At 40.2% G+C, this 71,453-nt stretch overlaps 6 protein-coding genes across 7 annotated transcripts in view; 4 read left to right on the top strand and 2 right to left on the bottom strand.

Moving 5' to 3' along the window:
• Positions 1-3,430, bottom strand: part of gcfc2 (GC-rich sequence DNA-binding factor 2) — a 10,626-nt gene extending 7,196 nt beyond the window's left edge. The window contains exons 1-5 of the mRNA XM_049560851.1: positions 3,034-3,430; positions 2,575-2,676; positions 1,233-1,448; positions 618-866; positions 267-364 (exon numbers count right to left, since the gene is read on the bottom strand). Of these exons, the coding sequence (XP_049416808.1) occupies positions 267-364; positions 618-866; positions 1,233-1,448; positions 2,575-2,676; positions 3,034-3,355 (987 nt within the window). The 5' untranslated portion in view covers positions 3,356-3,430. The remainder of the gene's footprint in view (positions 1-266; positions 365-617; positions 867-1,232; positions 1,449-2,574; positions 2,677-3,033) is intronic.
• Positions 3,431-5,234: 1,804 nt separating this feature from the next.
• gfod2 (glucose-fructose oxidoreductase domain containing 2) lies at positions 5,235-11,557 on the bottom strand. Of its 2 annotated transcripts, none has more exons than XM_049604294.1 (3): positions 11,461-11,557; positions 9,568-9,938; positions 5,235-8,527 (listed from the first exon to the last, which is right to left on the bottom strand). In XM_049604294.1, the coding sequence occupies exons 2-3, from the start codon at positions 9,818-9,820 to the stop codon at positions 7,626-7,628; spliced, it is 1,155 nt and encodes a 384-aa protein (XP_049460251.1). In that variant the 5' UTR covers positions 9,821-9,938; positions 11,461-11,557; the 3' UTR covers positions 5,235-7,625. The 2 variants fall into 2 exon arrangements, with proteins under 2 accessions (XP_049460251.1, XP_049460261.1); XM_049604304.1 differs by having other exon boundaries at positions 11,457-11,528.
• Positions 11,558-14,310: 2,753 nt separating this feature from the next.
• thap11 (THAP domain containing 11) lies at positions 14,311-17,296 on the top strand. The gene has a single exon (XM_049560634.1). The coding sequence runs from the start codon at positions 14,663-14,665 to the stop codon at positions 15,494-15,496; it is 834 nt and encodes a 277-aa protein (XP_049416591.1). The 5' UTR covers positions 14,311-14,662; the 3' UTR covers positions 15,497-17,296.
• Positions 17,297-22,606: 5,310 nt separating this feature from the next.
• Positions 22,607-27,179, top strand: LOC125904207 (neuritin-like protein). The gene is made up of 3 exons (XM_049601464.1): positions 22,607-22,664; positions 24,531-24,678; positions 26,876-27,179. The coding sequence occupies exons 1-3, from the start codon at positions 22,607-22,609 to the stop codon at positions 27,177-27,179; spliced, it is 510 nt and encodes a 169-aa protein (XP_049457421.1).
• Positions 27,180-31,773: 4,594 nt separating this feature from the next.
• Positions 31,774-40,167, top strand: LOC125903502 (putative sodium-coupled neutral amino acid transporter 8). The gene is made up of 10 exons (XM_049600463.1): positions 31,774-32,386; positions 32,943-33,141; positions 35,081-35,237; positions 35,322-35,426; positions 35,521-35,578; positions 37,196-37,310; positions 37,396-37,543; positions 37,625-37,827; positions 38,061-38,112; positions 39,676-40,167. The coding sequence occupies exons 1-10, from the start codon at positions 32,198-32,200 to the stop codon at positions 39,776-39,778; spliced, it is 1,329 nt and encodes a 442-aa protein (XP_049456420.1). The 5' UTR covers positions 31,774-32,197; the 3' UTR covers positions 39,779-40,167.
• An 11,129-nt stretch (positions 40,168-51,296) lies between these two features.
• On the top strand, positions 51,297-60,304 carry cmtr2 (cap methyltransferase 2). Its single transcript, XM_049561225.1, has 3 exons — positions 51,297-51,343; positions 55,500-56,759; positions 57,477-60,304. The coding sequence occupies exons 2-3, from the start codon at positions 55,509-55,511 to the stop codon at positions 58,530-58,532; spliced, it is 2,307 nt and encodes a 768-aa protein (XP_049417182.1). The 5' UTR covers positions 51,297-51,343; positions 55,500-55,508; the 3' UTR covers positions 58,533-60,304.
• The last annotated feature ends 11,149 nt before the right edge of the window (positions 60,305-71,453 follow it).

Here is a 71,453-nt window from a genome sequence, read left to right as displayed (position 1 = left end):
TGAGGGAGGTTTGTGAGGAGCCAACAGTCTGCTCCGCTGTAGCTCAAGATCACGCTAGACTCTAACTCCGCACACTTTTTGCAGACCTATCAAATGTAACGGATTTGATATAAATCCCCCTTGTGCATCGCTCAAATATTCTGTTTTACTGGAAAATATGTTAAAGCACAGAAGCTAAAGATGTTCCAACTCAATTTCACAGGAAAAAAAAAGAATTTTGAAAAATATGAGAGAAAGAGTAAGAGAGCTACTCAGTTTGTTCCTACCTGTTCTCCTGGCCGTCTCTTGACTCCCTTCTCAATTTGTGTCTCCTCCCAAAGCTCCTGCTCTTCTCCATCAGTTCCTGAGAGGCTGCCATCACTTCCTGGATTCCACACAAACATACAAAATAGTACATGTCACATTCCCACAGTTTGGTGAAAAACAAGCGGAGCTTTTCAGGCAGCCAGCCTGCCATAATGTAATTTTCAAACAGCACTCAGTTTAAGTTCAGTTCTGTTGCCTCCAGTTTGTACGTTGTAATAATTCATATGCTCGTAGAAAAAGTGCTCACAAAGTGACAGTTCCACGTAAATTCAGATTTCACCAATACAGTAATTTCTCTCTGCCACTCATACCAAGTTTCTCAGCAATCCTCTCCTTGATGCTCTTTAATCGTGGGGCAAACTCAATTCTTCTCTCATGATCATCTGGCTCGTCGTCATCATCGTCAACCCTATCTTCTTCATCCTCTCTGCTGTAGTGATCTGGAGTGCTACCAGCAGAGCTGTGGCCATCTCTATCCAGGGAAATATATTCTTTCTGGGCTCGAGCGGCATGACGCTGCCTCCTGGCTGCCTCGATCTCTCTAGCATTAGGGATAACGACTGTAAAGACAAATTGACAGACATATAAACGCATGTTGCATTGCATGATGATGTGTGTTTAATAAAATTACTAATACAGATCCCCTAATTTTTAATTTAATCTAAGCAGCTGGCAGTACCTCTGCTGCTCACCACTGTAATGTCCAGTATGTATTAGTTACACTATATACATGCAGCCCTAATGAGCACTGAGCTGTAGGAACATGTAGCCTCTGTACTGTATGTTAATTTTGTTTTTTCTATATATATTCATCATGCACACAAAACAACAACCATCTGTGGATATAAAACATTAAAAGTTTTTTTTTCTCTCTGGCATAAGACACATGCAGACATAAAGTATAGGCTACACCCACAAACACATACCTGGTTTAATGGCAGAGCGGCTGGAGTTTGAGGCTGAGCTACTTGATGGAGACCTGGCATCGCCTTCATCACTGTCACTATAATCATTGTTGTCATCATCATCATCGTCGTCATCACCATCACTGTCATCATTATGGTGCAGAGCGCGTGGTGATGCCTGACTACCATATTCTTGCCTGGGAGAAGCAGATGGTGAGACACCTCCACCTGCTGGGCCTGAGAGAGAGAGGAGAGGGAGGCATGCCAATGTGAAAAATTTCAAAGAATGTTGGCCAACATCACATTATTATCTAGATAATTACTGAAATAAAATGAAAATCTTAAATATTACAAAGACCTGTTTGCAGTAGGCTGACAGTGCTAAAACATTTCAATAAGTACGAGGTGCCTTTTTGAAAACAATATATCTACACTAAACCAAATATTTTTTGACTATGCTGACACACTAATTCTTAACCCACACCTTGTTCAAAAAGTCCATAAATAGGCATTCATTAAATTATACTACAACCACTTGTATTTTATTAGGATATGCAATCAGTCAGTTGCCAGTTACACTGATCTAATACGTAATCTGCCCTCATTTATATAAATGGCATGGACAAAATATCAGACATACATTGCATTAGTGTTAAGTTCGATGTACCCAATAAAATGTCACCTGACATGTTAGTGTGTAAGGACCATGAGTGTTTTTGATATAAACCAATCAGGTACCCAGTCATAGTGGGGGGAAAGTGAAAATGATTACCCAGGGACTCAGCTGGAGTAGGGGCCCTAGAAAAGCCTGAAATGAAAATTTTGGTTTTGTTTGCAATGGTTTATTTCTAAGTAGGTAGTGCCATAACTAAATTAACATAGGCTGAATAAATCGGTCAAAAGACTGAGCTCTCTGAGGCCCCTTTCACCCCTTAAAGGCACAAAATGGTTTAGTCAGCCCCTGCTACAGGATTCATCTCTAATTGCAGCTGGGGCAGAGCAAGACACTTGGAAAGGAAAGGAAAATGATGCGAACAATACAATTGTAAAAGAATAAATAAATAAATAAATAAATAAAAACGTGCATGCGCACTGAGTGTATAGTTGTGTCTAAATTTAGTATTTATATTTTTCTAATTCTGATATATATCTTTTTGTATTTTATCTTTATTGACATTTAACTTGCTTTTATATCTGTGCTATTTGAGCTGTTATAACATGTGACTATCCCCCAGTGTGGTATCAGTCAAGTTTTATCTTATCTTACGAAAGAGAGAGTGAAGAAGAGAGGAAGGATGGGGAGCCCGGCCCACAGAGATTGCTTATGCATAGGGCCCAAAAAATGGTGCTACCAGGTACCTACCTCGGCTTTGGGTGGTCTTGGCTGGTGAAGCCTCCTTCTTTCTTACTTGGAACAGCACAGCTTTATCAGAGGACTTCTTCAGTTTAAATGTTGGTCCCTCAGCTAAGACAGTAAAAAGACAATCACAGATCCATGAGCAAAAACTCAATAGGAGAGGCCGTATTCACCTGCACTCCAAACAAATGCACAGGTAATTGAGACAATGTAACTCACAATACAAACCTATACCAACAGTTATTGTTTTCTGTCAGTACATCTATATTCCGTTGAGCCTAACTTAATATAACACAAATTCTCGTTCCTGCTGACAATTTCAGTCAAACATATTTACTTATGTATTTTTTTTCTCACGTTGATGTAACGTTTGTCAGCAGCCTTCATTGAGTAAACGTTGAGTAAACGTCTGACTCGGATCCATCTTTGTAAATACTTCAAAACGCCATATTTACACTTATTTACCTTCTTTGTCGTCAGAGAAACTAAGGATGGAGTTGGCAGTCTTCTTAGCCCCATCTTTATCTTTCTTCCTCTCCTCTCTTTCTTCTGTCGCTTCCACCGTCTCCCCGTCTTCTCCGTCACTGCTGTCCGGCTTGGTCGGCGTCGTTTCCCGCTTGGAACTGCATGTAATGCCGCGGCCCTGGGCCGGTTTGGACGGCTTATTTACAGCAGTTGGAGCTTTCTCATTTCCTTCTCCGTCTCCTCTCTCCTTCTGCTCGTCCTCCTCGTCGCTGGAGTTCTCCTTTCTCTGCCGAAAGTTCCTCCGAGGCTTTTTATTGAACATTTTCGCTTCACTTACATGGAGGTTGTAAACCAGAACTGAACCGTTGTACGTTACGTCAGAAATCGTTTGACAAAGTCGCAAAACGTTGCGTGAAGCTCCCGCAATGCACCATGGGCTATGTTGTTTGATATTAGGGGCTAACGAGCGAACTACACAGCAGAGAAACTGCTGCTCATATTCAGCGCTGTATCTGTGAAATTAAGAGATAATGTTGTTATTTCCACTTTTCAGTAGTTTCAGAAGTTTAGGCTTTTATGTAAATGTCACCAGTATCAATGGCTTTAACTGTTTTTTTACTACACTTTGCTCCATAATGCATTGCTGCCCCCTATCGTCATCAACGGCGGGCCAGTTTCATTTATAAACCCTTTAAATGAAATTAATAATTGATTTGTAAATAATAATAAAAACAACGACATTGATAATAATAATATTAATAATAATAAAAATAATGTCTTCTAAAAATTGAATGAAGTGCACTTTGTTGCACTTTGATCAGGTTTCTTTTTTTAATGTGATGACTATGTTTATGGGATGCACCACAAAGCAGTATAATAGTGTGTTTCAAGTAATTCTATCTCCTTTGCTTTATTTTATCAAAGGATAACTACCGTTTTTAAACTAGACATAAGAGCACAATAAAGATTCAACATACAGGGAATGGTATACAAATAGAACAACAACAAAATCGTCAGAGGTATATTACGCTAGATGAAAACATTATAAATCATACAGATATGTGTCCTGATGGCCTTTTTGTTAGCAAAATTAGAAAGTAATTTTACATATTGCTCAATATCCTTCAGGAAAACAAAAAATAGGGCTTTTTACTGGTAAATGTAATTTATGAACTCATTCATTATCAAACGTATTAATCAGTTATTTATGTCATTAATTTGTCTTCTTTTCTTGGGTTTTTGAAGAAAGCCAAACACCACTTTTTCCCATGATAATGTAGTCTTAAAGATATGATCAGTGACATATATGCAAAGGTCTTGTGAGAATGTCTTGTTGTGAGAGCGATGTAAAAAATGTGTAAAACTGTTTGAATATTAATCCCAGAAAGAACAGTTCGTGTTTGTCTATTTTTTCTACACACATATTAAATTGTAAGATCTTTTGTAGCTACACTATAGATCAAGATGCTATAATCGCCAACTGGAACAATATTAAAACTTGTTTTAGAGCTGAGTGAATAAACGCACGAGTTTACCGCAAACCTGCACTTTGACAGCAGACACAGCTACGCACATAAAAAGTTCAGAGTTGTTTCTAGACAGCAGATCCTGTAATCCCCACGACTGCTGCTTAACGCTTCCATGGAGACATGGTGACTCTGTGGATACGAGGGAGGAGGCATGATGTAACATGTTGCATCATGCAGTTAAGGTATTTGAAAGCGATTATTCAGTCTGATTTCAGATTAAGAGTAGCATGCTGCTGGCTCAGTCTACAAAACTGACAGTGGCAGGTAAAGGCCAATATAACTAACTTAAGTGTGACCGAAGACACTAAATGAATACAACTGTATTTATTTAAGGAAATATCTGTCAGGTAGATGAACACTACAGTTTCCCAAATTAAATGCAACACATTGTGCTCAAAAAGCTGTATTATCAATTAAAACAACACTAAATCTAAACAAGATAAATATTTCAACAGAAATTCACAGGCTGAAAACACAAACACTGAACAGAATAAACAATGGGGAACTCTCTCCACACCGAGACATAAATAAATACAAAACGTCTTCCTTATACAGACACGTTAAATTCATTTTTGCAGTGAGCTGGCTGGTACAAGCATCCCACTACATATTAAATATGTGGCATTTTATCAATTATCAGTGCAAAAAACAAAACAGACGTTAGCAAGAAGGTGAAAACTCAGTTGGAATGTATTTTAGTAGTGGTGAGTTAAAGAACATCCTGCAGACAAATGTGATGCGCTTGATAAAGACACTTAATGTAAACTTGATTAACTGTTTTTGTAAAGCACTGTTGGGATAGCGTGAGGTAAGCGTGTAATGTGTACGTAGTTGCAGATCCTGCGGGGGTTTAAGAGGGGAACAGACCAATCAAATCATATCAGCACACTGCTTCTGTCTTCATCTCCTGCTAAAGCCCAGTATTATTCAGGATATTAAGCAGTACAGCGAGATGCAGTGAGTGACTATGACGACTGCAAACTATTCAACACTTCCTTCTCTTGGTCTGAGCGAGTTAGAGAGGCACACATTTATACTCTCGCATACATCAGATCCAGTGGTTCTACTCAACAATCAGTGAGGTTTCAGGATAATGGTGTACTCTCTGGACTGAAACATCTGGAATAACTCTGAATGCATAGATTGCATGAAAACAAATTATAAAAACAAATAAAATTACTTCAATCATCAACACATGTAAACAAACCTTTTACACATATTTTAAACTAATACAGAGGTTAAAGCCGTCAGGCTTTGTATCTAAAACTTTTGACAACTTAACAATTAAAAGGTCACAAATCTGTAATTTCTAGGACAAGCCTGTTTCTACTAATGTAAGATTTAATGTGATACCTCACCTAAAATCTATAATCTGAGCGTCAAATACTCATCCTGTGTAAGATTGACAGATTCCTTCTTCACAGTCAGTTACAACAGTTAAACAGATTATCATTGGTGAGTTTCACAGTGGAAACAAATGCTAAACAATCCCTGTAAATCCCTTTCTCTGAGATATAATCCACTTCACCTCTGTCCTTCCATATGCTCTTTGTTCCAGCCAACATTCACCCAAAATATTACTATTAACACTGCATCTGCGTTGTGCTATCACACTTACTGAAGCTATTAACAGTAGTGTATATGTATGGAAGAAGTATATTTTGATGAAATGATGACTGGACATACTGAACATATGGACAACGCAGGAGTGGTTTGAAATTTAGATACTTTTCCCCTCTACTATGAAATCATGTCACTACTGAAATCCACTGTAGCACTCATGAACTCTGAAGAAAGAAACAGCATCCAGGGTGAGTGACACTCAAAACTTAGATATAAGATTAAATACCACTTCAAGAATTGGGCATTTTAAGGGGCGATGCTACAAATTAGACTTTTCATTATTCAGTTTTCTACATAGCTTATTTTACTCAATCCCTGGTGTCTTATGTATGCCACGGCATGTCACAACACAAAAACCTACATGCCCCCTTTGCAAACTTTAAATGTATGCTTATTATTACACATTCCAAAAGTTAAAAAAATAAAACTAAACTCTGCACAGCTCCATTATTCTTATTCTGAATTTCTTCTGAGCTCCAGTGGAGCTTCATTTGAATTCTGCCAGTCACCACACTGCACAAAAAATGTTTTGTTAGTCAAATCATCCTCATGCTTTGATATTCACATTCATGCCCAAGGTAAACACTTCCTTTCAGAATAAGGTGCTATTCAGGTTGCAGGTAAATTAACACTGAAATACATCGAAATGTTTTGTACAGTAGAGATTAAAATGTTTTCTCAGTTGGCCTTACAGTTGGATTTTATTTTGAGCCATATTACTAAATTCCAAGCTTAGACAATTTGAAAGGGACCCAACTGTTGAGCAAATAATAATTCACTAACAGCACAACAAACCTTGTGGTTTGCCACAAACTGACACAACATGTCATTACACTGGGTGGTTAAAAAAACAGTATATGCTTGTGTGTGCCTGCATGTTTACAGGAATGTATCCAGACATGCTGCATAAAGTGTGGATAAAGGAAATAGACACACATCCACTGAAAGGCTGTTTTTTGACACCCATGGAATTTTGCTCTTGGCCAATATTTGACATAGGTGTGGCACCTTGCTGAAGGTGACGTACTGAATATCAACCTTATTTAGCAGGAAATTTGCAGTCCTGACTTCAAGCTTCAGTGAGAGTAAAGACTGTCTACTTTTTGGCATGGTACAGGTAATAAACATGTAAACTGGGCACCTGTAGAGTTTTACACAGCTATTATAATATTTTCTGCTGAGAATCAGAATAATGGAGCTGTTTATAAAAAAAATTAGTGTACACACAAATCATAAATCATAACTGTTAAGGTATAAAACATATACAGCACAGTTATGCTTTCAAAAGCAAAATATTCTGCTCAAAGTGAGACAGAATGTGAAAATGCAAAAGTAGTCATGAGTAATGTAAACTGCTTCAGCAGCTGAATGAAAGGAGAAACATTCAGAGCCCAGTTTTGTCAGACACATGTAGTAGTTGCACTGGGTGTATAAATATATTTAGTTCTTATTTCTCTGCAGAGCCTCACACAGATTGTGATTCGGATCTGGCTCCTGACTCATGATCTCAACACACTCCCATTCTCCGCTACAACTGGACCGTTTCACCGCCTCGACCACTGTCTGCACATACAGACCATCCTCAAATGTTGGGGCCATGGCAACTGGTCCTCTCGCCCATGACCTGCGCTCCTCATGAGCCTGAAAAGACTGTCTCAGTGCCTTTACCATGGAGCTCAGCCCCCGCAGGTGAGGCAGGGGCATCTCTTTCACTTCTGGTCCCACCCACCCACTGTCACCTAGCAACAGCTCCTCACCTTTACTCCCATTGCGTTGACCATACAGCTCTGTCCCCCTGGCAACCAGTCTCCCAGTGGATCCAACTACCATAACCTCGTGCACAAATGACCCTGGCATGTTGAAGTTCAGGGTCACAGTGCAACACACGCCACCAGGGCTAGAGCCAGTTCCACTCATCAACATTTGGAAGAAGCAAAAATCATCGCTGGTGACGCGGCGGATGCCTCGGATCAAACCATTTTGTTGTACAAAGGTCCGCAGTAAGCCATGAACACGATGGGCTCGTGCACCAGTTAGGTAACTTAAAAGGTCAATGATAGAAGAGCCGACAGTGTGCAGACCACCTCCTCCCATCAGCTCCTCACACGTCCAGCCGTACGTCTGATCCAAGAGGCTGGGGCCGTAGACTCGGACATCGCACACCTGCATTTCGCCAACATATCCCTCCACCAGCAGCTGGCGCATTGCCATAAAAGCTGGCAGGAAGCGCAGGGTATTACCCATAATGCTAAGCAGCTGTGGGTAGTATCTGGCTGCAGTCACCATCTTGAATGAATCCACAGCAGTGGCAGCTTTCTCACACACAACATTTTTACCTATACCTGCAGAGAGAGAGGGAAAGATAGGGGCTGTAATCATTGAGATAAAACTGGATTCAATGATCTTTGAGGTCAAGTGCAACAACAATACTAGAATTTTACATTTCAGTGATACAACTGGGCAAATCTAGGGCTGCCCCCCAAAAGTCAAAGATTCAGAGGGCTGCCCCCCAAGAGTCAGAGATTCAGATCATCAGTCAGAGACACCTAAATCATCTGAGACTGCTTCAAGTCGAGCAGTCATCATTTGTTCCTGGGATTTGCTATGAATACAACAAAAAGTCAGCATTCTCCTGTAACCACATGATGTAGCACAGAGGTGTGTGTATAGCTTGTTTATTGAGATCTGCAGCCTTTAGTATCCATTGAAAGTATTGCCGTGGTTAAGTTCTTTGGTGGGGACACACTCAGGAAGTTGCAACTAAAACAGGAAGCTGAGGTCAACACTCAGGAATTCCATCAGATACAGTAAGTTAACTTCATAGATCTGCTCTCCCCTGATATGACTATGTGTTAACTATGTTTACTTCAATGTGCTGCTAACAAATGTGAGTTGTGGGGAATTTCCAGTTTTGATCTAAGTATTGTTTTAGGTTTTTTTTCACCTCAAATTACTACGTTCCCTGAGGTCACGGGTATGATCGCCATTTATCACATCTCAAGGATAATCCCTGAGAAATATGCAGCCATGTCCAGGATATGCAATTTTGGGGGAAAACTGTCATTGTAGTGAGAAACGCTGAATCCCTCCAGAGCTGACCTGCCACACCCAGCTGGGTCAGGTCACATTAGCAGTATGTACAACTGAGATGGTTATACAGTGTCAGTGGAAACTGGAATGCAAAATCTGAGTCTGGTGTTCCGGGAAAAAAGCTTACTTGATTGTCGTAATTTATTTAAACCCAAAAATTCTTAATTCTGTTACGTAAAAGATAAAAGACAGAACACTTTAAATGTGGCCAAGGTTTTCAGACAGGGCAGCCTTGTGAAAGGAAAAAAGTCTGCTTTCTAGTTAAAGTTAATGTGAGTTTATCACCTCTTACCCAGTGCTTTGACAGCAATCTGTCGTGTCATTGAGGGTGGAATATAGATGCAAACAAGGTCGACATCTTGGTGCAGCAGGACGTCATCAGATCGGCTGGTGTGAAATGGGATGCCCAGCTCCTTTGCCAAGCAGCATGCCTCCTCTTCGCTTCGCCCCCAGAGTGCATGAACCTCAAAGCCTTCAGCTTTCAACAACGGCACCAGCACCCGGGCTGTGCTGCCCGTGCCGAATACACCGACTCCTGGCAACATGGCAGCGCCACTCCACTGCAACCTTATGTGTTAACCATGGCCGGCCTCATCGACATCCCAACAGTTTAGGATTAACTGTGACACGCTGTGTCTGGAAGTCAAGGAGATCTCACTGTATCTGTCAAGATAAAAAAAGAAACTGATAAAGATAGGCAACATTGGTGACAATGACAAACTCAAATCTCACACATTTTTTATGTCCTTTTTTTGTTGTTTCAATTCAATACCTAAATGTAAGGTGAACGATAGTGATCATGCATGTTAAAGCATTAAGTTAAATAAGTAAAGAAAACCACCTTACTGTAATGCAGGATTTAAAACCACACATTAAGACATTCAATCTCTATTACAATGTTACGCTAACCAAAACCACAAACAATTACTTGACTCACAACCCAGTATCAACATTATCTCTAGTGGCTGTATCAACACACAGGACAAACAGGTCCCATTGAGCTCTCGACCAGTTTTTCTCATCAGCAGTCTCAGACAGCTACTTACATTGTGTCCTGCTACATAGTTAACATGCCATTCCTCATATGTTCCACACCCACCGAAAGTCAACGTCATCCCTATTACCTCTGTAGCAAGTGCCACTTATGTCTGTGTGTGCTTTGTTCAGGTTAAACATTTTCTCAGTGACATTTTCAAACAAAAACTTGCACATACAACAGCTGAAGTAATCAACATTTTATCAGAATAACAAAGTTAAATATAAAACAGAGTGTAGCTAAGCTCACCTGAGGCCATCTAAACTGTCTATTTACCTTTGGTGATTTCCTGATGTAATTGGACCTCTGACTGTTTGAGGTTTTCAGTAGTCCATGTAATTACTGTTAATGGGCTTTTGAAGTGGGAGCATCTACCCACAGTAATATCTATTTTTGGGAAGGAGGGTGGAGGTAAATACAGCTCTTTCTTGCTTGAGCTCTGAGGATGTACATAGACTAAATGGTTTGCCTATATTCTATTGGGAAGATGTATTAATAGGAATAGGTAAGCTGCTAACATAAGAGTAGTGGCTGATAGGAGAGTACAGTGTGCCTCACTTGCCCCCCTGGAGCCATGACTGTACTATAACAAAATGTGTGTGCCTGTGCACCTGCCTTACCTATGTAGCCTTTGAAAAAACAGAGGCTCTCCCTACTCCTCACTGCATCACCTCAGGGCTCAAAAAGCGAAGCCAAACACGCATATATGTTTCCAGGCTGACAGCAGATGAAGCCACCACTGGAGAGTAACCTAGCCGTGCTGTGTTGCCGTCGGCTGGTCAGATAACAAAGTCATGCCGCACGTAATTATCACTACCGAGATCAATGGTAGTTCGGCATTAGGCATATTTTTACAATACCATAAACTTGCGGAAAGTGGCCACTGCTTTAACTAATATAGATGTAGCGGTTATATGCTCTGAATAGTTCACACACACTAAGCTAGCTAACGTTACACTATGATGATAAGGTTAACGTTAGCTAGCACGTTTAGCTAGCCGCCGGGCCAGACAGACGCAAAGCGAACTCAAAAACCTCCCGCTAAACGAAGGTACTTCACAGACTTAATATCTAAAGTTAATTTATCAAATTGTCTTTAAAAATGGTATAAAAACCAACACATACTGCTGTGTAACATAAGCTACCTACTGTATTCACCAGGACCACATCCACAGCGGTTGAAGGTGCTCAGCCGGGCGCTGGCCAGTCGCTAATGGTAACTTCAACAGCAACGGCAGGACTGTGGGGAGGGCCAGAGATACTACAAGAGGCTGGAGATAGGTCACCAGCAGAGAATTAAGTAAAGGTTACACACACACACGCTAGCTAGACCCACAAATACGACTACTGACGGCCCTTTACACGTTAAACTGTTAAATTTGAATCATGTCATTTTGTAAATTAAAGATACATAATTAAAACGTAATTTACATGAATTAGAACTGTGTATTACTATGCCCGTGCAGTTTTTGATCGGGCACCGATATTTCCCATGATTCAGTGTGCTAGTCTGCACACCGCACAGACCTGCATTGATAAGTAGCCCAACTTCTTTTTACTTTAGGGTAATTCTAGCCTACACATTACCTTTTAGACATTATACTGAGGTTACTTCTGTGGAATGAGCTGTATTGTACAGTCTGTGTGTTTCTATGGTTGTTTATTTCTCACTGCAAATCAATTTCCTGTTCATTGCTAAACGCTAAATGGCAGGTGACAGGTGTCTGCCAATGTATGTTGTTTCCTGTCATGTCTATTTTTCTCATGGCTTTACAGAGTACCAGTTTCTGGTAGACTATTTAAGAAAATGAATACAATTTAATAAGTAGCCTTAATATTCTGAAAAAAATAAATTCTAGACATAATATTATCACCAATAGCTGGCCCAGGCACAGGGACCCAAGGGCTCAGAGCCTCTGCACAAAGTCGCTCTTGATGACTTTGCATTTCTTGTCAAAGGGCTTATTCACCAAGTCAAAAAAAAGAAAAACTTAAGTAATAGCCTAAAAGTTCACTCAAACGTTGTCATGAGAAAGACACCATCATGACTCATTTCATATGAGAGTTTATTTACCCTCAGTTTTTGCTACAGGACTTCAGATGCACTGAGTACTCCATGCAATTTGGGCCCTTCACCTCTGTTTGGAGAAACAACAGATGTTCCTTAGGGGGATTAGGGAGGCCTTTTACATGTTTGTGTCATAATCTGCCTATGTTTGTTAACTTGATTCAGTTTTAGCTCCATGAGCCACAAAGATTTAACTGTGGTGCTGCATTAAGTGCTCAAAGTAAAATGTTGATAATATCTGATTAACTGTAAGGGCATTTAGTACAGTACAAATAGCACTTTGTGAAAAACATCTGGCATGTCTGCCACCAATTTTTGTGTCCATTTTTGGATTTTTTTAGTATATAAAAACTCTCCTTGCCATGAGGTCAGGATGCTCTTTTATTTAGCAGATAGGCCCACAATGTTCTGTCTTTACCAGGTTTTTGAAAAGCATAGTGATCCGTCAAAATTCTGTATATGTGTGTGAATCACACATATCATGCTGATGTTGTCATTGGTGGACTTTTTGGCTTTCACATGCTGGTCTCAGTGACTACCAGGTACATTTTGGTGAACAAAGGCTATGGAGTAGAGAGCTCCAAACCAGTGTGCAGTTGCATAAAGCATTTTTATGTTTTCCTTGAATTTGTTTAATTGTGTTTCAATTTTATTTAACAAATTGCTCAATTTTTTATATAGGCTGTTTTTTGGGGGGAATGTTATTTAATAATATGATAATAAATAATAGGACTTCCTTAAAGTCTATTTTCTTTTACATAAAATAATCTATATATGGCTTCAAACGTTCCAAAATTCAGTTAAGGATGTGTCTGTGCATCTGACCATAAATTCAAACTACAGAAGATGTGTCTGCGAATGTGCAGAGAAGTGTCTGACATGTGGATCAGTAGATTTTATCCAGGTGTGTCTGACAGGCAGAGTAAAGGTTGTGCGTGGAAATTTGCAACCATAAAACTCTATAATGAAATGTCCAAACTAGCACATCCTCCATGCAGGAGATTCAGGGCTGTTACTTCCCTGTGGTTTCCATAATAGACTCAAAGGAGAAATCTACAAGGCCATCAGGTGGCTGATAAAGGTTACTACCACATGCAGACATGCACGACTCTAAAATGTGCTGTTTCAGATGGCAAGATTGGTAAAGCAGAAGAAAACAGATGGAATTAAAACGAAACAAAAACTAATATGTCCTTTTTTCATTTAACCTTTATTTCAACAGAGAGGTCCATTTAAACCTGTTAACATTCTGTTACATAGAAAATGTAACTTTTCATGGATGTTTCACATGAAATGATAAAAATATAACCTGTAAAACTGTTCCTACACTGCTTTGCTTTGCCCCAGTGTATGAGGGAACATTAAGTTGAAAAATGTTAAGGAATGGTGATGCCAAAAGAAGGTATACCTGCATGCTGAAAACATGTGAGGCTACAGAATTAATGTTATAGTCTACATAATCTTTCTGTCAAAGAAAGAATATATTCTGATGTGAATTTGTTGAGATCACCAACATTTTGATTTGTAACTATAATTTAGTTACATATTTTCTCAGTAATTGTGACTAATTACAATTACATTTATTTTGTCATTTAATTACATGTAACTAGTTACTCTCCAACACTGCTGACCAGATCTTCTATCAGCCAGACTGTTTTATTGGGCCTATGCATGGAAAATAATATCTGCATTAATGTAATCAGATTTTTGTGAAACATTTCCATCGCAAACATGGTTATTTAAATACACTGTATTATGTATGAGGTTACTGTTCTTCTACGTGCTGCTTTTATTATGTTCTGTGTGCTTGTATTATAATTAAATTAAAAGATTTGGACATGGAAACAACACTGTGAATTTCTCTGAGCTGAGCTTAGTGTGGCGTGACCAGCAGGGGGCAGTATATTACTAACGGACCTGGACAGGAAGCGCAAAGGATTATGGGACTTTTAGTTCTCAGTAGAGGACGGTTGGCTTGATAACACCGCGAAGAACAAAACAAGACCTCTATCAACGAAATTAAAACACCAGCCTCGAATTCAGCATCAGTGCGGGCTCCTTATGCGTCGAGTCCGGATCATTTCAGGTGGATTAAATCGTCGCATGAAGAAAAGCGGCTCACTTTTGGTGAAAAATAAACAGGAAGTTGTTAGCGTTGTGGGACGTGTAGTTCCGCTTGTAGGCCACTGAGCTTGATAACAACGCATAGAATAAAGAAACAACAATAAAATAAGCTAAACTTCACCAGAAGACCGTGCTTTTAGCCTCGGTGTGTCGGTAATCATGCCCGGGTTCACCTGCTGTGTGCCTGGCTGCTACAACAACTCGCACCGGGACAAGGACCTGCGCTTCTACACATTTCCTAAAGACAGCACGCTGAGGGAGATCTGGCTGAGGAACATCTCTCGGGCCGGGGTCAGCGGCTGCTTCAGCACCTTCCAGCCCACCACAGGACACCGAGTCTGCAGCGTGCATTTCGCCGGCGGTAGGAAGACATATACCATCCGGGTGCCGTCCCTCTTCCCTCTGCGGGGGGTCAATGAGCGCAGGAGCCGGCGGGGCAGAGGCAGGAAAGTGTCCGCGGCGGTTCCTGCCCCCGCCGCTGCAGCGACCTCTGGGATCGTCCTCGCCAGCGTACTGGACAGCACTGCAGAAGGAGCCGAGGGCAATGCTGGCGGCGAGGCGAGCGATGACAGCATCACCGTGGTTCAGATAGGCCAAAACGGGGAGTACCTGGGCACGGCGCGGCTGCCCGCCCAGTCAGAGGGGACTTGTTACACGGCGCCGATCGGCAGCGCGGAAGACCTGAACGCCGACGACTCATCGGTCGAAACCGCGTCCACCGTGCACCAGCCGTCCGTGCAGTACGTCAGTGTGACCAGCAGCCCGCTGGACCACTCGTACTCGCTGACCACCGGCACCACGTCCGCCGAGCTGCTGCGGAAACTGAACGAGCAGCGGGACATCATCGCACTGATGGAGGTGAAGATGAAGGAGATGAAGTCGACCATCCGCCAGCTGCGGGTGGCCGAGGCCAAGCTGCAGGAGGAGGTGCGGGAGCGCGACCGGCTGCTGTACGGAAACGCGGTGAATTTTAACGTCCGGAAGAAGGTGTGATGGGTTGGCATCACCGGAGACGACCCGTTACAGAGACTCATACTAACGGAGATGACACCGGGGTGGGGAGTGGTTGGAAGACAGCAGATCAGCCCTGTTTTGTATAAAACTACGAGCGATGACAATTTATTTTCAACAAGTAGAGCTGAGTTTTCGTAGGCCTGAAGTTAAAAAGAAGTTGACTGGCTAGTTAATGTAGCTCATATTAATAACACAATTGCTGATTACATAGAAACATGCTTAATCCATTACTGACCTGCAGCCCAACCAAGGTCAACAATAGGCCTACACATTTGAATTAATTAATTCACCAGAGACTCATAGTTTGCACAGACTTACAAGTTAGACAGACTTACACATTAATAACTGGACTCATGAGGAAGATGCTCAGAACTGCCTAGTTGCATAGAAGGTTTTTCTCCTTAAGATGTATCTTTCAATGTTTTTTTTTCTAAGAGTTTAAATGAGCAGAAACATCTCACATTAGATCTACAGAGGTAAAGTATGCCAAAATGAAGTATCTACAGGATATTTTTTACACAAAACACTATTCTTGGCACACTTGTCTTAGTCAGTAAAATACAACTCTAACATGACTTTATATGAGTTGCCTTTAAAGGTACCTTAAAGGTGGAGTCAGCGATTTTGGAGAATTTTTTTTTTTTTAACTCAACACCCATAGAAATACACCCCTCCAGTCAGTGCTCCTTCAGAAGCTGTTTTACTGGGTTCACTTCATTTCAGTGTGCCGGTGCACCACTTGACACGTCATGGTGAGAGCCGGTAAAGCTGATAAATGGAGCGTAATCTGTCAGCCAGTGGCAGCAAGCATGCCATGGTCAACTGACAAGACATACATTAATGGTAGCCTACAGAGCAAAACCCATGGTAGCTTTTCAAGTTGACAAATGATTGTTTGCATGGACAGTGATGTTCACCATGTGGTTTCCCGTACGCCTGAATGACATATCAGTTCTCTGTATTATCAGTCTCACTGTTGGGGCGTGTGGGCGTTGTGACGCATAGGCCGCTCTCACCACTGAAATTTAGCAGGGCTCTGTGCACCACAGGCATACACTGCAGTGCTAATAGTGTGGACCCACTGTCCCTCTCACTCCCACTGCCTTTCTCTTGATACATCCATGGCCTTTACCCTGTCCCGTCCACAAGCACAAACGCCCACTGTTGCTAATTGGCTAGTGTTGTGTGGCTCGGTCTGAGCTGCTTTTGTTTCCCTTTACATAGCCAAAGCATCAGGAATACCAGATATTTTTTTTCAGCACACACACTGAACGGACAGCTAGTGGAATGTAAGGAGATATTCGCTGACTTGGATAAGAATCTCTGACTGCACCTTTAAATTGTTTCCCTTCTCATCTTGTTGCCAAAGACATGAGCAACAGAAAACTGACTTAAAGGGATTCCTTAAATCACAAAGGGGCACTCAAAAAATCTTAAATGATGTTTCTTGAAAACATGCGTTGAGTTACATTTGCTCAGCTTTTTTGTTTGTTTGTTTTGAAAATCTTAAGAGAAGTACAAAGAAAAAAATTTTGTCAAGATACTTTATGCAACCTGTACATGTATGTCTGCCCTCGAGGTTCTTCTGTGAAACAGCACCTGCTCGTTTCATTGTGATTCATGTGTGTGATGTTCCTCCACACATAAGTTTAGTGGCTGCATTTTTCTGTCCTGTTCATGAGTGTTTTATGCACAGGATGTTACATACATTTCTGATTTTTGAGTTGGTCTGACAGCTATGCTCTACTCTCATTTTGAAGTAAATTTCATTTTGAAACAGTGCTGATTTATGATGAGTGTTTTCTTAATTTATGAAGTGTGTCCTGATTATTTCAAATGTCACAGTAGCACAGCAGTGGGTCCGAAGGTCCTGGAGCATTTTTTTTATTGCTTTTACCTTTAAGTTGAGGGGTCTGAGGTCAGCTCACATGGGTCACAGTCACCTGCTAAGGGCTCTTGTTTTGATTTTTTAGGTGCAAGGAAGTGTTGGATTTCTAGTGACTTAAGCTTAAGTATATTTTTTCATCATCAGATGTGTTGAGTTTTGGAAAATGTAATAAAAATTTGCATCATTTCAAATCCTCAATCATAAAGACTTGTGATGGGAATGGAACATAAACTCAAACATTAAATGACAGCGTTGCTGCCATGTTTTCTACTCCTATTGGGGGCAGACTGAGCCTCACTCAACATTTACTCTGTTTTAAGATGGTGACATCATTAAGATGCATGTGATAGATGTGATGAAATGTGCAACTCATCATTTTAGCTGTTCTCTCCAAATCATCTTGGAATTATTTGGAGTTACTTCTTGAGACACAACAAAAGATACATATGCTCCTCTTTGAGTTTCAGTGATGATTGTAATTTAAAGGTATACTACACACGATTGTCGTTGCCAGTGAAAGTAAAAGCCAACCCTAGATTCACTCTGGTTTGGCGTTTCGCCTCGCCATATCCTCCTGAGACACGAACTTTCGTTTGGTATGCATTTTTAATTTCTCCTAGCTATTTGGGATCAGTAGGACCCGATAAGTATAAAAAACTAAACATTGTCAAAGATAATAAAGTCCCAATGTCTTCAAAATGAGTACTTACTAATTAACAGTGTCTTAGTTTGTTAATGTTGCTAAAATTGGTCAAATGTGTTGCCATATTAAACTACTAACATTATTAATCATAAATAAACACGTTTTAACCATAAAATGTGATCAGGTTTTGGGCCTCATCGACTTTTGTGTCGGGATCAGCTGCAGACTGACTTGGCAGTGATGGCTGCCATCTTGTTTTACATGGATTATTTTATTGTGCTCTTACAACCACTAAATGGCACAAGGAGTGTCCACGAATGAGGACAACAGGTCTAAGTTAAGCAGAATGAACTATAAGGTCAAGTAAACCTAAAAATCTAAAGTCTAATGAGGACACAGAGTCTCAGGAGGATTTTCTCTTGGTTGCCTGTCTGACACCTGGTCACTACCTTTTTATAAAGCCCCGACCTCACCTGAGCGCTGTGGGGGTTCAGTCCCATAAACATACCATGCACAGAAAATAAGAAAATGTAGGCAGAGGACAGAGTCTCTGTAGAAATATACCCCTCCACACACTTCTAGCAGGTCATAAGTGATAATTGAGAGGGATTACTTCTGTATATACATTGTTTTTTAGGAAAATCTGGCCCAGTATACCTTCAAAATTAGCTTTACAGTGGATTCCTGCAGAGATTACTGTTGCAGAGTAATGAATGAATTGGTTTGGTCATAAAATATCCCAAAGCAATTTAAAGTGTCCCTTACAATTTGCCAGGGGATATCCCCAGACCGCTTCTTTCAGTCAACAGTCTAAAAACAAAATGATAAGCAGTGTTAAAAGCAGCAAATTGTCATATTTGAGAAACCACATCAAGCAAATTGTGTTATTTTTACATCATAAATCACATACAACAGGTAATTGTGTGTCAAAAAACATATGGATTCATTCTGTGTTGATTATCTTGTCTAATTATTTCAGCACTATCCTTACAGTGAGTGTACCACTACAGTGTATAGTGTGAAGCTTGTTTATTTACTTGCCTTTTTCAGAGGCTAATAGCAGATCTGACCTTAAAATCTGTCAGATGCTGTAGCATGATTTTCACCCTCTAGATGGCGATGGCATAACAGCTTGAATTGCAGGGATTTACAGTGTAGCTCCTGTCTATATGGTCTAATCTACTTTATCTGTCCATGTGTGTGTGTGTGTCTGCAGCTTGGATGGTCATTTGCCTAATTGTTACTTATATTAAAGCTGTGAAGAGCCGAACATCTGAGTGTGACTGTAGAGCTGTAAATGCAGTCACTCAACCCCAAACTTAAAATCCGTCATTTTGAACACCTGCCGTGTTGATGTGTCACATGAAACAGAGAGAGAGAGGGAGAGACGGATGAATGGATAGACAGAGAGTGAGGATCTAGATCCTAATCTCATCTGGATTTATTTTGTTTGGTTTTTTTTTTTTTTTTTACTCCCAACAGTGTTGCATAATGCCTTAATCCAGCGCTGTCGATCAAACTTACACAACTCTATCTTCCTTTTCTATGGCTGCTGCCGTTTACCACCGCCGCCTTTACATTCAGTCCAGACAACAGCTTCTCATTTCAGACCGTCTCATCATTTAAGAGTAATTATGTAATGTGAGGGAAGTAAAACAATGTGTTCCAGTGTTTGACATCAGGCACACACTGTGTATCTGTGCCTGGGAAAAAAAGGGTTACGATTATATAAAATCTCTTGGGCCTATCATTCATGGTATTTTGCTAACACATGGGCTGAGTAGAATGACATATTGCTAGTTATAGTTTGAAAATGTTGAACATGGACCAGTGTACAACTGCCCTGTGCAATTTAAGATATCTGTCTGTTAAACTGACCACCTAAAGCTTTTAGTGGATGGAAACATTCGACTCCTCAGTCTGTCACAGTGCTTGTTTTTTTATGTTAATTTCTTTTAGTTTTGGTGCACCATCCAAAGATTTTTTTAGTGGCTCCATTTGCACACCCCTATGAAGACTTTCTGAGGGTCGCCAATGCATTAAATATGCAACACTTAACAATCAAAAACTTTGCCAAATTTCTTTAAATGAATAATAAAGTACAGTAGAAAAATATATTAATATATTTCAAAGTGTATTGTTTGGGCATTGGTACCAAAAAAATCAAACAACACTCAAACCAAGAGAGCATAGAGAGTGCTAATAGAAAATATCTACATTTTCTGTCTTTTACCGCCCTTTTTACCATTAAAATTGGTTACTGATAAACCTGACTGACCAAAATATATTGTTTCTGTCTCTCCAACTGGATTTTGGATCATACATTTAGCATGAACTGTCTATATAACAATGTTTCTGCAGATGACACCACTGTTTTGAGCAGAAGAATGGCACTATGGTCAAAGAAAAAATGTGAGTGAAATTATCAGACAGCAGTGAGGAAGTGGGCTCAGTGGAGGACAATTCACAGAGAACTCTAGTGTCACAATAGGTCCTACTGGGATCTACTCGTGCAATGATTGCACCAGGAAAAAAAGCCACTGGTTGTACTAGGAGATGTTCTTGAAGGAGGACAATAAATGCAACACTTCACACATTTGTGTGTATCTGGGCACTCTGACACACAGCTGACAAATTTAATACTTCAGCTGCAGTAAAATATACATGGACATAACAATGAGACAATGAGATAACACCACTCCTGTTACAAAGCATAACAGTGCAGATGGATCACGCTCTTCAGAGTGACAGACATTACTTTTACAGGCTGATTTGCGACATGATTATGTTTGGGAAAAGATCATGTTTTGGCTTAAAGTTCTGGGTTTTGGTGCCATGTATGTGATCAGAACTGCATCAATGTATAAATGTTGATATGATATAAGTGTGAAACATGAAAATATAAAGTACCCATTTTTTTCAGAAGCATACAATACCAAGAGCTTTTTCTGGCAACACAGGTATGTGAACACTTGATTCACAAGAGCATCAGTTAGTTCAGCCACTGATGCTGGGATATGAGGCCTGGCTCACAGTTAGTGCTCCAGTACATCTCATAGGTGTTGGATGGAGTTCAGGTCAAAGTTTTGTGCAGATCAGTTCTTCCACAGCAAACTGGGAAAACCATTTCTTAATGGATCTCCTCATGGATTTCAAATTAAAACAGAAAAAATGTCAGATATTGGACACAAAGTTGGTAACGCTATATTACCTAAAGTATCACTGTACACTGCTGCATTATGATTGATCTTAATTTAAACTTCTGTTATGGTCCAAACAATGAAAAACAGCCCCAGAATAGCACACAGCACCTTTGCCTGAGGCTTCAACATGTAACAACAAGAAAAGTCCTGAGAGCTAAACCATGGAATGACTTCAACAGACACATCCATCCATCTTGAATGCACATCTCCAAGGTAAGATTGAAAAAAAAAAGCAGATGTTTTCGGGAACATATACAGCTGGAATTGCAGCTAAAGTTCACATGATGTATTGATTTGGAGCAGCAGCTTCAGATACAGACAGATTATTCTGTAGTTAATGGTTGTTTTAAGCTGCAGATTAACAATGGGTTACCATTCTTCCTGTGTCAGTATACAGATGTGAACCAGGACTTATACTAATGCACGGAGTGTGAGCCATCTGGGGGGCATGGCAGAGGATTTGGAGGCCAAGAGGAAGAGGAGGGGGATGTAAGACAAACACTCAAGTAGGAAATTGGGAATAAGGTAGATGGTTTACAATGAGCCATCTAAAAACATGGTGCAAATCTCTGTTGCCTAATCTTTAGTTCAGAGTGTTAAAGATATACAGCGCTCTTTAATAACCCCTCATAACCCGCATAGCTGTGGATGATTCATTCTCACATGGGTTGCTACTATTCTCAGAGGGGGCCCTGCGTCTGTGTTGGACTCCCAGGTGAGCTGGATTCTCTTATCCTCAGTGGGACGTCATCCATCTGTTCACATAAAAAAAAAATCCTCCTGACACTTCTGATCATGTTTCCTTCTATTATCATTTGTGACAAACTCCCTTTTCAACAATAAAATCAGGGTTTTATAGTGGACAAAAGTGTGGGAACAAGGCAGAGATGGTAATAAATTATAATATATTTAATTTAATTTATTTGTGTTTCAGATAAATGCTCTAAACACTAAAGACCGGAAATGAGAACACTCTAATCCGGTGTGGTGTGTTGTGATGCTGTCATTGGTCTGCTGCCTCCAAGCTCTCATGGCTCTCGCCTTGTGCCCCTCCCGAGAGCGCACGCACACACACACACACACACACACACACACACACACACACACACACACACACACACACACACAGCATCCTCTTACTCTGTGTGATGCATCGGTCCCTTAATCCAGCCGGCTTGTGCCTCTGTGCATTGCTTTACTTTTGCAATCTGATGAATTCCCAACGGATGGCCAAACACATTACATTTTAAAGCAGCAACTTTGGACTCTTTGGATTTTGAGTCAGTGGGACCTTCACATCAGAGCCTCTGGTTCAGAGGGAGGTGGGACTCAGCTCCACAGGACTTGTGGAACAAATGATGAGGTCCCAACCAGGCGCAGCGACCATGCTGCTGCCCATCGCTCTCTGCCTCAGTAAGGATGCTTCTTTAATTATTGTCTGAGTGTGTTGATGAGGTGCATTCAAGTGTTCAGGACGAGAAGTTCGTAAGTGCTGAGTTTGCCTTTACTTGCCCTATGTTGTGCTCTTTTACTAGTTTTTCCTGTTGTGTCTTCACATATGTCTTGAAACTTAAGTTGATCAGAGGACTTTCAGGTTTGTCAGAAAAAGCTTGAAGTAGTTAAGATGGCTGATGAAGGATATTTAATTTAGCTTGTTCTGAAATTGAGGAGAGACAGGTTTTACAAATGCACTTACCTTAATGAAATGCTCTCTCTCTCCTTCTGCATGTGTGTGGGTGTGTGCACATGCGTACATGCCTTTGTGCATGTGTTTGCGTATATGCATCTGTGTGTGTGTGTGTGTGTGTGTGTGTGTGTGTGTGCGTGTGTGTGGGTGGGTGTACATGCATTTGATGCCTGTCATGTATTTAGGTGTGAATTCTACCATCTATTGTTTTTCAGTGTGTTTTTACATTTGGTTTTTCCAGTAAGATTAAATCTGTACAAGAGCAACATTTTTCATGAATGAAACACTGTTTCGTTAAGGGATTTATAACAGTGACAATGAATTTTGAATTTTGAAGAGAACTACATTGCAGTAAAATCATGCTACTTGTGGGATAAACAGTAAATTAACAACCACAATGTAATACAGACACAAAAAAGCAAATACACCAAGAGTAAAAAAAACATACCAGTCTTTGACAATGTGTATTCATATGTAATTAATAAAGTCCTGAGACAGCTCAGCAAAAGCAAAAACTTAAGAAGACATCTCTCTGAGGCATAGACAGCAGTCACATAAAACCTAAAAAATAACTGGGAAAGTCACATCGAAGTTAAAGAAAAGGATATTAAGTTAATATAAAGAAGAGGCATTTTAAAGTGATTACAAAAATGTATATCTATTAAGGTGAGTAAATGATTTCAAAGACAAGATTGACTTTCAGGTAAGTGCTACTTGTGGTTGCAAAGGTAGGCAGGCCTCTGTTTTATGTTGCTCTGATATGTGGACACCCTTGTCCCCTTTAGATCTTGGGCTGTTTTTCCATGTTGCGGACACTTTGGACAGTTAAGGGAAATATCCATGTTTCAGCATTACAGTGATATGTTTGAAAATACTGTGCTACAAACCTTGTGTAAACAGTTTGGCTAAAGCAAAGAGAATTAAAGACAAACTAAGGGTAGAAGTCAGATAAAAGATCGTCACACATGTATTGATAGCTACCAATAATGATTTTTGTCAATAGTTTGAGGATGTTCCGTGATTTTCAAAGAAATTAAGATACGCAATTTTCAACGCCAACAACAAAGCTGTTGCATTCAAAGGGAAAGATCGACCAACTCAAACACACCTCCATACCCTCATGCGTTCATCAGGTCATTGCATAAATGTCCTCTTTTCCAAATCAGTGTTGAAATATTCCAGTAAACCTTGATTCACTCCTTTCCAGGAACGTTTCAGTGACTCAACTCAAAGCAGGCTCACAAGGACGTGTTATGTATGAGCTGATCAATGCACTCACACGGCTCACACAAGGTTTTTGTAGCCCTACATTGAATTTGGCTTTGAGGCTGTATAATCCCTCCAGATGAATGGAATACAACATATTTCTGTATTTGTTTGATCCATCTAAGCAGTGGATGGATCATGTCTCCATAAGCATATAAACATTGTGTTTCACTCTACAAGATAAAATCCCCGACCTGAAGAATGTAGTGATTTTATTCCTCTCTCATGACTAATTTGTCCGCATATGTACATTCACTGAATTATTCAACGAAAAATTATCTCAATATCATAATCATACTGTTCTCTTGTCTCTTCCTCTCCACTAGGCCTGGTCCCCATGTGTTTTGGAGCTGCAATTCCTGTTTCATGTGGTTCCATCTACAAGAGTTTTGCTCAGTGTTTAGTAACACTTGGAGACAGTTTGGTGGAAACACAAAAAGACCAGAGCACGCAGGACATTGATGCAATCTGCAGGTGTGTCTTCCCATCACTGTGGTAACCATCCAGTAACGACTTGATACAACTTGTTTTTAATTTTTTAAATTATAATCCCTAAAGCTGCTCTAAAGATTAGTTGTATTGGTGGTAGGGATGGTGATGTCAGTCCATTCACCCCTTTGGTCAACAACGGTTGGCAATGGATTTCCATGAAATTTTACACAGGTATTCATGATTCCCAGAAGATGAATCCTACTCATAATAATAATCCCTGACTTTTTTTGTTCGTGCCAATATAAGGTTGACTCTTTTGGATTTTTGTGAAATGGCTGAATGGCTAATGGGTGGATTACAATGAAGTAGGCTTACCTGTAAAACTAATGAAATTCCCATCAGTCTCAGCTGTACTTTCTGTTTGGAGCTAATTAGCCAATGTTAGCATGCTAACATGCTAACATGTGAATATGATAAACATTATACCTGCTAAACATAAGCAAATTAGCATTGTCACTGAAAGCATGTTAGCATGCTGCCATTAGCATTTAGCTCAAGGCACTGAGTGCAGCCTTGCAGAGCTGTAGACTCCTCTGCTTCTGAGGTGTTAAAATGAGGTGTGGTCAGGTGCATTTTTGGGGTATTACTATTTTGACGTAGCAAGGAGAGATTGCACCATTGGCCACCAAAACCTGGTCCAAAGTCAGAATGGCTCAGTATATAAGGGCGCATTAGTGAGATGCGCCTACATAGGCGGGCTCAAAACACCCACACTTACATTTAACTTGTTACACGCACAGAGATGTGCAGATGGGTTGCATGTGGGTGAATAATAGCCGACATCATTACTGATCAAAATATTAATTACAATCTCTAAAAAGTAAACAGAGCAGACAAAAGCTGCTCTCGGCTGCTGCTCTGGAGCAAACTCCCCATTCAAGTTCCAGCGTGTGGGATTTAGCAGGATAACAGCAGAAATGGAGTACAATATTCAAACAACATTTTCATTAGTTTATAATCACCCCCAGTTTGTTACCAGTCTGCAACCTCACTGCTAGATGCCACTAAATCCTACTGACTGGACCTTTAAGACAGGTGCTGTGTACATTTATGCACAAGGAGCCGCAAAACTTCACTGATTATTTCAGTCAATTGAAAAATTCATTTTTAACTTGATTTTATATTGCATCAACTCTGCCTCAGGTTTTAGCACTGAATCACACATTTGATGATCATTACATTCTTGTGACTAAAAAGTGAATAAATATCAAGTTTATTCAAGTTTTGTTAAGTTTATTAGGGCAGTTTTTCGTTTTGCTACTGAAATGTCCCACAGTATTTGCTACAGTGGTATTACTGTTCGTACTGCATTGCTCTCACTGGAAAATTGTTCGCTTATCCAATTTGCTGAATTTGCCATGCTATTATCAATTTGCCAGGTGTAGGTGCACCTGGATTTTAAGGGAAATAGGTATGCCCAAAACACACCTATGATTAATTAAGGGACTAAATACAACCCTTTTGCCCTTTGTGCCTTTCTTTGCATCCAGATTTTGTGCCATTTAACAAAGTGGTTAGCGAGCCCTAAATGCACTTGTGTCATGCACTATCGACCATAGATCTTTTGCATAGGGTCCTGAGTGTTGTATTCAGAATCGATTTAACATGAACCCACAGATCACCTGACTCTGAAGTACAGAGGGTTATTGAGTCTCATTGTTTCGGTTTTATGGCCCACAACTTTACTGTTTTGCTTTACGCTCTTCCATATCATTGTCATTTCCAGCAGGGATCTGTTTTCACATCATATTCTCTTCTCTACTAAAAAAAACATGATGCAATGAACAATGCTCCTCTTCTGTTACTTTTCCACCAGAATAGCTGCAGCATGTTTTCTACCCCAGAATGGACTCTCAATGGACCTGTATTGTTTAAAGTTTATTACCATTGTAGCGCCTTGGTAGCTGAATGGTGACGGCAGATGCAACATAACCACAGTATCACTGGCTGCCGCATGCCACTCCGGCCCCCCACACGGAGTGGCATGCGGCAGGGGGGCCACAGGCCGGAGTCGAGCCCGGCCTGCTGCAGCAACAGCCTTGTGTGTGGGGCACCTGCTCTACCACTAAGCCACCGACGCCCCTGCAACATGAAGGGTTTAATCACTGGAGGTCACCATCTAACCTTGTCATTTTTCATTTTCTACACTGACATCTCATTGTGTCCTGGTTCCTTGAAGGTCCTGGAACGCATTCCACGTTTGTGCCAACTCAGCTCTGGCCGGCTGTCCTGGAGAAGCAGCAGCAGTCTGGGAGTCTCTTAGACAAGAGTCCAGGAAGACACAGTTCTCTGGAAACCTCTACGAAATGTGTGCCAGCCTCACCACCCTCCCACCCAGCACTGTGCCTGCACCCCAAAGCCCTCCCACCTCCGACCAGACCAACCAGGAAACACTGAAAGGGCAAACAAACAAACACAGCCCTACCTTCAGCACACTATTGATCCCTGTATGCAGCACCTTACTTCTTCTGTTCAGGAGTTAGTTTAACCATCTAAGTCTTTTAATCAGACAGCTGGTCGTCAGTGTCCTGCTCCCTCTACGATCCAAACATATGAGGGTAAACAATCTTTACAAATCAGGCTCACCATGATTACATATCCATCCTAAAGTGAGGAGTTTGGTAACTGGACATAATGAAAAAATGTTTTAGTGCTTTTTACCGGGACAAAGTGGTGCATGTGGCTTTAAACAAATAAAATGTTGAGATTATCACATGCCTTGCTCTCAGAAATAAATTCACACAGAAGTTGCTTTCACGTTGATATAAATATTTTAATTACTGGTAACAGATCAGCTGTGTCACGGAGAGGTCCAATGTGTAGGATTTAGGGGGATATATCGACAGAAATTGGATTGTTCAGTTAAATTTAATAGGGTGGAGTGACAAACAGTTAATGCAAGGAGAGAAGAAAAAGACTCTCCTACTCATTGAAGTCACTTAGCTGGAGGACAGATCTCCGTTAGGTTACAGATAAAACCTAATGTTTGCTGTAAACATTATTTTTTTTATCACCACTACAGTAATACCGCGTGATTTTTTTTTTTTTTGGACAAAAGAGATTTGAAAGGGTGCCAGGTGTTCAGATGTGCTTGTGATCCAATCAGGTGTGATTCAGAGTAGAGTATTATTACGGAGTGAGAAACAGTGTTTTTGTGCAGTTTAATTCGTCACCCTATTTGACCGGTTTCATATCAGAGAATTAGATTTCTGTGTGACAGAATCCTCTGCAGTGCGTGCATGATGTTGCAAAATGTCACCACTTGTTTATTCTGTTTCATTTCATGTGGCCCCTTTCAGTGGTTTTCTGATCCTTCTTTAAGCAGCTGTATGTTGCTTTTTCTATTATGAACTGTTATGTACAGTAAAGGATACATAGCAGAACACACGCATCTCAATGAAACACATAGGACACAATAATACAATAGATATGTACAAATTACGAGTGCATGAGTCAGTGGTGGAGGGAGCGGGAAGTTTCCCTAGTGTTTCCTAATTTTCATCCTTATTAACAGTTGCTGTAATATTATTTGATGTTGTATAACTTTTCTTTGATACTGAGCTGTTATGCAATAATGCACTGCGTTTTATTCACTGGTTTTCACTTTATGAATATAGTTACTATATTATTTTCCATTTTTGGTTATTTGCATCATACTCTTTTGTAGACAGCAGTATAGAGTGGCACATGCCTCTTTGTTTCACTCTGATTTTTAACCCAACAAAAAAACAAAAACTTAAATTAAAGGTTTGCTGACAAACAGTTACTTTCCTTAAATCACAACTCTACTTTTCTCGAAGTCATAGATTTTTGTGTCAGTGGTGTTTGCATGTGTGTGTGTGTGTGTGTGTGTGTGTGTGTGTGTGTGTGTGTGTGATCTTAATACTCTTAAGCTGTTTCATAACAGCAGAATCATGACTAGATGAATCTCATCTGTCTTTATTCCCCCACAGTGTAGCAGGTTGCACCTCGAAACCCTAGAAAACAGTCTTAATGCCCTCAGAGCACAGGGGTAAAACTGCTGTTCCTGGGAGGTGAATGATAATTGGTTGTGTGGCGTGTTGCTGTGTCAGCATCGTCATAAATTATGACTTGAACATGAGGTGAGCAGCTAAAGCATCTGTAGGTCAGAGGCAATAATTTCATTATGGCAGCATGCTGAATTTAAGATGTTATTGCAGTGGTCAATGAAACCTCAGGTGGCTCGCCTGCTTTATATTCTGCTTAAAGTTTCATGTGTTACACTGATTAAATGCCAACATACAGCCTCTGTAACCCAAAGTTCACAGGTTGAATGGCTGATTTAAATAGTGCTGATTCATGCACTTTTACAGCTTTAGTGTTATGCAGTTGCAGTACAGTTGGAGTTTGCACACAAGTGTGGTACCTGATACCATTTTTGATCTGAAATTAAACTGCCTGTCAACAAATCTCTGGCTTTATCTAGTTTTGCTAATGGGCTACATCTTTAAAAATCAGATCATAACCCTGACGTGGTCATGACGACAATATGTGGCAGATCACCGTGGACAGAGAGGGGGTTCTTGCTGTCTGACTCAAGGGCTGATTTTTACAGATGAAATATGAACAAATGTGAAGGTGTAACTGTAGTTTCAGTGGGAATCAGTGTACCTGTGTAGAACTGTAAACTTCTGCGGACAACAGCTGTGTGCACTTTTTTGTGTCCTTTTGCCTTTTTAATGTGATAAGGCAACTTGGGGGTGAGGGGGAAGCCACAGGTTGGAATTGAGCCCTGTCTGCTGTGGTATGGATGCAGCTTTGGTACACTGGGCACCCGCTTAACCAGGTAAGATACTGGGTGCCTCAATGATAGGAATAATTACACACAACTAATTACTGAAGATATACATAAAGAATTATTAGCCATTAAATTACTGCATTTCACTCTATCCAACAAAATAATTATGAAAAGAAAGTTACAATGTTGTCATTTTTCCCACAACTGCCAAAAAGATGTTCCTCTGGACTCACTGTCAGGTCTTATATTCTTTAAACCCTCTTTCTGATGGTACATATCTTCAATATCCTTTTATTAAAAAGAACAGTGATCATCATTATCTTGGTTAACTCAATTAAAAAATGATTGAGCCTCTTTAAAGTAAAATCCTGAGATATTGCTGAAAACAGCACATATCTGGAGGATAAACTACTTTGGTGCGCCTGCTCACTCTAATCTGTCTTTGTCCTGCATTTCCCTCGAGAAAATCTGCAGTATCACCATGAAATCTTTTTAAGGTGCCCAAAGCCCTCAGATTCTGCGTCCAGCTGTTGAAATGTTCAAGATACAGCAAAAGTTTATTTTACCTAAGATTCCTCCTGACGGCTGAATGACCGTGAGATGAAGAACAGTATTCATGCGATTTTGACCGATACTCTCTAACAGATGGTGTGTAGCATCAAACATGGCTGGGATTATGAATTCCATGTGTAGTGGATTGTGCTGTCCAATCCATATGACTGAGGCTTTGTGTTACTAGCATATAAACTAATGATATAACAGTGTAAGCTGCGCTGCACACCAACTCCCCATTTATTATGATATATAAATTAAAAGTAAACAATGGACAACACTCCAATCTCTCTGTGGTCTACAAGCAGCTAGACAACTGACATAAAGTCCACGAAATTTCCATTACAGATGTCTTTTGCAGGGTTTCTCCTCATCTGAATTGTGGGTCTACAGACAGAAGGTGTCTTATGTTATAAAGACTGTAAGCCAAATTTATATTTGCGTAATTCTAAGTTTAATTTTTTTTTATCAGATTTGATCAAGATTTGCTAGTGTAGTGCTAAAAAACAGTTTACCCACAACCATTATTTAAGGGTTTAAAGCTTGTTACTACTCATTACATTAATACAGACACTGTAAGTCATTGTCCTTTGTCTCTAAAGTTACACTCTCTGCATGTCTCAACATATGTCATTACATGACCTGTACTATTTGATGAAGTAAAGAATGACTAATGATCTGTGTAATATATTTAATGTGTTTAGGTAAACAGCCACTGGTTGGTTCAAACATTTCACCAAAGATCTAAGCTCACATTTTTGCCATCATCTGACAGTTAAAAGTATAAAGACAGACAAGAAACATTGTGAGAGAGAGAAGAGACATGCAGCAGCCATGTGGTAAGCATCTTAAAGGTCCGGTGTGTAGGATTTAGGAGGATGTATCAGCAGAAATGGAGTATAATATAATCAGTATGATTCTTTAGTGTTTAATCACCTGAAAATAAGAATCGCTGTGTTTTTCTTACCTTAGAATGAGCCATTTATATCTACATAGGGAGCAGGTCCTTGTGCACAGAGATCACCATGTTGCACTGCCATGTAGCCCAGAATGGACAAACCAAACATTGGTTCTAGATTGACCATTTGCATTTTTGTATTTTTGCATTTTCGCGTTGGCCTGCATACTTTGCAGCACCTCCGGGACATGAGCGTCAAAAAAACACAATTTTTTTAAAGGTCAAACTGCTTTATTCAGTGTTTTGTGGTTTAAATCCCCAGGTCCATTTGTTTTGGAGACCAACAGACCTCTGCAGAAAATTCAGCTCCCAGTTAAAACCTCCTGAAAGAGCTGTGGCAATCTGCAATCCTCACAGCAGACAAAATAGGTGAGCACACATTTGCAAGTGCTTGGCTAGTGGGCTGTCCATGACATGCTACAGGGTAGGAGAAACACTTTTTTGTGTTTTTACCATTTTCAGTGACCTGGTAGAGAGTCAGGGACCTTTGCAGACAATTTCAATAGTAGAAAACCTCCTGAAAGAGCTGATGGCAATCTGCAGTCCTCACCGCTAGATGCTACTAAATCCTCCTAAATGTTGCACACTGGACCTGTAATCATTAGGGCACTAAGCTGCCCTTCATTTCTTCATTTTGAGGTCCTGATGTTAAAATCTAGCTGTAAGGCATTTTGTTATTTCACTATCTAAGTTATATGTGTTCAAATACAATAACCAAACAACAAACCCGGGGTTTCTTAGTATTCCAGCAAAGAAAAAAATGTAAACATTTTGGGAGTAACAGGAGACCCAGCAGCATATTTGTGCCCTGGAGCCCCCTGGCAGATTAGTCCAGCCATACTTACTTTAAGAGCCCATGTTTTTATGTCCATTTGTGTTTTTTTCAGAGGAAGTGCACTTTCCTGTGCCATGTTACCTTGTCCTACTTCTCCTTCAGCTTTAAAAATATCAGAGACAAACCTAAAAAGAGAAACAGAGGGAGACCACAAGCAAACATACTCACTTTAGTGACAAATTTCTCACCTCACAGTGAAATGCCTAATAGTCAAAATGTCCAATTAGACCACGTGAGTCGTGTGCGCGCGTGGGTGTAGGCTATATATTTGCATTGTTTCCCACTACTTGGAAAGAAACTCAGAGGGATGAACTGAACCAAACACCTGGACAACTCTGTAAGAGTAGGTCGTGTTGACAGTCTTTTTGAAAAGGTATACTGGGCTTTGATCAGGGTCATGGAGGAACTGGCCCGGGAGAGCATCAGCCTGCTGGCCCGGTCTGCATCTCACGCGGATCCGCCGCGGCTCGGCTCGTTCGGCGCGGTGTTCATCATGCTGAAGTCTGCGCTGGGAGCCGGACTGCTCAACTTCCCCTGGGCTTTCCAGAAGGCGGGGGGAGTGACTACTGCCGTCAGTGTGGAGCTGGTGAGGATCACACACCTGCAACGTTCAGATTACCAACTGCTGTCGTCAGTGTATTGTTTAGAAAAAAGTGCTACAGACTTGTGCACAGAGAGGCCCCTGCATGAGTATGACCCACACTTTGATGGGATTACTATAAACTTTAAAATTGACTTATTTCTTTAAATATGTTACTCTTCAGTGGCGTTTGGGGGGTTAGTTTGGCTGTTAGCCTGCAGACTGTGTATGTATAGACTCACCACCCTGCAGTCTCTCTCTGGTGTGAAAGAGGCACATCTTTTTCACAGGTGAGCTCTAATGAAGCTTCCAGTTTAGGTGAGGACCTGAACTTTCACTGCACTGCAGCAAAAAAAGTGTGTGTGTGTTTGTCATCGATGGATTGACTTTCCTAGAACTGGCCCCAGGACTCAAAGAGGTCAAGGTGTTCCAAGGAGAAATTGAGTCATTTTTCTGTGTGTTCTCCCTCCTGCATATTTACGTATATTAAAATTCAGATGCAGTTTTCAAACAGTTATCAGCACAGTACAGTTATGGTTGTTTGTATGTATGTGCCCTGTAGGTTTCACTGGTCTTCCTCATCAGCGGTTTAGTCATCCTTGGCTATGCCTCATCAGTCAGCAGACAGAAGACGTATCAGGATGTAGTGAGAGAGGTTTGTGGAGGAGCTGTGGGTCAACTCTGTGAAGTCTGTTTCTGTTTCAACCTCTTCATGATATGTGTCGCTTTCCTCGTGGTGGTGCAGGACCAGCTGGAGAAATGTAAGTGCTGAGTGAAGTTATTTTCACAATGTAGGTTCTCTCATTGGCCACAAGAAAGCAACCCAGATGCCAGAAAACATGTTTGCATTGTACAATTTGGTAAACCGCACATATGTTACATTGTACATTATTATGTGGTGGACATATAAATGATGGAACAGATGGAATTTTACATTTCTTTATGATTCAACAACCCTGTGGTTAACGTGTGGTTAGATGTAGGCACAAAAACTGCTTGGTTATGTCTAGGAAAAGATTATGTTTGAGCCAAAAACCTTGGTTTTGGTGGCATATACTGTACATAGCTGAAGAAACTGCCAGTGTCTCACTAAAACAACAACTGCTTTTTGTGGCACTATCCTCCAGTGGAAAAACAACGATGGATAAAAAACACTCATGTTTGGTGGCTATAAAGCCACTGGAAATACAACAATGTCCCAGGAAAAAACACAATCCGTTTAGTTGTTTGTTGGTCTTGAACGGTGGTCGACAGCATGGCGTCCTGCCTAGGTGTAACCCAGGTGTCAAGCAGCATATCGTCATCAAGCGGTTTGTATGACATCCTGAGAAAATTCACACACAACAGTTCATCTGATGTCCTACAAATGCGGCCCATGAATGACGTTATGTCCTTAACATAAAGTTACCTAATTAATGTAAAGTTACTGAGGTTATGTTTAGGAAAAGAAACATGGTGAAGATTGTGGAGTTTCAGTCAGCACCATCAGGGCTGCAGCAAACATCAGTAGCTACAGGAGCTAAGAAGTTAAGGTCTCATAATGGGCAAGTGTCAATTTTAGCTAAAAAAAATAATTAAACTTCAAGTTAATTAATTATTTTTAATTGGTTAATTAATCCATCCATGTATTGCTGATTATCTGTGTCCATTAACATGATTGATTACATCATTAGGAATTATTGTATTGGCTGTTATATAATAATTAATAACTCTGGGCCATATTGTCCCGACTGGTTTTCCATCATACTTTTATACTTTGAACACTATGATCGTTAAACAGGTATTGGATTGCATTCTATGTGGTATGAAAAAGTTTTGAGTTTAACTATGTGAACCCTGCAGAGACCTTAGTGTCGGAGGCAGGGGAGACATTTGAATGTTTGTCAGTTATACAACTAACCACTTCATACAATCTCAATGTCCTTTTCCCTGTTACACTGTGAAAGACTTGGGTTTGTCTTTCTCTTAACAAGAACTATGGTCCCTAAACTTTTATCCAAATGGACACTACACAGCCTTTCGGGCACTATCACCTGTCATAAATAATAAAGATATTTGCGTCTGTATTATGGCACAATGTTATAATGTTTTCATGTTGTCAAAGTATTCGTCTGAGTTTCTGATCAATTTGGCAGCCATTTCCCATATCAAAAAATTAATCTCTTTCCGACCACAAATCATCTGCACTTTAATTTTCATTCTAGCCAGTATTAGGGTAAAAACATGTGACCGGGAGCAGTAATGCTACCCTTTTATTTTTATCTTTTGTCTCCCTGCCGTTTTGTCCATCTGAAATGATTCAAATCCCTTTAATGTTTTTGCTCTGTTCCAATTTTAAACAGAGCATTTGATTGGATTTACAGACACACCACCACCACCACCACCAAAAATACAAAAAATCCATTTCCAATTCTGCAGAGCACAGTGCAGATGGAGCACTTTACTGTAGTGACATAAATTGCTTCATGTACATAAATGTTCCGTTTTAATTATTCTGTATGTACATCCACCAAGGTTGAAGTATATATGTTGCAGCCATTAAAACAACAAAAACCATATTGATAAGCAGGATGCAGATGTCAATGAGCTTGTAAAGGATTCAGTGAGCATGCATACTAAAACAGTTATATTACTGTTATTCTCATGTCTTTATTGCAGCAGATGAATAATGAGTCTGATTTTGACTTGTTCTTCTTCCAGTGTGTATTTCTTTATATGAGACAGTCACTGGGTCTGTCGAGGGAGAGATGCCGTATCACTGGTACACTGACCAACGATTTGCCCTCTTCATCATGTGCCTCTTCATCATCCTACCCCTTTCCATCCCAAAAGAAATCGGCATCCAGAAATACACAAGGTACACAACACTTATCTGTGCTCAGAATGACATCCAGCTGAGTGTAAACTTTGATGTGATCTAACCATTTTCTCCTCATGTCAGTGTGCTGGGGACGCTGGCTGCTACGTATCTGTGTGTGGCTGTGATTGTCAAATATTACCTGATGGAGAGCCACACTGTTATAATAACTCCAGAGCACAGCCAAGGGTGAGTGACGCTGTTTTTAATGGGTGCACACGTGTGTGTTTATCATTGGCTGTTGTTTTGTGCTCATCAGTTATTGTCTGTGTGTGTTTGTCAGTGTGAGTTCGTGGGCTTCAATGTTCAGTGTGGTGCCGACCATCTGCTTTGGCTTCCAGGTAAGATCACACTCAGGCTTTTAAGTGTGAGAGTAGTATGAACAAGTGAAGTTAAGTTTTCACTGTAGTAAATTAAAGGCTTTATATGTTTGACATTATGGAGTTAACATCTTCCAAATAAAAAAGCACAGAGAAATGTAATGGAAAATCTTAGCTTCTCTATTTAAAGACACATCATGACTTCCTTGACCCTATGTATAAAGGAAGGGGTGCAGGTAGCCTTCCATTTCATAAGAACAAGCCTTTGTGCTAACCATGACTTAAATGCAATCACATTCGATTAGTATTGAGTAAAAACCCTGTCTGATTAGAGGTATGCCAAATAGTGCTCTAAATTGTTCAGGATCTATTGTTTTCTTGCAAATATATGAGTATACCTCAAATATAGATGTCCAGAAGTTACGTAATGAGTTGCATGACCAGAACATGTGTCTCATTGTGACGTGAGATTGTTTGCATCTAGGACAACTGTCATCAAACATGGAGAACACTTTTGACAGTTAAGCTTTAGTGAAATAGAGATGGTGACAGAGCTTGAACTGCAGCAGGCAGTAACTGATTCAAATGGATGAGAAATAAATGCAACTAATGCTGAGATTCCAGATGTTGTCGGGGATAGTCATCCTCGTCCTAAGGTCTTGTTCCCAGGCATCTTTTGTCCTGGTCAGTGATGGAGGATTTATGTGCTGGATTAGATCATATACTTTAGAAATCTGTCCTTTAAGGTTTGACTCAGACTGTAAACATTCCTCAAGGGGGCAGTTTGGTGGGAGGAGGGATGATGTTGTGTACTGTTTAATGATAAACTACAAACCTGTAAAAAGCTGAAATAAGATCAAGGAATGTCATTTTTTGAATTAAAGCATCAAAAGAGATGAATGAATTATTTACAAAAAGGTCCTTATGAAAACTGTGCCCTCTCTGTGCCATAATTTGAATGCTAGGTCCATGAGGGCCAGAGGGAAAAAAGGATTTGAAGTGATGGGAGCAAGACTGAGTGCATGTTTAAAACCAAAATGGCTCTGACATTGGAACCAAATTTTGACAATGTTGCCTATTGGCAAGCTGATGTGTTAGCATAGCCTATAGTTAGCAAGCTAACTCGATAACCCTACAGTATTGCTGAGGATTTTGTTCAATTGTACTAAATTCAATTTGGAAAACTTATCTTAGCTCGAAATGAGCACAAAGGAATTTTGAAAAACACACAGAGGCAGCGCACTGATGATGTCAGAGAACAGTGATTGATTGATTGCAGTGCTTGTCCAGGATTGCAGTGTGGGATGTTGATCCAGGAACATGTTGTACATAGCTAAATTCCACTGTGTTTTACAATCCACCCATAACTTTAATATCTGTTTATTTATTTCATGTAATATCATCAAAGCCATGTTCAACAATGTTACTGCAATTCACATATTTTCGTCATATTGTGCAGCCCTAATTTTGGAAACAGTAGTAGAAGATGTCAATAAAGGGATTCCATGTATTGAGATATGCTAACTAATTTACCCAGTGTTCATGATACTCTCATTAAATTACAAAAAAAGCAGCCAGGACTTAAAACTAACTAAAAACTGATCTCAATAATCAGTGTGTGCCTGTGTGTGTCGGCAGTGCCATGAAGCCTGTATCGCCATCTACAGCAGCATGGAGAACCAAAAGCTCTTGCACTGGGTGATCATTTCTGTACTCTCCATGTTTTTCTGTTTACTCATCTACACTCTAACCGGTGAGTTCAGTTCTAAAGTGTCAACCTCAGTGCATTGTGTTCTTACCTGAAGGCTGCTCATCACATCCAGTCTCTCCATCTCCAGGTGTGTTCGGCTTCATGACGTTTGGACGAGCGGTTGCCTCTGATATTTTGATGTCATATCCAGGAAATGATGTGGTCATGATCATTTCCAGATTACTTTTTGGAATATCGATTATCACCATTTATCCTATTATTCTTCTTCTGGGAAGGTGAGAGACACCAAAGTTGCTTTTTCTGTATATTTTGAGTTGTTGTGTGTGTTTCAACACCTAACGTGTTGTCTGTGTCAGATCTGTCATCCTGAACCTGCTGCTGCGTGTTCAAAGACGTCGTCGAGGAATCGTCACTCATTCGTTTGAGAGCCGCTGCAGAGTTGTTCTCACTGTGATCTGGATCACCATCACTCTTCTCATCGCCATGTTTGTCCCGGACATGGGTGAGGTCATCAGTGTCATTGGAGGAATCAGCGCCTTCTTCATCTTTATTTTTCCTGGTATGTAAACAACCTTAACTTTTAATCTGTGTATGTACATGTCTGTGACATAATGAGCAATGTATGGCTTTGTATTTTTACATGATTTATATTCGTTGTATCATATTAACTTGTCAGTCTCCTGTAAATCACTTTGAGTTGAACTAACCTTTGTAGAATACAAATAATGTTTGATAGCTACACATGTGACTCAGTAACGTAACCCTGGTGGTGTGTGTGTTTGTGTGTTACAGGTCTTTGCTTAATGTTCACAATGCAAACTGAACCTGTGACTCCAAGAGTCAGGTGAGTGTGCACTTACATACACAGATGAGATAATTATCAAGATGCTTTGTTTTACAAGTCCATCATTTTCTGAATTCTTTCCTAATAATTTTCAAGACATTTCCTGGAAACAATCCTGAAATATGGGACTACTTACAGGGAAAATACAGACAATTGGTGTTCAGCTGGTTCACTTTCAATGAATTCCAATTGCTAGTGTAACCTAGAGAGTCTTTAAGTCACTTCAGAGCAACTCATCAGGTCAACAGGTCAACTCAACATGAATTTGTTTACAGGCAAACATACAATTTAGTACAAGTTTCAGAAAGTGACTGAATTATGAATGAATATTAATTTGGGTTTATTTTGAGATTTTCTTTGAAGGAATTCCTCTTTATCCTTTAATTAGAACCAAACTAGTTCTTTTTCTCCAGGAACATTCCTAGGAAATTGTTAGGAAATTACAAACCTGAAGGTCCAGTGTGTGGAGAGCATTGCAGATTGCAACAAGCTGAAACCTCTCCCTTCAGTGTTCTTTGCTAAGGAGGTTTTTACCAGCAGCTGAATTATCCATAGACGTCTCTTTCTCTCCAAAACAAATGGACCAGGTGATTAAAACCAGTAAAAATCACTGAATAAAGCAGAGCCATGTTCCAAATCAGTGTTTCTCCAATACTGTTTGGTATGCTGGACATGGGCCACTAACCACTTACCTTTTTCTTAACTTAAGATGCAGACATTCAGGGTTTTTTTTACTGGGAGCCAAATTATCTGCAGAGGTCTCTTCCTCTCCAAAACAACTGGACCTGGTGATTTAAACCAGTAAAAACACTAAATGAAGCAGTTTCATGTAACCATCAGTTTTTCTCACCGACTTGTCACTGAGGGGCTGCTAACTAACGTGAATGGCCCTATCTAGAGCCGGTGTTTTGTTTGTCTACTGTGAGCTACTGTAGAAACATGGCAATGCAACATGGTGATCGCCATTGACAAGTACCCACTCCCTATGTAGATATAAATTGCTCAATGTAACGAAAACATGATTCTTATTTCCAAGTGATTATACACTAACAGAATCATACCCATCATATTATATTTCATTTCTGTCTGTATATCCCCCTACACCCTATGCATTGGACCTTTAAATGTTACTGATCTTTTTAAAAAGTCGAATCACAAACAAGTTAACAGAGAGGGGGCTACATAAAATCCTGCAGCTGGTCATACAAACATGACAATGAGGTCACGACGTGGAGAGTGACAGTTACAAAAGTAGCAAGCAAGAAGCAATCTGCCTCAGTCAGTCCACAGAGTCCTACTTTTAGAGTACGGTTTGCATTGTCTCCCAAGAAGGAAAGAAAAGTGTTTCTTATTTTGTAGAACTGAAATGTTTGTCTTTCAAGAAAAAAAGAGGTCTCGAGGGCATTCATTTCCAGAGCTGATTTGATCCATTGTGTTTTAACATGAGGATGTTTTAATAATGGAAATGATGATTAATGACTATTAATTAAAGTTGAAAATGTGTATTGTCTGTTGAAAGATGTCTGTACTGGTGGTTCTCTTGATGTCCTTTGATCTTTACAGGGTGATTTTATCAGTTTGGGGAGTCATAACTGTTGTAGTTGGAGCCTTCATCTTTGGACAGAGCACAACCATCGCAGTCATGGAGCTTTGCAACAAATTCTGATCTTCACACCAATATCACCACTACACTATCTGTAGCCACTGCTTCACTGTGACTTCACAGCATTTTTTTTTGCACAACTGAAAGTTGCATTTGTAAAGGTGGTTTTAGTTGTATATATGATCCTTCAAAGGTCATCCACGACCTGGATACAAAATATATATTCACTATGTGAGAATGTAATATTTCTGTGTGTGTGATACATAAATATTGGACTTAAATGGATTGTTAATGGACAATTATGTAATATTAAAGAGAAGACCTGCCTGTGTCTGGATCTTTGAATCCACTGTCTGACTTCAGGCAAAGACAGGAATGTATTGTTAGGCTTTTAATTGTTATGTATGTATAGGATGTGTATCCGTAGAGGTATCCTTGAGCAAGATACTGAACCCCAGATTGCCCCCGATGGCTGTTCCATCGGTGTGTGAGTGTGTTAAAAACTGAGTAGCAGGTGGCACCTTGTTTGGTAGCCTCTGCCACCAGTGTTTGAATGTGTGTGTGAATGGGAGAATGTGACTCGTAGCGTAAAAAGCGCTTTGAGTGGTCAGATGACTAGAAGGTGCTATACAAATGCAGGTCCATTTTCCATTTTCCATTTAAATTAATCATGTATGTCAATAATATATTTATAGTATATAACAGTTTTTTCTGGATTGCTAAGGCATGCTTCACAAAACTGGGATCCACTTGATCTTCATCATCACCTTGTCAGCACAGCAGTCTTCTCGTGCAGATGTGTTACCAGTATTTGACTGGTGTCACACATTTTACAAACCCTTTTTCAAAACAACTAGAAAGACCCCAAACTCTGTTGGATTAACTGTGTTAAACAAAAGGAAAAGATCTATTCACAGCTGACACAAAGTACATGCACAGTTATGAATCTCTGATGCACCTGTGAAAAACTCTTTCAAACAACTCTTTAATCAGCGGTCAGTTTGTATCCATCTATAAAATATGCCACCTCTGTGTTGCTATTTGCAATCATGGATCAAGGAAGAAAAAGTAAGGAGAGGAAGAGACCGTTATTAAGCATTTCTGAGTTTGAAAAATATGAAAACAAGACGGGTAAAACCTTGTATTGCTATAGCAGTCCAGCCAAAAAGAATGACATGAAAAAATTCTGATTGAGTACAATAAAAAATGTTTCTGAGTATTTCTGGGGTTGGGTAACATTTTTTATTTGTTCTTTTGTAAGTAAATAATGCGGCACAAAAGCTGCACTATACTCTAGGTGCTCGCTGCAAGTATTACATGTCAACGACAGTTAGGTGTCAAACAAAAAACTGCAAATAAGAATAAAGTGGATGAAGAAAACTTTCTTAGAAGATGTTTCTTTTACAGTGTTTCAACAGGGCATCTCAAAAGGTGTAAAAAGTGCTGCTGCAGACTGTGGCAGGGTTTGGTATCTTGTAAAATTATCTTTAGAGGAGAGAATACAATTCATGTTGTGATATGCTTGCTTGCTTTTTGTGCTTGCTGTACAGTAACTATGCAAAGTATCGACAAATGGTGCGGGCATATAAGACAAATTAAGGCTCATATTGACAACTGTATTTTATATTTTGTTGTCCACTAAGTAATGATTGATTGAAAGAATGCAATTATTTGACCACAAGTTGTGTTGTGGGAAGGAAATATTTGCTTTTGTTGCATGTGTTTAGTTTCTTGTGAGTGTGAGAGCATTTTGCAAATCAATGGCTTTCAGTTTATGGCTGTATCTGAACTGCTATGAAAATTCTTCTTCTGAATAAATGTGTCCAAACAATTGAGAAAAACTGTAGATAACAAATCAGTGTCACTGCCTCTTTAGTCTCATTTGTACTTGCAAACACTGCCAGGGGGCAGTATTGCACTGCTGAAGCATTATTTATTTATCTATGTAGTCACCCATTCATGCATGTGTGGAGCGGCATATTGAAATCACAGATAAGAGAAAATACAGTTCTTATCATTATTGTAGTGTGAAGGATCTTTCAGACAAGCAAGCAGCACGTGTATATCAACTAAGCAAGACATTATTATTTTAATACACACAGATGGATTTTATGCCCTTGAAATACATGTTCACATCCAAGTGAATGATATTTATATTGTTTTCTCTCAAGCACATGATTCTTATCCCTCCTCTGGAGTTTTCTGTTCTCTCTCTCCACTGACCTCCACATGGCCTGAATCGTATCGGTGACATAAATCTGCAGCTTTCATTGAGCACAGATTGATGGCTGAGGTATGCTGAATATCCATGTTTATTGTTTATTGACTTCAAGCTTAAAGGAGTTATAGCGCGCTGCCTGTGGGTGTGCACACACTCACACATGTGTTAGTGAATAATGATTTACAGTAAACACAGAAAATGAGTGCTGTATCTGTGCCTGGAGGGGTCTACTTAAAAGCAACATATAGGGCACGCTAACTTCATATACAGATCTGTATGAACACACACAGAACAAGAACATTCAAAAATAGACCTTGTAGAAACCCACAGCTGCTCTGTACAGACACTTCAGCTATATTTGTGTCATCTTGTGCAGCGTTAATGTCCTTAAGGGAAAACCTCAAACTGTGATACTCTACTTGTGTTTAGCCCACGGGATTATATTTCAGCCTTCTGACCAATTGACTAAATCCCCTAAATGCAGGCAAAAAAAATCCTTGAAAATCACACAAACTCCTTCTTGAGTCCTACAGCTGCACTCTCTGTCAACTGGCCCACAGATTTGTAAAGGCAACTCAGCAGTCCTGGGAAATTCGGCTAACACGCAGGAGATTAGCACTTCAGCTCACTGTCTGTTTAACTCATCTCATACCTCCTAAAAGGAAAGAATAGCCTATCGCAGTTATGACTTCACAACAGCCATTGTTCTGTTTCATACCAAAAAATGAAAATAAGAGTTTCCAGCCTGCTAGTGAGTCTGTGAAACTATACTTAGGCACAGTGGTGAATCGAGTGAACGTCAGCATGCTAACGTGCACACAATGACAATGCTAGCATGCTAAGGTTTAGCAGGTAAATGTTTACCACTTCACTTTGGCATGCTATCATGCCAGGGTGCAGTGCTAACAATTTTGAAACTTTCAGAATTGGGGTCAGAGGTCATCTACAGGGGCATTTCAGGAGTAAAACACTTGGCATTGAATGTTTTACATGTCAAAATCTAAATAACAGGCTCATCTGTGTTTCTCTTCTAGGCTTTTACACAAGTGGTTTATAATGGAAAAAAATACATCTCCTCCAAAGCTCTGCTCTCTGTCCAAAGAGAGATAATAGATTAAAAATATCTTAAACAATCTCTGATATTCTTTATATCCATGTTAATTATACTGGGAATTTTAGATTCAACACCTGCATTAAATAGAACACAGCAGCAGCGGCTTCTTTATTATGGTTTGATTGCAGCTAAAAAAAATAATTCTGACATCCCCGAGGAAGAAGGAGGAGCATATGTGTGTGTACTTTTTGTGTGTTTGTTTATGTCGGATGCTATCTGTTGTATTTGCTCTGTTTTTCTTAAATGAAAATGGAAACTGCGGTCTCACATTGTTTACCTTGAAACCTTTCTTTAATAAATCCTAATTAAAGCAACACTTACCTATTAATATACTATTAATAAGTTGATGGCACACTAAAATGTAAGTGAATTCCACCAGAGATAAAAACTCATAATTGTACCATTCTCATATGGTTCTAAGAAAACTCTGACTAATCATTGCATTTGGACCGAATGCAATGATTGGCCGAGCGTCCTGTCTGTCTTCCCCACATGGAGGCCTCCGACTGACATAACCGCTCTTTGGAGGGGGACTTTGGAGGGAGGCGGGAGTTGTGGATGTGGATGCAAGAAAGGTAAGAGTAGCTTTAAATGAAACAATCATTACCATTCAAAAGTATGATCAGAGAGCTATAGTTTGGACTTGTTCGTTTTTTTCCTTAGCTAGGCTAAAACAGTTGTTGCTGGTTGTTAGCTTAGTCTGACAACTGACAATTGGGAATGTTTGTCACATTCTCTTCAAGGTTGCCTGTCACATGTTCTTTGTTTTGTTGTTTGCATTGTTTATAGTATGAAAAATGCACTAATAGGAATGATATTTCCTGCTTATGTTCTCTTAGTGCCTGAGCTGGTTAGGTACCTCACCATGAGGATGGTTGTCACAAGTGCACAAGACATATTTGACAATCCATATCTTTTAAACAGAGTAAGCTTCAGGAGATTAAGGTCACTCTATTCCTACCTGACACTTAAGGCTTCCATTACACATTAAAAGGGAATCTATTTAGGATTTTAAATAAAAGTGAAAACTGTGACGACCGACCCCGTTCTCTCCTACAGTTGAGGCTGATAAGAGTGTTAGTACATTTGCAGGTAAAAGAGTTAAAGAAAACAAAATTTTGATCTGATGATGCCGCTAAAGAAAAGTCAGTTAGTTATTACAGTTCAGCCCACCGAGAACAGGAATGTCTGTGAACCATTTAATGTCAATCTGTCAAATAATTGTCCAGATATGTCAGTTTGGACCAAAGTGATGGACTTACAGACAGACCAATATTGCCATCCGTAAAGCCGTATCCAGCAGCATGACTAAAAGTCTTTCATTAGATTATCTTTTCATTTTCCTCAGCCTGTGAAAAATAATTTCCAGTCCTCATTATTATGCTGTCCCCTGTAGCTACTTTGTTATTGAAAGATTACTTGTAATGTAGGCTTCTTGCAGTCCTAATTAATGAAATGGCAATTTGTAGCAACGTCCCTTTTAAATGTTAATTGTTTCTGATAAGAGCGAGAGTCCTGAATGATTCTGTGACTTTGTGTGTGTGTGTGTGTGTGTGTGTGTGTGTGTATGCGGTTTCTCTCACAGTCACTGTCACATCGATTGAAATCTGGATGCCTTTTGTGTTCAGGATGGGAAGAAACGCTGTATAGCTCCTGTTTAATTTGCAGAATAACTGGCAGTTTTATGACCGATTAAGAAGAGGGATGTTATTGTATCGCTGTGTGTGCATCTAACAGCCGACTGTCGGTCTGTGTGTATGCATGTATGGCACGATTGTGTGCATGTTTTGTGTATGACCTTGTTTTCTATGCATCAAGGTTATGACCAGCAGGCTGAGATCATCATGATGGAGATAACATGCATCCATCACTTTGCTGCTCAGGCCTTTATTGAAGTGGTGACAGAGGATCTTTGACCTTCTGGCCGAACTCTGTAGGATAATCGCTGGAGTGGCAATGAGCTCAGGTGAAGGAGAGGCCTCTGTCATCTTGTGTGAGTGTAGCACATCAGGATTACATTAAATCCTATTTGTGATGCTTAAAGTGTCTTTAGATGTTTTAACAGTCTATCTTCTCTACCACATAGTTGATTTTGTTTCATTTGTAGACAAAACATTGTGTGCACGGAGCAAATGAACCATAACGACAAAACAACCCATTAAATTGCATTCTGATCTACTTTGAACAATTTTCAGTTCATTGATTAATCTTTATATCCAGTAAGAAAAGCAGAATTTGAACTTTAGCATAACTTTAGCATGACAGAGTTTAATTAGCTGAAATTGGAATGTGCAAATTTTTGTAAAATGTTTGTAACAATAATGTGAAGATCTTTTCAATTCACACCCTCTGATAGTTGTGTCTCTATTGATTGTTTCTCAGACTGAAGGGGAATAGTCACACAAATGAACTGTGAAGCTAACATCAGAGGAGGATTGTCGGATCTGCAAAGCCCCAGAAACTTGACTAATTACATTTAGTCCAGCAGTTAGATATGGTGAATATACTGAAAGATACATGATTCAAAATTAATCCCATCGTTATATTTACACACAAGACTCTGAATAATGATGAAGAATAGAAAACAGCTGTAAGACTGCATGCTGAATTTATTCATCCTGCCATGTGCATTTGGGCTTCATTCACCCACTTTGCTTCATTCTCCCATTCAATTACAGCAGTGAAGTGATGACCGCTGCATTCACATCCTCCTGGGGAAAAAATACATAATGACAAAAAAAAACCCCATACACATAGTAACTTTTGCCATTTTAAATCTAATTACAAAATCTTGATTTCTTAAGATGTTGCAGTTTTAACCGTGTTTTCAAATGTTTGCATTAAATGATTAAATAATTAATAAAAATCATTACATTTTCATCTGGTGATCCAAGGCTTGGTGCCGGGGGCAGCAGGCCAAGCAAAGCACCCCAGTAGTCCCTCTCCCCAGCAGCGCTTTCCAGCTCCTCCTGGGGGACCCCCAAGGTGTTCCCATGCCAGATGAGATATATAGTCCCTCCAGCGTGTCCTGGGTCTACCCCAGGGCCTCCTACCAGTGGGACATGCCCGGAACACCTCCAATGGGAGGCGTCCAGGAGGCATCCTGATCAAATGGCCAAGCCACCTCAGCTGACCCCTTTCGATGTGACGAAGCGGCGGCTCTATTACGAGCTCTTTCCGGATGTCTGAGCTCCTTACTCTATCTCTAAGGCTGAGCCCAGCCACCCCATGCCACTGTCGCACAATCACCCAGCTGCTTGTATCCATGATCTCATTCTCCTGGTCACTACCCAGAACTCATGGCCATAAGTGAGATTTTGGACGTAGATGGATGAATAGAAAGCTTTGCCTTCCAGCTCAGCTCCCTCTTCACCACGACGGTCCGGTCAGTGAAATAGAATTATTTAGCTATAATAAACACAGATGTTCTCAGTAAAGTGAACTAAATAGTCGACTAAATGCATTTCTGTTAATAAGTAAGAAATCAATATAATGTGTTAGGTAGCCAGTGCATCCATATAGAAAGAAGAAACCAGCTGGTCTTGTCTGTATTGTGTCCAAATGTATAAAATAAAAACACTTAAAGTCTACTGCCATGCTATCATCTCTGTGAGGATGCTTTGAGCTAAATGCCTTATTTTCATAGACTATATAAAAAGTAGACATAGCCACGTTGACATCACCCATTGGACTACAATTTTGAAGCTTCAAGTTTGGCACTTTTGCAATCACCATCCTGTTTTTTTGGAGCTAGAAGTGACCATATGTGGATGAAAGGGTGGAGCTGTGTAGGAGTGAGGGGTGGATCTGACTGAGAATCCATGACACCACTGTGTCAGCAACTTGTCAATCACAAGGTGGCTACGCCTGAAAGCATATCCTGCTTTATCGTCTGTTTTACTAGTAATGGGATCATAATTTACAAAATGAAGACTTGAAACTAGTGATTGAGACCATGAACTCATTAGGAACATGTTTACTGAGGTAATAAATAAGGGTGAGAAATAGAATCATTGTCTCATTGACTTTTATACAATGGGACTTCTTTTTGCAACCAGTGGAGACACCCCCTGCTGCCCATTAGATAAATCCTTGGGTGTTTTACGTTAGTATGCAAACATCTGCATTAAACATACTGAGTCTAATGGGAATGGGATTAGCTTGGCTGGTCATTAACAAATTATTGGACAAATTTGACCTGGTGATGGCGCTACATGAAAGGTTACAATTCATCCACTGGGACCCATGAGCGCCTGTGCAACATTTTATGACAACCATCTCCAAACATCCAATCGCCTTGAGGTTAATGCAATTATAATCAAAAATGTCAGCCTCTTGGTACTAGGGGACAACTGAAGACAGCAGGATACACATTCTGCATGCTAGTGTTTATACACTGTTAGTGGTGTTAAAGCTGAATAATAAACAAATCAACAGAACAGCTGTTTTTACAGTTTGGCCAGACAGTTTGGAGACGTGATCCTGTCCAAAGTGCAAGCACCCTTTGAACTCCAGTTTATACCAATAATACATCTTATTCAAAAAGGTGCCTTTCCAAATGCCCAGATCACCTTACAGAGCATAAAAATAAAATGCCAGCAAGTAAAAAACATACAATTATTCCATCTATTAGAGGGCTGAGAGAGATTTTTCCAAATTTTCAAAATGTGAAGTGCAATGGCTAACCATCTAAAGTGAACATAAATGGCTCATCTTGTTATTTATCTCTTTGCAGGTAGGTTTTGAGCACACAGAACACTTTTAAAAAACTGGCGTCACTGGCCGAGTCACACAGTTGGTTTGTGAGCGGAGACCTCAGTGAGCTGCAGGCTGGAGGGGACTAGAGAGTGGCTGCCCTTTAGGAGTAATATACTACACCCAGTATGGATGCTGTCTGTCTCCCTTCCCATTTGCAGAGCACATTTAATGTTTTCATGGTCACACATGACCTTTAAAACTCCCAATCTCTTTAATATCACTTGTGATATATGTGCCGTTGCATTTGATTTGAATACTGTAAACTCAGAGCTTTCCTTGTCCCCTAAGGGCCCCTGTTTATTATTATTTTTACATGACTAAATAAAATTCCCTTTAAACACCTTTGAAGCAATTTTCTAATAAACCAATTTACCAAACAATGTTAAGGTTAGCCCTGGTTAATTGAGCTGCAGAGATGTAAACAGAGTCTTTTAATCCAGCAGTTAGTATGCAAACAAAACTTTTTATTGTTTTGTTTGTCTTTACAACACAGTACTGCAGGATTAACCTTCACATCATCTTTGTTTTTAGACTTTTAATCTCCAGAGCTCTTATCAGAATATCCATAATTAGTTATGTATTTCCTCTTCCAGAACCTCTTCAAACACTTGACTGAATCGAGTGCATTTGTCCATCCACACTTGCGTGGACTGTGGGAGCATTAAGATATAAATAGAAACAATGCACACATGAATATTACAAGAGGTGTTACTGTTATAGCAGTAAATCTGACAACAAAATGTTTACACCCCCCTTTTTTAGAAATCCTAATTGCACCTGGATATCCCAAAGGTGCATTATTTATGTATGAGACTCCCTCTGTGAGTGTCCTGTTTTCACTCAGTCACATATTTCTTATTTAAACCTGAATTACCTTTTCATGAGCAGCATATGTGATCTGTGTGACGTATGTTGGACGGGGAGAAAAATGAATGCAGGGATACAAACAGTTTGTAAAGCCCGTTCAAACATGGTATTAAAACAGTTTTCATCAGCTCATACTGCGGAGAGCTCTAATAATTATATAACATGATGACACAGATCAGTTCACTGTGGATAATCTGGCTGGAAAGATGCACACACAAGCAAATCCAATAGAATAGAGGATCATAGAGTTTATTCAACAGCCAGAGACTCAAATTCCTCTGAATACAAACATAAAGAGAAAGTTAAACTGCAACACAGGCCTTTGTACTTAGTTATTTTGCTATAATAAAGTTTACAGTTATAATCTATGTTAATGCATCAACAAAAGGTCAAAACAGTAATGAACTGAAGCACTGAAGAAAGGAACAGCATATTGTTTTAGACTTTACAAGATAACAAGCTAATAAATTGGGTTTATTGTTCTGTAATTGTTGCTTCAGGCTACGTGATGTCTGAAAGATTTATTTTATTTGTATCTGATCTTAGATTAAAAATGATGATTGAATTAATTAGCAATGTTGTTGACAGTATATATTACAGTTTCCTGTAATAGTTCAAATTCTCAGACCCCAGCAGCTCCTTTAATTCACTTTCTTGCATACATTTTCATACATACAGTTTGTGTTTTCTCAGTATGTGTTTGCAAGATTTTTTTTAAAAATCTAATTCACAGATCCACTTATACTCTGGCCATAAATCTTTATCCTTCCACAAATCCAAGAGAAGCTGGCTACAAACAAGATTGTAGTCAGTGTCCAGCAGTGTGCCTACATCCAGGTCCTTTAAAAAACGTATAACTTTTTTCATGTAATTATTTCTGTCATTTATACAGAGCATATTCAAACTCAATCCTCTGTCTCTGACAATGCAAATGCTGTTGTACATATATAAAGAAAATTAATAACAATGCCTAGGATCAGTGGTGGAGAGTAGCCAAGTACATACTCAAGTACTGTATTGAGGCAAATAACCGTTTGCTATGTAAAGATATAGTCAAAAAATGGCAACCTGAGCAGAGAATGGAGTCATGTTACCTCTGTGTGTGTGTTGTATTCCGAGCTTCTCTGTTCTTTGTTGTAGTAGACATACTGGCTGCGCGTCCATGTTAGTGCACGTGAGTCCCTGTGTGTGTATCCCACTGGCGAGCTAATCGCCTCCGTTCTGTACTGAGCTTGATGGTTGCTGCTGTTAATGGCCATGACATTGTCATGAAAGTTTAGCACCCACCCTCCAGTTCCCTCCTACATAAATACCATTAACCCCGTCAACACTGTTGCCATTGGTGGCAATGTTCACGCTGTTAGCACTGTTAGCACATCATTAGCTGCTAGCTGCCTGCTCAGCTACCTTCATGTTGACAGCCATGGGCAGAAAATCCTAGCTCAGAATCATTCATATACTCTACATGTCATATACTCTCCTGTGAGTACAGTTTTGAGATGCACATGTTCTCTCTCTGTAAAGTTTCTGGTGTCAAAAGCATTCTTGCTTCCATTTGTACTCCGTTTTGCTGTCCGTAGCAGTATTGACCAAGCACGTTTGAGCGGCAAGTAAACAGTCTGTGTGGAGATCAAAAGAGGCAGAATGCATTGGCCAAAATGCAGTCTGTGGATAGGCTGGCTCTCGTCTGACAATGACTCAATTTTATACTAGCTTTTTAAAACTGTATCTGCGTTCATATGCAAATATGTTTTATAAAGATTAGCCAAAATGACTGTAGCACAGAAGAGGAAGTCTTGGCGCAGATATCCGTTTGCTACACAGGATCTCCTGAAATATTGGTCTTTGCTCCCAGAGGCTTATCGTCGTCATGATAGTCGATGGGTTCTGAGATTGGTTTTAAGGCTATTAAATTAGCATTGTTGAAGGAAGTGTGAGACCCACGATTTGCAATGGCAATATCTGTAAACTTTAAACAAACTGTAAAATTAAAATCAATACTGAGCGCAATACCTGCAGGAAGTTTAGCTAAAAGCAATTTGGATGAACCTCCTGTGAATTTTTCATCAGAGATCAGGGCTGCCATTTATAGCGAGTGCGGGCTATGAATATTGCTTGTGTTTGGATCTTCACCAGAAAGGCCTCGTGACCACGCTGCACCCTGAAGCTTCGGCAACCCCTAGTAGGGGTCGGCACCCCCATGTTGGGATCAATCAATAATTATAATCAAATAATATAGTACACGGTATATTCTTGTGAAATCATACTTTCTGCATATTACTTCTGGCACGTTTTGATGCTGATGCCTTTGTTCTTTTACTTGAGTACGATTTTGTATGCATGACTTTTACTTGTAATAGAGTAGGCTATTTTTCCTACTCTATCTCTACTTCTCTACTTCCATCTCTGCCAATAATGATAATATAAATGCAAAATGATAAATGAAAAGTATAAAATAAATCTTCAAGTGTAATTGTTTTATATTATTTAGGTAATGATAATTAATAAGTACATACATATCTACTGTTATTTTTTTCTTATCTTTTTAAAAAATAAAAAGGTACCTACTCCTTTAAAAGAGGCCCCACCCTCTTGCCCATGCGCATGCGCAGTGCTGTGTCTGTCACGTGAAAGCGTGTTTCCGTTCGCAGGCAGCAGCTTCAGTCTGGTGAGTTTGTGTTCAGTGTTTTTAGGCAGTCTGACACTCTGTTACCGACAGTCAGCCCCTCAGACTGTAGAGGTGAATCTCTGAAAGACTTCAGACAGACAGCGATTCAGAAAATGCACTCACTGCGGGTTTTAGGAGACAAAACAGAAGCTCCGCGCCTGTAGGAAGCGTCCCATTCAGCTTCACTCAGAACAAACCTCTCTGTTAACAAAACATTTATCAATCATACAGAGGTCTCTTCACTGTCCTGACAGCCCGAAACATGCAGCTACACTGAGACTGTTTGCCTTTAATACCTCGTATCATGAATTCAGGTTTAGTGTGCAGTGAAAGTTTGTGACACAGACTGTGCAGGAAGTAGATTATTATCATGCTTTATATGAAATATGACGCAGTCCAGTTTCTCCTGTGGCGAATTTATTCATTTTAAGCATCACATTGTTGGCAAAACTTAATGTCCTAATATGAGAAATAGCTACAACTATCAGTCAGAGAAGGCAACTGTGTGGGTGATAATTCACTGTTATTTATTGTGATTCCAGATTGAGATAAAATTGTCACATGGAGATTCACAGATCTCATGTCTGTGTGAATTATTACTATTAATACAGATAGTATTTTTTGGAAAATAACAGTAATATGTTCAGCTGAAATGGGAAAATATCTTGTGACTGAGTGAGATGAAGACTTAAACTTTATTTCTGGTTCATATCTTGATTATTTTTGATAAGTACATGGCAAATTACTTAAAATCGTAAACTGATCATTTAAATTTTTGATCAAGTAATTGTTTTGGTACAAATTTTTACACTAATTTAACAATAGCTGGCAAGCTTGTTTATTTGTCAATATGTCTTTTACTTTAAAGTGATAGTTCGGATTTTTAAAGTGGGGTTGTGTGAGGTATTCAAAAGATGTCAGTCGACACACTCCCAGTTTGGAGAAGCAGGCAGGAGTAATGCCATGGAAGCTAAGCAATGCACTGCTGTGGAGGTGTCAGCAACAAAATATATTTTAGCCACCAAAAAAATCAACGTTAGTTTGAGTGTATGCTATATTTATAATATTTTCACTGCTTAACCTTACTGTCAGATATCTGTGTACAATGGGGAAGCTGGTAACAGCTTCAGTTCCCCATCTATGCTCTCATCACAGCCTCCAGACTTCAATCGCAAAAACAGTAACTTTGATTAGTTAGTTTGTTTGTGTTGTTGTGTGACTTTGGTAAATCCAAGATAACCCTTTAAATAATCAATGTCACACAATACTGCAAACAAAATAACTGATCAAGGCAGAGGTAGACCAGCAGCTCCTGTGTTCAGCAATTTAAATCACTGTTTTTCTCATTGGGGTCTGGCTTTGAAGAGAGCGATGGAACGGCTTAAATTCCCCATCAAAAATCGCTGTCTGACAGCATGGTAAATGCGCATAACTGATATGGATTTTTAGATGGGACCTCTTTTAGGTGGCTAAAATACATTTTGACCCCTCCGCAGCAGTACATTGCTTTCCTGTCTGCTTTTCCAAACTGGGGGCGTGCCGAACGTCATCTACTGTAGGTAATACACTGACTATGGATAAGTATCTCATACATCCTCACTTCAAAGTATCCGAACTATCTCTTTAAGCTTGTATTTATTACAGCTGAGGCCTCAAAAGGTTCTTTATAGTCTTACAGTGCATCTGAGATAATAAATTCAGACCTAATTAATAACCACTCCAAGTGTAACTTTATCTCAAGTCTCTTTATCACCTTCTTAAATCTCTTGTTTGGATAAAATCATAACATCAGGCTGTTTTTCTTGCTAGTTAATGTGAGCAGCAGCTGAACGAACACAACATAGAGGAGATGACTTTCATACACGCAAGCGGAGCTCAACCATATGATTGATGAGGAATAGTTGACGAATGCGCTGTCATTAGCTATATACAATATATTGCCATTCATCACTGAGTCACCGCAGACTAATCAAGAAATGACCCAGAAATGCGTTCCCCTGCCCAGTGTTGTCATCTAAATCATGTCCGCATGAGCAGAGGATTAGCTCTGGGGTTAATTTGATTCTGACTGTAAATCATTTTTATGTCATGAGTTAGACATTGCTCAATAACTACATGAATAGTTAAAAATTGTTCTTTTAAGACACTGCAATGGTTCAGTAACAGGTCTTACCATCACAGATTGTCCTGAATGTAGTTTTTAAAGCCAATCCTCTTGTTTGAGCCCCACTGTGGCAAACAATCACAGCAGGGCTGTCATGTGAAACCATGTTCCTCCAGATTCCTCCCAAAAACAGAAGGACTTAAATATTTCTTTATGGGTTAATACAGTTCTTCTGGTTTTAAAGACTTAAACAATTCAGAATCTACTTTGTGTGTGTACACATGACTCCACTTTTCCTGTTACTCTCAAGATACTTAATAGAGGTGGGAATTACCAGAGGCCCCATGGTACGATATTATCACAATACGTCAGTCATAATATAACATTATTGCGATTTAAAATGTTTTGCAGTATAGATAGTATTGCTAAAACACATATTGTAATATATTAACTTTTTAAACTGCAAATTATGTCTCCAGAGGAAAACTTTGTCAGCACCTGTTTTATCTAATAATCAATAAAAGATAGCTCTGGTCTGTGTATCTTACTTTGGTCATTTTTTTATTGCTGCAAAATATATCTAGTGGACTGAAAAGTAGTATTTAGTTATTTAAGTAGGCTACCAAAAGATTAATTTGTATATGCAATATTTTTATAATAAAAAAAAAATCAATACTTGGTGGTGGTGTATAGATACACTAGTATCATGCAAAATATCACAGTACTACAGTGTATTGATTTTTCCCCCAGTCCTTGTACTTATACCAAAAATAGACATACAGCTAAAACAAGGACAACAAAGTCGAACAAAGCTGAAACTTAACATTCAATTACTATGTACAGTGACTATGTACTATGAAATAAGTGAACAATAAGACAGTAGTGCAGTGGTGCAGAGTGCAAAGGGTGCAAGAATAAATATGAAATGATTAATGTAACAGGTTGCTATATGAGGTAGGTGGATATGACAGTAGATACAGTGTATGTAGATTTATATTTGATAGTGATGATATTATCATTTAAAGGTTCAGTGTGTGAGATTTAGGGGGATTTAGTGGCATCTAGTTTTGAGGACTGCAGACTGCAACCAGCTGAAACTTCTCCTGATGTTTATTGTTAAGGAGGTTTTTTAAACCAGTAAAAACACTAAAAAAATGCAGTTTCATGTTACAAGTCAGTGCTTTACCGACACTGCTTGTTGCTATGGTGGCTGATGCAAAAATGTGAATTGCCCTACCCAGAGCCAAGTATGGTTTGTCTATTCTGGGCTACTGTAGAAACATGGCAGTGAAAATGATGATCTTCATAAATGAGGACATGCTCCCTATGTAGATATAAACGCCTCATTCTATGGTAGGGAAAACACAACAATCCTTATTTTTAAGGTGATTGTACACAGAATAAAATATATCTATTATATAACATTCTATTTCTGCCAATATTTCCCCCTAAGTCTTACACACTGGAAATTTAAAACCTCACTGGGCTATCTGAGGACTATACACTATCACAAAGCTGAAAGCGGCTGTTCCCTTTGCTCATGAAGATTTGACGATTTGAAGATATGTGGTTTTTACAGTACAATAACAAACTCATAAACTTGGACCATCATGTTTTTGTCATATGAAAATGTTGATGATGTTGACATGCCAGTGTTCGCCAGTGCAATGTAAATTTTGTTGGTTTTGTGTCTTTCTAGAGGAGACTGTGTGTTGTGGTAGTGAAGTAGAAAATCTCCTGTTATTCTGGTTGGGTAAAGCTCTGGCCTGGTGAGCTAATCACCAGTATTTACAGTCTGCCCTGATGCCTGAGGGCGCCACATCATAATGAGTCGACATTAGTAATTCAACACCATTCATGCATGTAGAGAAAAATGAATGGTTGCAGAGCCAGGCCTCGGTATAATTCACTGTGAAATGTTGTGTTTGCTGTTCTTAAGATTGACTCTACCGGTGCCTTGTGCCTTCTGGTGGATTACATCAAGGCACAAAGTGGATGATGTAGTTTGTATTCAGAGCATTTCTAACTCTTCTTGTCATCCCACTACAACAGGTGTGGAGGATGAGCTCAGGCAATGGGACCAGGAGGAAAGTCCGCAAGCTGCAGCATTTCAACAACATGGTGGCGTTTGATGCTGAAACGCTGGCTGAGATTCAAGGTCTTTTTGGTAAAATTAGAACCTATGTGAAACCTTCCAGTGGGGAGTGGTGCATCCCTGACCCAAATGTCGCTCTCAGACACCCTGCGGAGGAGCACTGTCGGCTGCAGGCCCTGAAGGCATCACTGAACGATGTAAAGAACCAGCTCAGTGACAAGAACGTTCAAGTCTGGCATCAGCACACCAACTCTACCAATCGAGCCGGGAAGGTGATCGCCACCGTACGTTCTGCTGCCAACGCAGAGATCTGCACTCAGGCATGGTGCAAGTTCTTCGAGATCCTGGGAACCTTTAATCTTCTTCCAGAGGTGGCTCTTCAAAATGGAGAACTGAACACAGTCCACCTGTGTGAAGCTCCAGGGGCCTTTATAACCGCTCTGAACCACTACATCAAAACCAGCGAGTCCACACGCTACGTTGACTGGAGTTGGGCCGCTAACACTCTAAACCCGTACCATGAGGCTAACGGTGGCAGCACAACGATCGCAGATGATCGGTTAATTGCTAACACGCTGCCCTGGTGGTTCTTTGGCTCGGACAACACAGGCAACATCATGATCCAGAAACATTTGTTGGAGCTGCAGGCATTTGTGGCTAACATGCGTAGCGTTGATGTGGTGACGGCAGATGGTAGTTTTGACTGTCAGGAGAAACCAGATGAGCAGGAAGCACTGGTGGCGTCACTGCATTACTGCGAGGCCACAGCTGCACTGCTGCTCCTGAGCCCCGGTGGCTCCTTTGTGCTGAAGATGTTTACCCTGTATGAACACTCCTCCGTCTGCCTTCTCTACCTGCTGAACTGCTGTTTCCGTTCTGTCAACGTCTTCAAACCCGCCACCAGCAAGGCAGGCAACTCTGAGGTTTATGTTGTTTGTCTGAACTATGACGGAAAGGAAGCTGTGAGGCCTCTGCTCTCCAAACTGATTCGTAACTACGGACCACAGCTGAGTGACCGAGAGGCCCTTTTCCCAAACCCGCTTATCCCAGAGTCGTTTCTGAAACAGCACGAAGAAGTGTGCTCGTACTTCCACACTCTGCAGGTGGAGACGATCACAGAAAACCTGCGGCTGTTTGAGGGAATGAGCCCCGAGCAGAGGCAGCGGCTTGACTACATCAGGGACTGTATGGCTCAGGAATACCTGCAACGCTTCCAGGTAGGATGTCCATGGAGACCATGAACTAGTAACTCAGCTTCAGTGTTCATTCTTGACCTTTTAAACAGCAGCTGAGAAAACCATCTCACCTAAAGGTCCATTTGTTAGCTGTTCTAGAGCTTTCACTCAAATCACATAGTCTTCATCAGCAGATGGAGTTTGCCCATTTGTCATGAAATTGTAGATGTTCAACTTTTCTTTTAATTTTTGGACAGTTAAAACACTTTTTATCCACTTTTTATTTTTGGTTTCGGTCAATTTCAAGTCTTAAATTCAATTCAATTTTAAGTTATTCTAAATGGCCAGAAGAGTTTAAAAATGTGTACCTGATCTGAGCAGATGTATCAGCAACTGAGCTCAGACCCAAAGAAAATGACACCAACAGAGCACAAGTCCAGGGGCCAGATGCATAAAACTTTTGCATGGCTTTTGCATTAATGCATCTGGTCCCAGAAGTAGTCATCCTTTGCTGCTACCTCCGTTTGTGTTAAACCCATGTAGAGCTCTTCCCTCTGTTCCCTTTTTCAGCTCTGCAGTAGATGAAGTCCTCTGATTAAAAACTAAGTGGTCTTCCGTCGGTACATTACAGATATTAATTGCTTGGTTGACATGATAATAGAGGTATAATATGCTGGTAACTTGGCAGTGGTGTTCAAAGCAATTAAAGCTTTCCAAAGGTCTAGAATTGAACTTTAACAAGTTTCTCTGTGTGTGTAGGTGAGCTTCCTGCAGCGAAGTCGATGGATCTCTCGTAACACGGTGAGTCCCGCCTGCTGCAACGTCTCAGCAGGCCGACCTTTGGGACAGAAGAAGCAAACAGGCTCATTCAATGAGCGGAGGGAATTGCAGACCCTGACCTGGAGGGAGCGCATCGAGAGGGGTTGCCATGCCACCTGGATACAGAGACATTGCACAGAGGCCGGTGGGACAGGCTGCATGCTCGAAGGACCCCTGACTGGGTGTCACATGGATTCATGGTATGTTATCATCGGGGCTGCACTTCCTGCAGTCAGAAACTCTCCGTTCTGTGAGGGAGGATTGTTAAACCACCTGAATGAAGCCCTGATGGACACAACAGTAGACTGGAATCATGTGCCTCCCTGTAACTCTTGCCATGTGGCTTGCATGGCGTCCGTCTTATCCGATGTTGCAAGTCCTTGCGTTTGTACAGCTGAGGAGGATGGGAACAAAAAGCAGAGACAGTGTTTGGTGTTTGGCAGCCGCACAGTGTGGGGTCCCTGTGAAAGCCAACTGGGGGATTTAGTCTTAACATTTTCTGCAGAGCCTTCAGTTCCTCAAAGAGGCTGCATCACGCTGCATGACGGGGAGCCGCTGTACCAGCAGCAGCTCTTAGGTTGTGTAGTGTATTCCCTGCAGACCCTGAACTCTGGGGATGCCCTGCTGCTCCCTGTGTTGTCTGCACTCACCCGCCTCACCGCAGCTGTTGTGCTCTGCCTGCATGTTTGTTTTCGCTCAGTCACTTTCAGGTGTCCACCCCCCTCAGGCTTCGTCGGGACAGTGCTGGTGTGTGTTGGCTTCTGCCCTGATGCTGCAGCACGAATACTCCCCATTCTCACTGATGTCCATAACAGCATTGGTCAGTTGTTGAGAGGAAAGGAGGACTCAGGTAAAAATCTGCTGTCTGGGTGTGACAGACAGGTGCTGCAGTTTGTTCCCATGGAGGAACTGCTCAGGGGAGGACTGACTGAGTTCTTGCGGACCATGAACTCTGAAATCATCCGACAGAAGCTGCACTTGCTCATGCAATCATAGTGCAGTGTAGTGAGCTGTGACTGCGGGGTACATGCTATCTCTACAGAAGCTGTGTCATTATGTCGCAGTCTGTTTTATTCTCATTGAATGAGCAGACTGTTCAGCTACACTGAATCATTATTGTATGCACATACTTAAAGAGTGCTCCACAGATACAGCATTGCACTGCTTTAACATTGTCAGACTCACAGCGGACAGTTTCCGAAATTGATGCAGAATAAGCCGAAACATCATCTTTTTTACTCTATGCATTTTAACCACAATGCAACTCAACCATTCACACATTAATTAGAAGTTTGAGTGTGTTATTCTAGGAGCAGCTAATGTAGCCTCTAGTTGCTAGGCTCAAGCAGAGATGAGTGGCAGAGGTTTGGTAAGCTCCATATCTCCAGATTAGTTTTCATTTTTAAACTTTTAGTTTTCAGTCCCAACTGAGTGCATAAATTGACATTATATGTGCTGATGTGTCTCTGACAAGCTGAAATTCGACAATATTATGTTGGTGAAGATTCTCAGTCATCTAGGTCATGGTAATCTGAAGTGCTATATCATAGGCAACTGGACTTGCTTGAGTTTCTTGAAGACGTTTCACCTCTCATCCAAGAGGCTTCTTCAGTTTTGAACTCAGAACTGAGAGGTGAAATGTCTTCAAGAAACTCAAGCAAGTCCAGTCGCCTATGCTATAGCACTTAGGACAGACAATATTAACCGCCACACCGATGTATCAGTTGGGCTTTGATGCAGAGGTCCAACCTGTGATGTTAGATCAAGGTTCCTGTGCATCCTTAGAAAGTTTTAAGAGGCACTGAATTATTAATCTAAAAATAAGGCCTTGATTCAATGTTTTTTATGTGTTCCACTCTAGAAAGTTTTATTTTTCTATTTAGCATTTATAGTTGATCATCTAAATTTTAAACATGTCTAAAAAGTCATGTTTTATATTACACTAAACATTTGGGCAAAATTGTTGTTGTAAAATATGTTGATTCTTTAGCTTTTTCACCTCAGTTTTGGTTGTTGTTGTTGTTTGGTTGCCTTAAATTTCATACCAAGCGCCATTAAAAAAATCTTAAATTGACTTAAATCAAACTTGCCTAAATCTGTAGGAGCTCTGTAAACACTGTAACGATAGCCTTCACATCACTAGTTAAAGACATCCTTATTATGTCAGTGCCAACAAAATAACCATGTGCTATACACAAAGCTTTTGTCAACCTGCAGGCGAGAACAACTGATGATACAAACTTGCAGTGCATGAAAATGCAAATTACTTTCAGGACTTGATCAGCAGAACTCATGTGTGACTGAATTCACTGAGGATTTTAGGGAGGGTGAATAAACAGTAGTCCAACCCTCGGCAGCAAACCTCCTGTCAGTCACAGATGGTTTGTGTTGAAATCCCCATCACAGAGACCCTGGAGTTTTACTCTGAAGTGCCTTTTGTAGTTTACAGCACATTATTTCATCCGAGGATATTGAGGATCTTTTTGTATTTTGCTGTCATGCAGCTAATTGGTGGCTTCCTGATTCACAATTTATTTCACTGTTTTGTGTCAAATAAGAAAAATTCTGTCCCCATATTAAAGGGCAGCCTGTGTGCATTTATACAATATGAGCTACTAACTGAGGAGCTGTTGAGAAAAGAATCATCTATTAGCTTCAGTAAAAATATGCTGTATTTGCCTATTTGTAGTTTTTTATTTTTGGTTTTTGGTTTATCATGTCAGTACAGTGTATTGAGGAGTTTATTTTCTTACACAAACAGAATAAAAATGTGCACTAACAAATGACATGAAGTCTAAGTTTTCTGTTCACAGAGGCATCTGAGAGGTCTCAATATCACGTGGAAATCTGTATATTGGTTGAAGCTTGGGCTGCGTTCAGCCCCGACAAAACGTAGCAAAACATTTAATTAAACAGAGAAGGTGGTGCCTTAAACATGCTGTTTTGTTACGGCGGCACTCTGCTTTTTAATATGGTGGGGTTTAATTCAATTTTAATCAAAGGAACTGTATTGGCATGGGGAACATACGTATGTAAAGATTGCTAAAGCAAGTGTGAAATTAAAATAAGAATTATACAATAAGGATGGATCTGCTAGAATTTGGTTAATGTAAATGTCACTGCTGACTGCTGACACCCACCAAACAAGAAAACTTACCTCAAAGCCTTTTTCAAACTGTTTTGAGGAAATGTTCCATCTGGAAAATGTAACTAAACAGTGCACACCATCATCATATTCAATTTTCAAATGTTCAAAGTGACTGAATAACCCTCTTTGAAATAACACAATGTGCTAGAGTCAAATTTAGGACTGATATGAAGAATAGTTCATTTCCTGGCTGAATTCTGATTATTCAAAAGAAATTCAGAAGTTTTACAAGAAAAGCTTGTGATTTATTTCTGTGTAACACAGTAGAAAATAGCTTCAGATACTGTTTCAGAAACAAAGCTGTAAGTCTATCGCCTCCTATAAATCCTGGCGGGCCGTAACGTTCATCTGGGTTGTTCATTACACACTGGAACACAAAGCTGAAAGATGGATGAAAACTGGAGTGACACCTTTGCTATTCTTAGATCCTCAGCAGATGCACTTCTCATGCAGGTGCACTGGAGAAGACTTTTATTGATCCAACACTAATTTCAAGCAATTCCTTGATTCTGAACTCTCGTGGGGTCTGTTGTCTGTCTGACGGTCATCTGAGGACATTTCAGACTTAAATACTCAGCTTTTATCACTGACTAGTGACAGCAAGTGCTCAAGATATTTCTATACATATTTAATAGACCACTTACCAACTCTCCAAACTACTCTGAACCTTTAATGTATTGACCCAAATAACCCAGTGCCAAGAAATATTGAACCGTCTCCAAATATCTGCATTCAGTCCTTTTTGTACCAAGGTCTAGGAAAAAAAGTCAGTAAGCGGTAAGTGTGCGTTATTGGCCCATTACTGCAGCAGCTCCAACTCATAGTTTGGGAGTGGTGAAGTCGAGTGCAGTGCATGTAAGGAGTTGTTTTTACAGCTATTTAATAATTTGAACACTTTATAAATCTATCTGTATGAAAATCATGTGGATGGGGAGGAGTGGCAATGGCCTTAAATGAAACGGAATGCTTCCATTTTCATGATGGGTATCAAACGGCGTACTCTTTTGGTATCAGTATCACATTAAGGGTACTGGTATTGGTACATACAGTACAGGCCAAAAGTTTGGACACACCTTCTCATTCAATGCGTTTTCTTTATTTTCATGACTATTTACATTGTAGATTCTCACTGAAGGCATCAAAACTATGAATGAACACATGTGGAGTTATGTACTTAACAAAAAAAGGTGAAATAACTGAAAACATGTTTTATATTCTAGTTTCTTCAAAATAGCCACCCTTTGCTCTGATTACTGCTTTGCACACTCTTGGCATTCTCTCCATGAGCTTCAAGAGGTAGTCACCTGAAATGGTTTTCCAACAGTCTTGAAGGAGTTCCCAGAGGTGTTTAGCACTTGTTGGCCCCTTTGCCTTCACTCACCCCAAACCATCTCGATTGGGTTCAGGTCCGGTGACTGTGGAGGCCAGGTCATCTGCCGCAGCACTCCATCACTCTCCTTCTTGGTCAAATAGCCCTTACACAGCCTAGAGGTGTGTTTGGGGTCATTGTCCTGTTGAAAAATGAATGATCGTCCAACTAAACGCAAAGCGGATGGGATGGCATGTCGCTGCAGGATGCTGTGGTAGCCATGCTGGTTCAGTGTGCCTTCAATTTTGAATAAATCCCCAACAGTGTCACCAGCAAAACACCCCCACACCATCACACCTCCTCCTCCATGCTTCACAGTGGGAACCAGGCATGTGGAATCCATCCGTTCACCTTTTCTCGTCTCACAAAGACACGGTTGGAACCAAAGATCTCAAATTTGGACTCATCAGACCAAAGCACAGATTTCCACTGGTCTAATGTCCATTCCTTGTGTTTCTTGGCCCAAACAAATCTCTTCTGCTTGTTGCCTCTCCTTAGCAGTGGTTTCCTAGCAGCTATTTGACCATGAAGGCCTGATTCGCGCAGTCTCCTCTTAACAGTTGTTCTAGAGATGGGTCTGCTGCTAGAACTCTGTGTGGCATTCATCTGGTCTCTGATCTGAGCTGCTGTTAACTTGCCATTTCTGAGGTTGGTGACTCGCATGAACTTATCCTCAGAAGCAGAGGTGACTCTTGGTCTTCCTTTCCTGGGTCGGTCCTCATGTGTGCCAGTTTCGTTGTAGCGCTTGATGGTTTTTGCGACTCCACTTGGGGACACATTTAAAGTTTTTGCAATTTTCCGGACTGACTGACCTTCATTTCTTAAAGTAATGATGGCCACTCGTTTTCTTTAGTTAGCTGATTGGTTCTTGCCATAATATGAATTTTAACAGTTGTCCAATAGGGCTGTCGGCTGTGTATTAACCTGACTTTTGCACAACACAACTGATGGTCCCAACCCCATTGATAAAGCAAGAAATTCCACTAATTAACCCTGATAAGGCACACCTGTGAAGTGGAAAACCATTTCAGGTGACTACCTCTTGAAGCTCATGGAGAGAATGCCAAGAGTGTGCAAAGCAGTAATCAGAGCAAAGGGTGGCTATTTTGAAGAAACTAGAATATAAAACATGTTTTCAGTTATTTCACCTTTTTTTGTTAAGTACATAACTCCACATGTGTTCATTCATAGTTTTGATGCCTTCAGTGAGAATCTACAATGTAAATAGTCATGAAAATAAAGAAAACGCATTGAATGAGAAGGTGTGTCCAAACTTTTGGCCTGTACTGTATATAATAATCTTTGAAATGCTAACCAGCCCCAGTTATTTTATTATTATAATTGTACTGCTGATTTTAATAATTGAGTGTCGGTGAAGACTTAATATGTGTATTTACAACACGTTCTAATTGTCAGTGGATGAACACATCTAAACATGACACACTAGGTACCCTCCTGTGTCAGTTTTGGATGACACTGTGTTGACTTAAAGTCATTACATGCTTTGTGTCTTTTCAAAATATGCTTCCGTCTTCACAGCAAATGTTCAGTTTTTGCTCGTTACATGCATAAAGTCTTTCAAAATAATTAATGTAGGAAAAACACTTTGTTTTTTTGGTTTGTTTCTTTGGGTTTCTTACAACAAAAGCATGTGCTTAGGTTTAGAAGACAACATCATGGTTTGGTGTTAACTTAAACATGGGAAACGAACAGCGGGCTCCTGGGTGAAAGTCCAAAGTTTGTTAGACTCACTCACTCACCCTCCCTTCCATCCATCCTATAAACAGATTTTCATGCTCTTTATATTACAATAGTTGCCATCGGCATTAGAAATTGCCGTTGCCTAGTACATATACTGCTGAGGGGTACTTCTGTGTGTCTGTGTCTGATTCCGACGTCCTATAATGAAGTCAATCAATCAATCAATCAATCAATCAATCAATCAATCAATCAGTTTTATTTATAAGGCCCAATATCACAAATCACAATTTGCCTCACAGGGCTTTACAGCATATGACATCCCTCTGTCCTTTGGACCCTCGCAGCGGATAAGGAAGAACTCCCCCCAAAAAACCTTTAACGGTGGAAAAAAAAGTGCTGGTATTTGTTAAGGTATAAGTTAGGTTGTTGCCTGCTGCCTCTAAAACTGACGCTCTCGGTGCGTATCATACCGCCGTGAGAGGAACCCTGTGTGTCAGTATCTGATACTGACATCACTGATAAACCAGTGTTATTTGGCGAGATGGGTGTGAGAATGGCTGGCATTTATATATAAACATATTTATATATGTATGTACGTGACAATTCAGATGCATCGTGAAATTCAGGCAAACTATTATGTAGGCTTTTGCAGGTTTGAACTTTCAGTGAGTTTCAATGTGATTTCAGAGTGAGCTTGATACAGTAGTGAGGACTAAGAGCCTGTACGGTGGCACTGCAGATATACAGTACGTTGGCACAGCCTGCTGTTTGCTGATGTACTCGTACATATGGTGGTCCTAATTCAGTTGCACTCTGAACTGAGCCTGTACTCGAGGGCTTGCCAGGGATTATGCCACAAGAAGTAATGTGATTATATTCTGTGTGTCTGTTAATGTGAGATAACAGTTGTAACTGTCTTACATACCACAGTTATATCTCAGCTGCTTTACTTTGTGTAACGTCAAGCATTGGTGGATACGTTTGGTAGATTTTTAATTAGTACAGTGCCTGCAGTGCAGACAGAGCTGATAACTTGCAGTTCGATTAAACCAGGATTCCTCAGCATCTGTGAATTAAGAGAAGAGGCAGAATCTCCTGCAGCATGCCTTCACCTCCAGCACCTGCTAATGAAAAGCTGACCAGATGTTGGATGTTGAGATGGAAGTGATCCTGCCTGCAGAAGCTTAATTTCACATGATAGACAACACTCTGCTCTTGTCACTGTGTGTTCTAACAATAAAACTAACCAGGAACTCAAAGATACAGAAAAACTCATCATGTAGCCTCAGTGGTAAAGGTACACTGTGCAGGATTGTTGGTTACTGTTTGTGTTTTTCTCAGCGCTTTTTCTCTTGGATACCTGCTGCTTTGGTTCTGGCACCTGGTAGGTACTTTGTTATAAAGCCCCGAGCTCACCTGAGCATTGTGGGAGTACACGCCTATAAAGCACAGAAAATAAGAAGAAATTAATAAAAAAACAGACAGAGGGCAGAGTCTCTGCAGAAAAAATAGACCACCACACACTTCTAATGGGTCGTAAGTGATGACTATTTAAGTTACTCAATCCACATTATGTTGAATTTATGAAGAAAACTTTTTTTTCTCTGCATGACTCCGCAGTGATCGAAGAATCCTGAAATGGAGAAAATTCTTGATTAACTGCAGTCACAGGGGGCCATGTTTAACAACAGCAAAACTATATCAAAATGTCATGTTTTCACACAACTTGTGCAGTACAATACAAGTTTCATTTAACCAAACGTATGCTCAGTACTTTCTAAGCACTTTTTTTTTTTTTTTGCTAAAATGCATCACCAGTCTTGCATATAAGTGTTTTAAATTGTAAAGTTTTGGCGAAAATGCATGTGCTGCAAGTTTTGTTGACAAATTCAGCGTAATGCTGGGTGAGAAACTGATATACAAATGATCATTTGAGGGGTGAAGTAATTGGTTTAAGGTGGGATGGAAACATAAAACACAAAACAAGCTCTCCCCCCAGTCGGTCAAATGAGAGATGACTTTTTGTTTTTGCCAGTTTGGTTGTTGTCCCCTGTGTTCAGTCCTGATGTGGGTTAGCATTTTGGGTCAACTCTGTCACACAAAAACTCACCAGAGGGTTTTTTCATTAGGAAGTTTAATACCTCCAGAGTTTCTGATGTGATTTTGCGGATTACAGTTGAAAAGTGGATCAGAGAAAATTACAAAGTCACATTTCACTAATCTCTCTGTTTTGTCCGACGCTTGTCTGACTCCATCAACACCAACCACCCACACAACCAATTAAATCAACCAGATTAATACGAAATGATTTCCTCACATGCAGACCAGGACGAGACAGTGGACAGGTGCTGTGTATAGGAAGTCTTTTGTGTGTGTGTAGAAGAGAGACAGAGACAGAGTGAGTGTGTGTGATTGAGTCAAGTGATTGGGTTGTATTGTGTACCAGAAATGTAATCTGTCCTCAGTGCAATATTCCTCTGTGTCACCGCTCTGTGTGCTGACTACAGTCCAATCTCTGTGGATGAAGTAATCAGATGGTGAACTTGTGAACTCTCTTCTGAAGTCAGCACAAGTATACAAGTATGTGTAGTGATGAAATGTTAGTGTGTCAGTCTCCCAGCCAACATTTGTATGTGGGGCCCATGTGGGTACAAATGGGCTGAAAAATGGACTCTATATTGATCTGTCCACAGGTTCTATATTGACCCCATGACATTTTGGTTTACCCAAGTGGGCTCCATATTGGTTATGCTAGGGCTACTTGAGTACTGTGATGGGCACCTTATCTGGGGCTTACCTGGGTAAACCCACCCATGTAGGCAATTGGCATGGAGTCAATGTGGAACCCATGAACAGTCCCATATAGGGCCCATTTTTCAGCCCATCTACTACCCAGATGGGTCCCACATACAAATGTTGGCTGGGGTATGCTTTCACAAAAAAAGAAAACTGAAGAGTAGAGACATTATTAAATGTTCAGATGGTAAATACGAGGAAAAGAAAGCCAATAATGAGTCATTGCATACAGACAATAATGAAGCCTCAGACAAATAGTGACAACAGCACATAAATGTCAGTGTAAAGTTAACAAAGCAATAAAAGCTCAATCTATGGCTGATTTAAATGTTCTGTTGAGTCTTCTGTTTTTTTGTTTTCACATCACTGCTGAGTGGAGACTCGCCACTTGCCACGCTCTGCTGTCCACAGAGAGAAGACGCTGACAGATCAGGCGAAGTGAAACTCTCGTTATGTAATGAAAATAAGGCAGCAGGACAGGAAACTTGTGAGGAAAAGAGCTGTGCTCCCCGCAGAGCACGATGTGTTCATCAGAGGGATTCAGCTCAGTCAGTCAGTCGTCTCTGTGTGATCTCATCTTAACAGACGCTGTCTTGCTTATTAGTCTCGCTTTGTTACTGAAATCATCAAATCTGAAAGAGAAGAGAGAAAAAACAGAAGTGGGTTAGTGTAAAGAAAGTACTGACATTCCTAAAAACATCATCAGCTTTACAAAATCACTATTGAATGCCTTGTATAATTGTTTTCTTGATCCTGTCAGGGTTGTAAGCCCAATATATGAATTTGTGTGGCATTAAACAAAGCTTTGGGAGGCCTTCCCTGTACTGACTATTAATTTCTTGATTGCTTTATTATTCCAATGGGTAAGAAAAGCAAAATCAAGCAGCCTCATTCAACTTTAGTCCTCATTTTGGGACACAAGACCATTCAAGAAATAGTTAAACATTTTGAGATACACAATTCACTTTCTTGTTGATAGAGGAGAAGATTGATACCAATCAACACTGGTATCAGTCTTCTCATCTAACACTCAACAAAAACGTGAATATGCATGAACACTTCCGTAGATTATAGTTCTGGGAAAAAACTAAAACAAAGCAGTTCTAACTTCAAAACTTCTGTAATTATATTTACCCTAATGTTATCTGTAAAGCACATGCTCCTCCAGATGCTGCGTCAGCTCTGCAGTAAAATACAAAGAAGAGAAAATCAAAGTTTGAGCTGTTCTTAACTATGCTAGCACCTTGGCTTTATGGATGGCAATATTGGCCCTTCAAGGACCATCGTTTCTGTTTTGGGTTTTACTACTTCTTACTACTGCTGTTTTTTATTTTAGACCTTGATTGTGTGCAATGTTGCTCCTCGTTTTGAGAAGACTTTTTCCATTACTACATGCTGTACAATTCAGATTCAGATTCAGATTCAGAATACTTTATTAATCCCCGGGGGGAAATTGTTTTTGTTCCAATGCTCCGTGCAAAGTAGAAATAGAAATACAGCATGAATGGAAACAAGAGATAAAGATGAAGATATAAATAAAATACTAAAATAGACAATGAAATAAATAAAATAAAATATTAAAGTAGACAATAAAATAAAATAAATAATAAAATAGTAAAGTAGACAATCTGAAATATATACAATATACAATGAAATGGTTGTAGCGTTATAAATGAAATAAGAATGAGTTATTATATTGTGTGTTTTGTTTTATAAATAGCCAAATGAGTCCGATCATCAGAGGGAGGAGTTACAGTTTAATGGCCACAGGTAAGAATGACTTCCTGTGGCGCTCAGTGGTGCATTTAGGAGCAATCAGTCTCTGGCTGAAGGTGCTCCTCTGTTCGACCAGAGCGTTGTGGAGAGGGTGAGAGCCATGCTGAAGTATCACCCGCACCTTCGACAGCATCCTCCTGTCTGACACTGCTGTCAAAGGGTCTACCTCCACCCCCACAACGTCACTGGCCTTTCTGATCAGCTTGTTGAGTCTGTTGGCGTCAGCTACTCTCAGTTTGCTACCCCAGCACACCACAGCAAACAGAATAGCACTGGCCACCACAGACTCATAAAACATCCTCAGCATAGTCCGGCAGATGTTAAAGGAGCGGAGCCTCCTCAGAAAATAGAGGCGGCTCTGTCCCTTCTTGTAAAGGACTTCAGTGTTCTTAGTCCAGTCCAGTTTATTGTCAATGAACACACCCAGATACTTGTAGTGTTCTACGATGTCCATGTTATGCCCCAGGATGGAAACTGGGGTCACTGGTGTCCTCGTTCTCCTCAGATCCACCACCAGCTCTTTTGTCTTTGTTGTGTTGAGCTGCAGGTGGTTCAGCTCACACCATGAGACAAAGTTATTCACCACAGCCCTGTATTCAGCCTCCTCACCCTTGCTGATACATCCAACTATTGCTGACCACTGTGTCTGGCACACAGTGCCGCAAGCGCACGTACTGTGGTCTGCCAGTGAGGTAATCCACAATCCAGGACACAAGGGGGGGATTCACCAGCATCGCAGTCAAGGAATGTCAATTAAAAAAAATGGATCACAAAAAAGTGGATGGCAATATTGGTTGAATGATTCAACTGATCTACCACTTTGGTCCTTGTCTTGCATAGCCAGAGCGATCTCCACATATCATTTCAATGCTGTGCCGGTGCTGGAGAAAGGTCTGGCTGAGCTCATCATAATTCTGCACTAAGGGAAAAACAAGTGGAGGAGAGACAGACAGTGGGGAGTTGAAGAGTTGATGACAGCTGCACTCAGTGTTGCTGTGCATGAAAGCTTCGTGAATAAAAACACCTGTGTGACAGCTGATGTAATTTTAGGACCAGATTGAGCTCTATATAGCTTAATATAGCCGATCCTGATCAGTAAAATAAAGCCTGAATAGGCCTGATACCAGTCACTAATATCGGACACCCCTACTGCTAGTACAATGCTTACTACAAACATTTGTACTCTCATGGTTGGTGTCGAATGCTGCCACCACGTGTCACTTGTCAGTGGATCAGCCAGTCGCAAATTCAATTGCAACAGCTGGGTTTCAACCAGTAGAGGGCAGTTGCTACGAATTTTTATAAGAAATAACATAAAATTCAATTACAGTGCGCCCAAATGTCAAGATTTGGACCTAAATCTACCAACAACACAACTGATTACCCATATACATTGGTTTTCAGGGTTAGGGTTGTGTCTTGTTATTTACATGATGAATAACAACTCAATTTACAATTAATTAGTAAAGTGGATTATTGCTATGTTTGACCACGTGCTTCACCAGAACATTGCATCATAGCAGGGTTCAAATAACCATCGGGTTTGTCTTTTACTCAAATGTAAAGCCAAAACATCTCAATCGCCCCCTAGTGGCTGGCTGGAATATAGGACAATAATCCCACCCCCTCCATGTTAACATGGGGACATGAACCAAACTAAAAGATCAAAGTGCAGGTCATTTTTTTTTTTTTTTTTTTAATCAAAGATGGTTTCTGTCAATTTAAGTAGTTCTTATTTAAGTCCAAGTATTCATTTTTCTGGTAGGTCTGGTTTGAAAAATATGACTGAAAGCTGTGTGTGACAATCTGACCAATCATGAGTGACGGATGTATGGATGGACACTGGATACTGCAGAGTATACTATGGCCTCTGGTGCTAAGAGCTGCTCCTAGTAACAAAATTCTGAGAAAATTCCTAGAACTGTGACATTTTCTTAAAATTTCCCCTCAGAGTTAAGACTAGATCCTTGTAAAGATAAAAGTTATTCACAAAGCCTCTTAGACCTTAAAAAAGTTCTGAAGGTGAAAAACTGTTACGTGCAGGGAGGAGGACTTTTAAGAGGCTTAAGAGTTCCTTAAGCAGAGAAGAGAATGATAGAAAGACTAAGAGGTAGGAGAAATATACTCCAAACACTGGATGACAGAGAGTACATGAAATGCTACAGATTAAATCCTGCAGGGATAATATTTGTGGTCGATCTCATTAGGGGCATGCACACATTTCACACCCAACACAAAATTATCACAATACAAAGACATTTGGAAAACTGGAAAAAAGGCAACAGCGCAGCAGTGATGATTTGGCTCTGTCTGAACCCTTCCATCAGCTGAGTGATCACACTAATGATCAGAGATGGGGACTCGAGTCATTGTGACTTGGACTCGAATCGACTTGAGTCACTGTTTTGATGACTTGTGACTTGACTTGACAAAAATTAAAAGACTTGAGACTTGACTCGGACTTGGAAGTTAAAGACTCGGGACTTGACTTGACTTGAGACACGATGACTTGGATGACTTGAGTGTTATTCACATCATGTTTTCAATTTGAATATACAATTAATAAATTAATTTAAAAAATAATGCTCCTGGTAGGAGCGCAGGCTGAGAATGGCGCTGTCATAATTGGATCACAGTTTGGTGGAACTTGTTTTTTAATTTATTTGCTAACATTAACCCCAGAAAATGTGAGCGAACCTTCCGACAAGTTCATCACAAGAACGGCTGTACATTTTATAAACGAGCAACACAGTGTTAAATGAGCTAAACGGGTGATTTTGGCCGCTGCCTTGGTTAGTGTGTGTGTGTGTGTGTGTGTGTGTGCGCGCACGCATGGGGGTCGTCCCTGCAAAGTAAACATTGCAGCGATGAAGTCAATGTTTACTGACAGTTACTTATATCTTGTCTTTTCACTTTATTAAGATCAGATTCTGCAGGTAAAATTACAATAATAAGGTGACTTGACTTGGACTTGACTTGACCTATTACAGGACTTGACTTGATTTGACTTGACATAACCTGTGACTTGACTTGACTTGCCCAAGAAAAAATGACTTGGGACTTACTTGAGACTTGAAGGTTAAGACTTGAGACTTACTTGAGACTTGCACATGTGTGACTTGGTCCC

The sequence above is a fragment of the Epinephelus fuscoguttatus genome, linkage group LG2, assembly GCF_011397635.1.
Source record: "Epinephelus fuscoguttatus linkage group LG2, E.fuscoguttatus.final_Chr_v1".
In the NCBI taxonomy this organism is placed as follows: Eukaryota; Metazoa; Chordata; class Actinopteri; order Perciformes; family Serranidae; genus Epinephelus; species Epinephelus fuscoguttatus.
Note: the sequence above shows the minus strand (reverse complement) of the source record. Positions and strands in the feature narration are given on the sequence as shown.

Bases quoted from the DNA above. Each gene is read 5' to 3' on its own strand.
- gfod2 (XM_049604294.1), bottom strand. From the start codon at position 9,820: ATGTTGCCAGGAGTCGGTGTATTCGGCACGGGCAGCACAGCCCGGGTG. The intron at 8,528-9,567 runs GTAAGAGGTGAT...CTCTCTCTGCAG, and splicing joins GATTGCTGTCAAAGCACTGG to GTATAGGTAAAAATGTTGTG.
- thap11 (XM_049560634.1), top strand. From the start codon at position 14,663: ATGCCCGGGTTCACCTGCTGTGTGCCTGGCTGCTACAACAACTCGCAC.
- LOC125903502 (XM_049600463.1), top strand. From the start codon at position 32,198: ATGGAGGAACTGGCCCGGGAGAGCATCAGCCTGCTGGCCCGGTCTGCA. The intron at 32,387-32,942 runs GTGAGGATCACA...TGTGCCCTGTAG, and splicing joins CTGCCGTCAGTGTGGAGCTG to GTTTCACTGGTCTTCCTCAT. The intron at 37,544-37,624 runs GTGAGAGACACC...TGTCTGTGTCAG, and splicing joins ATTATTCTTCTTCTGGGAAG to ATCTGTCATCCTGAACCTGC.
- cmtr2 (XM_049561225.1), top strand. From the start codon at position 55,509: ATGAGCTCAGGCAATGGGACCAGGAGGAAAGTCCGCAAGCTGCAGCAT. The intron at 56,760-57,476 runs GTAGGATGTCCA...CTGTGTGTGTAG, and splicing joins AATACCTGCAACGCTTCCAG to GTGAGCTTCCTGCAGCGAAG.
- LOC125904207 (XM_049601464.1), top strand. From the start codon at position 22,607: ATGATGAGGTCCCAACCAGGCGCAGCGACCATGCTGCTGCCCATCGCT. The intron at 22,665-24,530 runs GTAAGGATGCTT...CCTCTCCACTAG, and splicing joins GCCCATCGCTCTCTGCCTCA to GCCTGGTCCCCATGTGTTTT. The intron at 24,679-26,875 runs GTGTGTCTTCCC...GGTTCCTTGAAG, and splicing joins GACATTGATGCAATCTGCAG to GTCCTGGAACGCATTCCACG.